At 38.2% G+C, this 72089-nt stretch overlaps 5 protein-coding genes across 10 annotated transcripts; 1 reads left to right on the top strand and 4 right to left on the bottom strand.

Moving 5' to 3' along the window:
• Positions 1 to 868: 868 nt before the first annotated feature.
• On the top strand, positions 869 to 4144 carry LOC140794926 (small ribosomal subunit protein uS7-like). Its single transcript, XM_073147206.1, has 4 exons — positions 869 to 1060; positions 1691 to 1962; positions 3448 to 3651; positions 3898 to 4144. Exons 1-4 carry the CDS (start codon positions 1004 to 1006, stop codon positions 3950 to 3952), a joined length of 588 nt encoding a protein of 195 aa, XP_073003307.1. The 5' UTR covers positions 869 to 1003; the 3' UTR covers positions 3953 to 4144.
• Positions 4145 to 5093: 949 nt separating this feature from the next.
• On the bottom strand, positions 5094 to 22731 carry LOC140795177 (protein transport protein SEC23 E-like). Its single transcript, XM_073147606.1, has 12 exons — positions 21899 to 22731; positions 21647 to 21820; positions 21201 to 21362; positions 16938 to 17080; positions 15024 to 15099; positions 14736 to 14908; positions 14547 to 14625; positions 13777 to 13854; positions 7396 to 7557; positions 7049 to 7312; positions 5893 to 5997; positions 5094 to 5452 (listed from the first exon to the last, which is right to left on the bottom strand). The coding sequence occupies exons 1-12, from the start codon at positions 22658 to 22660 to the stop codon at positions 5306 to 5308; spliced, it is 2325 nt and encodes a 774-aa protein (XP_073003707.1). The 5' UTR covers positions 22661 to 22731; the 3' UTR covers positions 5094 to 5305.
• A 1700-nt stretch (positions 22732 to 24431) lies between these two features.
• On the bottom strand, positions 24432 to 39261 carry LOC140794922 (uncharacterized). The gene is made up of 16 exons (XM_073147203.1): positions 39176 to 39261; positions 38841 to 38926; positions 38646 to 38743; positions 38456 to 38556; positions 38299 to 38377; positions 37851 to 37911; positions 37453 to 37499; positions 37273 to 37365; positions 37055 to 37145; positions 31694 to 31742; positions 28053 to 28169; positions 27830 to 27977; positions 26052 to 26144; positions 25905 to 25973; positions 24853 to 24895; positions 24432 to 24727 (listed from the first exon to the last, which is right to left on the bottom strand). The coding sequence occupies exons 2-16, from the start codon at positions 38896 to 38898 to the stop codon at positions 24627 to 24629; spliced, it is 1248 nt and encodes a 415-aa protein (XP_073003304.1). The 5' UTR covers positions 38899 to 38926; positions 39176 to 39261; the 3' UTR covers positions 24432 to 24626.
• An 8495-nt stretch (positions 39262 to 47756) lies between these two features.
• LOC140795776 (isoleucine--tRNA ligase, chloroplastic/mitochondrial-like) lies at positions 47757 to 56398 on the bottom strand. 6 transcript variants are annotated; one of them, XM_073148539.1, is made up of 8 exons: positions 56268 to 56391; positions 55710 to 55847; positions 53843 to 54007; positions 51742 to 51876; positions 51497 to 51661; positions 49821 to 49894; positions 48604 to 48847; positions 47757 to 48460 (listed from the first exon to the last, which is right to left on the bottom strand). In XM_073148539.1, exons 4-8 carry the CDS (start codon positions 51811 to 51813, stop codon positions 48053 to 48055), a joined length of 963 nt encoding a protein of 320 aa, XP_073004640.1. In that variant the 5' UTR covers positions 51814 to 51876; positions 53843 to 54007; positions 55710 to 55847; positions 56268 to 56391; the 3' UTR covers positions 47757 to 48052. The 6 variants fall into 6 exon arrangements, with proteins under 6 accessions (XP_073004640.1, XP_073004641.1, XP_073004643.1 ...); XM_073148540.1 differs by having other exon boundaries at positions 53939 to 54007; positions 55660 to 55847; XM_073148542.1 differs by lacking the exon at positions 53843 to 54007.
• Positions 56052 to 59403, bottom strand: LOC140795775 (pentatricopeptide repeat-containing protein At4g13650-like). Its single transcript, XM_073148538.1, has one exon. It carries the CDS (start codon positions 59287 to 59289, stop codon positions 56761 to 56763), a length of 2529 nt encoding a protein of 842 aa, XP_073004639.1. The 5' UTR covers positions 59290 to 59403; the 3' UTR covers positions 56052 to 56760.
• Between the last annotated feature and the right edge of the window lie 12686 nt (positions 59404 to 72089).

Here is a 72089-nt window from a genome sequence, read left to right on the forward strand (position 1 = left end):
GACTCATGCTTTCCCGTAAAGCGATTTATGAATCACCTTTCCGTAGAGTGATTAATTGATAGTTTTCGCCAATTACTTAAATGTGGAACTTAATTGATTACACGAATGATAGTCACTATTCGAGAAAGCAATTTTCCTGTAATACTAGTTTAGAAAATAGTTTGAATAGTAAAAAATAAAATTGACTATAACAGTATTTTGGTCAAAAACTTAATTTTTTCATTACTACTGGTATATCTGCCTGCGTCTATATGGATCAGATATTGTCCGACCTGTTGTCATCCCTAATTGTTTTCCATGCTTTCAAGTGAACTGGACCTAATCAATATCATATTTGACCCATTACAAAATGCCATTATGGCTAAGTTTAATCGAATATGCACAAAATATTCCTAACAGATGACTATTGAAATTAGCAGATACATGTACAAATATCCTCCTCAATGCGTAGAATGTTAGATGTGTAACTAATTTTATAAAAGAGTACTTCGTTTCTAATATATATCCTCTTGTACTATGATATCAGGTAGCATTAAAGTATTTTCGATCCCTTTCAAGTGATTTATACAAGGGTGAAATAGTCCTTTCACTATCTAAGTTAAGTTTTAATTATGATTCATTAGATTTAACCAATAGAATGTACTTCTTTTGACAAAAGGTCCAATGATATGAATGGTAACTATGACATTTCAAGGATAAAGTGGTAATAATAATAATAATACAAATTATAAAAAGAAACCCTTTTCTCATAGAAAACTTGTGACATCTTGACTAAACCATAACTTGTAGAGCCTGGTGTCCTTTTTTTTTTAATATTTTCCTAGGTTGATTTATTTGATCACCAGCCGTCGATCAAATCCCTTGCCTGCTCCCCGCTCCTCAAAGCTTTAATCCCCTCCTATATATACGCTTTAGCTAGGGTTTTTGAGCCGCCTCGTTTCCCTTCGCTCTCTCTTCCCCTCTCTCTGTGTGTCTCTCTCGTCCGGCGTCAAAGGCGAAGGCAATGGCGGCGGTGGAAGATGTCAAGCTCTTCAACCGCTGGTCCTTTGAGGATGTCCAGGTCTCTCGATCTCCTTCCCCTTAGATCGATTCGATAAGGCTTCGATCTATTCTCTTATAAAATGATTAGGTTTTAGCTGGATCCTTTGCCCAGGGCTTGTTAGGGATCAAAAGATAGAACGGGTGTGGATTATATCGTGATAAGATTGCAAAATTAAATGTTTTCCTAGCTTTTGGTAGTTTTCTGGAGAAGGATTTAGTAGATTTATGTTTTATCTTATTTAATTCTGTAAAAGTAAGATGTTTTGATAATGTAAGGAGCAGTTAAATGCTATTCTAAAATTTTGAGGCGAGAAATTCTCGATTCTTATTTATTTTCATCCTCCTATGGATGATTTATTAGAGGTTATTTTCCTTTTTGCTGTTTGGTTCTCTGTAAATAGTGGTCATGCAGTTTTTAGCTTTCTATTGTATTTTCTGGAGTCTGGAGGTTTCTCGACGAAATTTAAGAGCATCCGAACGAAATGGAAAGCGAGTTTGCATCTCAAGAGTGATCTTTCAGTTTCTTGTGTAGTCTTTTCCTTAATTTTGTTTTCAATTTTTTTCGTTGTTGGTATTATTATGCTTAACTATTTTATAGTGGAATTTATGAGTCCTTAAAGTTGTACTCATATTGAGTCTCTTATTGTAGGTTAGTGACATTTCACTGGCTGATTACATTGCCGTGACTCCTGCAAAGCATGCTACCTTCCTTCCCCATACAGCTGGACGATACTCAGTCAAGAGGTTTCGCAAGGCTCAATGCCCAATTATCGAGAGACTGACCAATTCTCTCATGATGCATGGCCGTAACAATGGGAAGAAACTGATGGCTGTTCGCATTATTAAGCACGCAATGGAGATCATTCATCTGCTGACGGATGCGAACCCAATTCAAGTCATTGTTGATGCAGTCATTAACAGGTAAGACTTGACCAACAATATGTTTCATTCAAGGCTTATTGATCATGTCCAAGGTCATTGTTTCATGAATTCTATTATTACTCACCAGGGGAAATTGATGTGGAGAATACTTTTTACCATAGTTATTAAGTATATCATTCTTCTAAATAGAGCAGCATTTATATTGTTAATCTCACATGTGACGAAACTGTATGTAGAATATCTATATATCTTGTACCACAGTAATAGAAACAGAATAGTTCATTCTTCTACTTATGTTTCAGTTAGTCAGGAATTGGATCAGGATGTTCTAGCAGACTTTTTTTTATAATATAGGCATAACAAACATTTAGATGGCATTGATCTGCATGTTTTGCATTTGTTTAGGCTTCCCTTGAGGACCCAAAACAACTTTGGCTGGTCTTAAACAATTTATTGTGAGAATGAGTTAGTGAAGTGGAGTGATAAAATGTATATAGAATTGATAGTTTAGTTATTTATATTGGAAAGGATTGTATGGAAATTACCTTTAATAAGGAATTGAATGGGTTTCCAAAAATATTTTTTTGATTTTGTAGACACAGGATCTGTTACAGATATGAAATCCTTTTATTTGGTGTTTTTAAGCAAACAGAATGATTAAGAGGGCTTGGTGTTTTTAAGCAAACAGAATGATTAAGAGGGCTTGGTGTATGGCATTTTAGTTTTACAAGGTTGTGCTACTACTGAAAATGTTTCTCTTACTAGAGCACAGGATTTGTTTTTCTCTTGAGGATAGACCATTGCATAATTTTGACTTTCGATATCAGAATTTGGTAAAATAATATGTAGAAACAGACTGATAGTTTAAATAATTTATAAGTGCCTATTATGACAGTTAAATTAATGTTCCTAATGGCAGCAATCTTTTGCATTGCTGAAATAGATATCCGTGACGTTGAATGTCTTAAAAAGAAAAAAGATGTCTGTGGTTGATTACAAGGAAGGTCTAGGCCCACTGGTTATCTGAGACGCTCTAGGGAAGCTCCTCAACCTATTTCAGTTTAGGGATTTTAATAAGGTGATGCCTAGAAATGCCTGGTCAAGACTGTTGGCATCAAGTCAGGCACACCTTGTGTCCATTTTCCTCATGTGCTTTGAGCTTTCTTGTTTCTTCTTTTGGACAGGAGTAATGCCAAGTCCAATTATTTGCCAATCAATAGTTATTATCCCTCAATTTCAAAATATTTGCCGAGTCAGTAGTTCGTAATGTCTATTAAAAGTAACTGTTTTCATGCCCTATCTTGTAATTAGATTGTATGTTTTCTATGTGTATATTTATGCTGTGTTCCTAACTATCATTCTTCATTCCACTAGAGCTGCATGCTTTTCCAGCACAGGGAATCTCTCTTGATGTTTTAATGTGCGGAACTGAAGATCCTTTTTGTTTAGTTTGTTTGCTAGGTTATGTTTTTATAGGCACTTGTTCTATTGTCTGACGGTACTGGGAATTTAATTTAATTCCAGTGGGCCAAGAGAAGATGCTACTAGGATTGGTTCGGCTGGTGTTGTTAGAAGACAGGCAGTTGATATTTCTCCTCTGAGGCGTGTCAACCAGGCAATATACCTCCTCACCACAGGAGCTAGGGAAAGTGCTTTCAGAAACATCAAGACCATTGCTGAATGCCTTGCTGATGAACTTATTAATGCAGCCAAGGGTTCTTCCAATAGGTATATCTTTTTATCCTTTAATATTCATTATATCTTTAGTTTCCTTCTTTAATGATTACGATTCTACTAGTTACTTTTTATATGTGGTAGTAATTTGCATGTTATTATGCAAGGCCTATATGATATATATTTTTTTCTATTCTATGTAATTGAAATTAAAATTATGTTTTGAGAAATTAAACAGATTCACACTATTTGCTGCTATAGTTCATATGATTAATATAATCTATTTTATGTTGTAAATAGCTATGCAATTAAGAAGAAGGATGAGATTGAACGTGTTGCCAAGGCCAACCGTTGAGTGGAGTTTGATACACAAGATCGAGATTTGGAGTGGAGGATATTGGCAGATTTTTCTCTTCTGTTTGTGTTAAAATTAGTTTCGATCAGACAGTCATGTTCTGTTTTCTTCAAATTGAGCAAATTATGTAGTCGCCCCTCCAAGAGATTTTTGTTCTCATGGTTTCTAGAGATAAAACTAAAATTTCCTTCACTATTTTTTTTTTATTTTATTTTTTGTTTTCAATTACATTTTTTCTATCATGTTTACATTATCTCCTTTTAGTGCTAATCTACCGTCCGTCCAGCAAAAATTGAACTCTTTTTCACTGCAATGTGCTAGGAAACATGGATACCTTATCTTCTTGTCCGATAGAACAGGACTATGTATGACCTTTTCACGGTGACCCCGTGACAAGTAAAATAATGGTTTAACAGGATTCGAATCTATTGATACAATACTCAGAACATTTCTTCTAATAATCATCTGACCACAATCTCTGCTCAATCTCTGTCGGTCTAGCTCCACTAAATTTTTTTATAAAAAGTTAAAAGAACTCTTTTGACACTGCACTGGATGGTGAGAAGAGTTTGTCACAAAGTTCAAGCGTTCTCGCATAAGCGGGTAGGGAGTAAAAGCACAAGCAACTACTAGTGCTGTTAATTTTGTTTATATTTTAAAAAAATCATCAACAAAATAAGCACAAGCAACTACCAGAGCTGATAATACCTATCACGGTTCCGGAGAACTTTAGAACCTCTAAGACCTATCTATCAGCAATATTCAAAAACATCTAAGGTGACTAAATCTTTAGGATCTCACTGAGTTGGAGATCTAGATTCGGAAGTGTTAATAAAGTAACACTCGAGAAACTTTGGCAACATCTCGCATGAAATCCTCAATGTTTTATGAAGAATGCACAACTGCACTGGAAGATGATCAGACAACAGAATACCAAATCTGAACCTCATTTTCCTTTTTCTTTTTATCGGTCTTGTTTGAGATAAGAGGGTATTGATCAAAATGATAACAAGACTGTACAGGGGAAGGAGGGAAGGGGTTACAAGAAGAGAAGGGAGAAGAAATCATCGTATATCTATTGAATTAAATCAAGCATTGTGAGAAAGATTTCTTATACCCAAGAGAGCAGGACGAGCTAATCTAGAATCACAGATAAGTGATGGACATTCAAGCTTATTCCCAAATGTGAGAAGCAGTCTATCGAGAAAATATGAGGTGGCACTATAACATAACAGAAAGATAGAAGGAAGAAAAAAAAGTAGAGAGGAAAAACTCACACCTTGAAATAACATCTTAAGCCCAAATAAATTAACTTGGAACAAATAGAAGAAAAAAAAGCCCTCAATTATGTCCTCATGACTGAACAGCCAATCTTTGAAGGTGCTCACAGAATACTTGAAGGCTAACATCATCCGTGAAGATGATGTCAGAGCCTGGAGCTACTTCGTGAGCCGAGTTATATGTGGCCGATGGGTTCAATTTTGCCAACAAAAATCTTGCCTGCACAAAGAACAATCAGAAGTCAGACGAAACCGATGAGGCCATGCCTAAGGTTCTATTTCCTTTTTCCACCAAGATGGATGTATTGCAGACTAGCTGTTTAGAAATTCTTATGTTCCTATTTATTTTTCCTTAAATTCTTATGTTCCTTGGTATGATAATCTCCTCAGGTTTGCTATTTAATTTCATATCCACTTTTAACTGTGCTCAGGACCACACTGGTTTACTTCAAAAAGGAAAATTGTTTTACCCCTTTCATTTAATGCCTAAACCTACAGTTTCAAGTTATCAATATTTTGCAGTTGAAACTTTTATGGAAGTCTATCAATTTAAGAACTAGAGATGTCAACGAAAGCATGATAGTCCGAGTGAACATTACATGGTAATATTAATCATCAGCAGTGTCAATAGATAGATAGATAGTACATTGAAGTACAGACCTGTGAGCCATGTTGATCACAAACAACTAATCTTGGGACTGGGAAGCGATCCTTTATAATCATCTTGGCATCATCATGAGGAGCTTGCAATAGTTGTGCGAAAGCCTGCAGTTGTAAAATACTAAATAAGAATTATGCTATCTTGCTCTTACTTTGATTACTTTGAAGCACCGAGCAAATGATTCATAGTTGCATGACCACAGGCCCTCAAATGGGAGAAGTACTAATTACCATGAGCACGCATGGTTTTATCCGTGTATTCAAATTGTTAAACTTGAACTTTTAAACATGCTTTATGAATTATGGGTTTTACTTGCTATTATATCTATATAGAGTGGGTCCACCCACCAACAAAGTATGAGATATTATGAATAATTTATGAATCAATTTAGCATGTATTATATTTTGAAATGAAGAGATATAAACTTTATTTATTTTTTGAGACGGCTTATTTTTGCTATTATGATTCGTGTTTTGCTACTATATGTATCACAAATTGATTTTTGCCATTAAACATATCATAGAGTGGGTTTACTTGCTAGACAACTAGCTTATTATGATTTATTAACTTTCAAAAAATTAAGAAGCCTATCAAAGGGGACGGGACGACTTCGAAGATTGAATACATTTCCATTATGTCACTTTTCACTTAGGTCTAATTCTCATTTCAACTTTCGTGTTTCTTCAGGTCTTATCCTAGAGATTTATGACCATCATGCTCCCAAATCTAGGTGTGACATTTCTGCCATATAAGAGTTATGCTCTACAAACATAAAAATTACATTCATCTTCTCTGATTTACTAAATGAATTACTACATGTCATGTTACTATGACATGTAGGCTTTACTAGATTATTCATGCACCTCCGTGAGACGTGAGCTTTAAACTGAAAACATGTAGAGGAATGCAAAGACTCAAATTATCTAATAAATTTGACAAGGATTCATCAGCTATAGATAAATAATAAGAAATGATATGAACCTACTGAATGCAAATTCAACTTTTTCAAGCCAACAAATTTAAATTGGTCTAAGACGTTAATAATATATCAGGAAGCAGCTAATGGCCTAATACAATCCTATCGTAACAATAGGATATAATATACAGATTGAAATTGCAGCGCAATAGACAACAAATACATTCTGGAAAAGCTACCTGATGCTCTGGTTGATTTTGGTATCCCATATTCCGCCACTGAGCAATAGTCATACCATGGAATATAACAACACTGAAATATGCATCAAGCAAGAGTATGCGATCTGCTGCGATAGATGCTACGTCAAGCAATGCAGGAGTTGGTGGTGAATTAAAAGAGTAAGAAAGAAGAGAAGGCTGGATCATGACAACAGAGTTGGTGATACTTTCGCGGTTCAACAAAATTCTGAAATAAGCAGTCTCATCTGGACTATTATTGAAAACCTGCATCAGAAAAATCAAGCAAAACCTCAGAATATGAAAATAGATCTGCAAAATATATTTATCATAAAAATGTACTAAATCACCTGTACGAATTGGGAGCGCCGTAGATTGAACATAAATTGTGGGAATATTGAGAAGTTAGGATTTAATGTAAATGAAGCAGGATCATCTTTACGATAATCACCAAATCGTGAACAAAGTCGTATGAGGGTCCTATCCAGCCATCGAGTAGCATCAAACTCTTCCTGCAAATTTGGAGTTACTATAATCGGCAGAAAAGTTCAACAGAAATAGGGGAAATTCAGACTTGTAGTGTCTAAACTGGCAAATAATGCAAAATTAAGAGTCCATATAATGTAAAAATCTGCCACAACTAGGGGTGGCAAAACTCGACCCGACCCGATAACCCGACACGATAACCCGACTGTTAATCGGGTTTGGGTTTAGATTAATCGGGTTCGAGTCATAAATGGGTCAACCCGCCTAACCCGATTATTAATCGGGTCGTGTTCGGGTTTATGCTTCTGACCCGCTTGACCCGTTTAACCCGTTTAAGTAAACGGGTCGGACGGGTCGGGTCGACCCGCGAACCCGCGAACCCACCACGCACATATATATTCTAAATTTCTAATTTTACCCAAATACCCTCCTACCCTAAAACTCAAGTCACCCAAATACTTTGGCCAAAGTCCCAACTCCCAATTTTATTTCCTCAATCCCCACATCAGCCCGCCGTCGCCCCCTTCCCATCTACACCCAAGCTCCTTGCATCGCGCCGCCGAACACCCAAGACCCTCGCACCGCCGGACACCCGAGCCCCTCGCGCCCCCTTTCCATCTTACACCTGGTCGAACTTGATTTGGCACAAGGATCGAATCCCGAGACATGCTTTCACTGCTTAGAAGGCTCTTATGGCTAAGCTACTCACTCAGACCAAACTGAAGCATCTGGCATCTTTGGGGAGAATGCAATAGAAGGATTGTTAGAACCAAAAATTAAAATATATATATATATATATGGGTTGAGAGAGAGGAGGGTGCACGTGCAGCCCCTCCCCTCTCCCTCTCCGGTCAGCGACGAAGCGCAGATACGGGTGGATTTCATCTAATCCGAATCGGATTAGATTTGATTCTTTCCTAATCTATAAATTAGAACCATAATCTCTTCTTTTTCTCTCTCTGAAAAACCATCTCAACCCTCTTCTCTCTCTTCTTCCTCCCTTCTTCCGCTTCTTCCTCACCGTCGGAGTCGTTGCTGTGGGATCGGTCCGCCGAAGCGCCGCCGGAGCCATCATAGACCACCACGCAACTCGTCGGTAAGCCCCCTCCCACCCATAAAATTTAATTAAAGTTTAATAGGGTAGATCGAAAATACCTAATTTGGGATTTCGGCTCCACTGGCAAATCTGACTGGACGGCGGCTTTGGGTCGCAGCTGCTCCGTCTTGAAGTATCTTGCCGTTGGCCTCGGGCCGTGGGCATTCACCGTTGGAGCCCTCGTGGCTCTGGTCGCCGTCGATCATGGGATCGACCGCCGTTTGCGGATTTTCCCCCACCTCGCGATGATGGCGGCACCGTATGGGGGAGGGGGGAGAGCTAGAGTTGGCTATCGACCGCCGACGGTGGTGGTCGCCGATGGACTCTCTCTCTCTCTCTCTCTCTCTTCCTCTCTTTTTCTCTCTCTCTCTCTCTTCGGCTTGGAGAAGACAGACTCGGGGTCTGATCTTCTCCCTTTTAGTATTTGGATTCAGGTCGGATTGGATCCGAATCCAAGGAACCCGACCCGATTCCATTAGCTAATTGGATTGGGCCTTGGCCCAATCCATTTAAGTAATAGTTGGGTGGGCCTGCGGCCAACTGCAGCCCAGCCCAACTGATTTGGGCTTATTTTAGCCCAAATTAATTATTCTTGGGTTAAATTGTAGAAAGATTTTTAATAATTCTTTTAATTAAAAATGTAATTGTTATTTATTATTTAAGGTGGTGATTTTTAGTACGTAAACTAGAGATTTGAGATTTCGGTTGTCTTGCCTAGACATCACTCGATTCCCGAAGGTGGAAAAACCGGCTACAGTGCGAGAGTTCCGGCCGATTTCCTTATGCAACGTGGCGTATAAAATCATTGCCAAAGTGCTGGTCGGAAGGCTACGGGGGCTCCTCCCGCAGTTGGTGGACACAGAGCAGGCGGCATTCATCAAAGGCCGGAATATCTACGATAATATCCTGGCGGCACAGGAGGTGGCTCATACTATGGTCAGTGGAAGGCACATGAAACCGTTGATGATGCTTAAATTGGACATGGAAAAGGCATACGATCGAGTTAGTTGGAAGGCAGTGTTGGGGGTGATGGAAGCAATGGGTTTTCCGGCCAAGTGGTGCAGTTGGATCAGTGCATGTATCAAGTCCCCGAGATATGCTATCCTTGTGAATGGATCACCGTCAAGGTGGATAACGCCCCACCGTGGGTTGAGACAGGGGGACCCGCTCTCCCCTTATCTATTCCTACTCGTGTCTCAGGTTCTATCTAGCTTGCCGACAAGGATCGCATGGCGCGAGGGGCTGCGAGGGCTATCGAGTTGGAGATGTTCACTGTCGCACCTACGTACGCGGACGATTTATTAGTCACGGTGGAAGCTTCGGCTCGGAATGTTAGTGTCATTCGGGGAGTGCCTTCAGGTCTACTCTAGTCTAACTAACCAAAAGGTGAATGTTGCGAAGTCGGAGCTGTTCCTGCCGGAGTGGATGGAGACCAGGGAAGCGGACAACATCCGCAGTTTGTTGGGTCTACCGCGGGCCAAAATGCCATTTAGGTACCTTGGTGTTCCTATAGCAGGGAGGAGAGTCAGCGTTCAGGAGCATAACTGGCTGGTGGAGCGTCTGACGAAGAAATTGGCAGGATGGAAACGTAATAGCCTATCCTTTGCGGGTCGGCTAACCCTACTGAGAAGTGCCTTGATGTCTATCCCTAACTATTGGATGAGTTGCACCTGGATACCAGATACGGTACTGGAGAAGATCAATAAGGTAGCGAGAGCCTTTCTGTGGGGTAAAGGAGAACGTAAAGGTCTTCACTTGGTAAGCTGGGAAATGGTGACACAACCGAAGAAGAAGGGTGGCCTAGGTGTGAGGAGACTTAAGGAAACAAGGAGCAGTCTGCTTGGCAAGCAGGTTTTCCGCATCCTAAATGGCGACGATGCGCTATGGATAAGAATCATGGATGGGAAATACGGTGGTTTGCATCCGTGGGAGCGTAGGAAGTGGAAGGATGCGTCGTGGATTTGGAGAGGCATAACCGCAACAGCAGATGCCATCAAAATGGGGTGCCGTAAGCTAATAGGAGACGGGATAGGCTCGAGTGTAGCTGATGACCCGTGGACCTCAGCGGTGCCGTGGAGGTGGCAACCGCGAACAATCAAACCGGAGTTCCTAAAACCTGAACTGACAGTGGCGGAGCTTCTGAAGAGGAGAGAGGGCAACGGCCAAAACATGGTTGACGAAGTAGGGGTGGAGCTGGCAGTCGAGATGGCATCCATTTCACTAGGGAAGGAAGGATCAAAGGACACATGGATTTGGTGGCCTCATCCCATGGGGACCCCCACGGCGGCTGCAATATATCGAGTCCTACGACCTATTGAAGACGATAATTGGAGCGGTTGGGGGGAGTTGTGGAAGATAAAGGTGGCGCCACGAGTGAGGCTGTTCTGCTGGAAGTTACTGAGGGGTAGATTACCGACCAAAGAGAGACTGCATGCACTACGGATCGGAGGAGACGATAAGTGTAGCCTATGCGGGCTGTTCTCGAAAACGATTGAGCATCTGTTCTATGGGTGTAGGTACAAAGAGAGGTATGGACCATATTGGGCGGGTGCGGCGGAACTTAAGAAGATGGGGAGCTTCGGCGGACGAGAATGGATCACGGCGGAGTGGGGAGAGGCGAGAACGGAAGCTTTTTAACACGGAACCGATAGCAAACGACGTCTTTGGGGCATCCGGAAACAACGGAATCGCATAGTATATGGAGAGACGAGGGAGGCGGCGTGCTTGGTGGCTAAAAGAGCTCAACACTTGACCGAGGAATATAATCCATCCGGGAGCGGTGATCAACCAACGAGGACACTGCGGGTAGGTGGGTGGTGGTGTGCGCCCCGAGCGGTTGGGTGAAGGTGAACACGGACGGAGCATTCCAACCGGGAGCGAGCCAAGCGGGAGCCGGAGCCATCATGCGAGACCACAACGGAGGAGTGGTGCGGGCCGGTGGGAACCTATACCGGCGGTGTCTCCACTCCACGCGGAGGCTTGGGCGATGCTAATGGGGCTTAACCTACTAAGCGAGAGCGAGTGCACGAGGTGGAGTCGGACTCGGAGCCGGTTAGTGAAGGTTTTGGGGAGAGAGGCCCCGCCCGTGGCAAATCCAGGTATTGTGTGGGAGTGTAAGGCTGTATTAGCCGAAGTGAGAGCGTATTCCATTACCCATGTAAGCAGATTAAAAAACAAGGCGGCGGATTGGACAGCCCGTAAAGGCGTGGGTGCGACCCAGATCGGAACTTTCCGCGAAGGGGACCCAATGCCACATGAGTTGTACATCCTGGTTCAGATGGACAACTGTTCATCCAGGAATTTTTAAATAGCTGAATAGAGCTCCTTTATCAAAAAAAAAAAAGACTCAGGTGAGTGGGTTCACTCACATATTTATTTTATTGTATTTCGTATTTTTGTCAGACCATGTAAATTTTCTGTGCAAATTATTTATTTCACCCTTATATGTAAAAATTAAATTGTTGTAATTTCTGTGTGCAAATCTATTTATTTCATCCCTACGTGCGAAAATTTAATTGTTTTATTTTCCTGTGTGCATTTAATTATTATATTCAGTGCATCACCATATTTCGTGCAAATATTGAAATTTGTGAAAAGAAAAATGAGACTAGTATTGATACGACTTAGAGAACAGTTCCGGTATAAATTGTTTGCGATTTTCCGTGGTGACTCAAGTCTATCTGAAATTCTAAGGGAAAGTCCTAAATTAGATCACCGCGGTGACTTTCTTAGGTGACTCTGGCGGGGTTAGGGAACAGTCCTAGGATGAATGAAAAAAATTTCTAGGTGACTCTTAACTTCTCTCAACGGTTAGAGAAAAAGACAGAGTGTGTTAATCACAGGGTGATACCCTCTGATGACCCTAACCGGATCAGCTATGAAGAAAAGTCCCGAGCGTCATCTCGAGGTGACTTCTAGTTGATATGGATCCATAGGATTTAGACCCATTGAGACATATGATAGTATAAATATCAAAAGATGTTAATATGTTGAAAACGTGCAAGGTTACAAGTTGTGACATCTCTCTATTGTTATTATCGCTATTATTTAGAGAGCATGCCTATTGCATATTGTGATGGATATTATTACTTTTAGTTTAATTTATTCAGCATTAATATGAATTAAAATTTATTTGGTTTTTGAGTGGATTCCACTCACTGAGCTATAATTGTTGGCTCACGGGTTCTATTGTTTTTGTATTGTTATTTATTTCAGGTAATAGTCAGCGGGGCGACTGAGCAAGATGTACCCGAACTCCACCTCCACTTAGGATTCACCTATTTACCTTTCTGCTCTTTTAGATTTTGTGCTTTAGATTAGAAGTTTTATTTATTTAATTTAGAGACTCAAAAACATTAACATTATTTTTTTTATCTTCATTGCAATTAGTTATAAAATTTAATAAAGCACATTCTTATTTTATTTATTTATTTTGTCATCGTACACGTAGAGAGTATTAATAAGGCTTCGTGCATCTCAAGCATATTGAGATGCATGGCCGGTCATGATTCCTATTATGGGTCGTGACAAGGATCTTCGAGGCTAACAAGATAGACTGATCCTTCGAGCCCCTTGCATCGCGCTGCCGGACACCCGAGCCCCTCGCTACCAAAGAAATTTCAGAAGCTACAGTTTTGTAAAGTAAGAAACTTTTTATTGCCTTCTCTATTGCTACCAAAGAATGCAGTCAGTACTCATGGAGTCATGGTGGACCATTTCCTATTGATATGTTCATATGATTCTAACCCAGATCTGTCTTGAGGTTCTAATACATTTTAATACATTTTAGTCATGATACATTTTAGTCATGATATTTTTTAGATTTATTTTTAATTTTAAGAAATAATACATGGTTGACCAGAAAAATAGCATTAGAATTTAAAAATTATATGTTTGAGTATGACTCTAGGAATATCCTTTAGTACTTGTCATCTAGATCTTTTTCTCTTTGCATTTTTGTCACTTAGATGCCAATCGAGGAAACCTCAAACAATGGACAGAGCTACCCACAGTCACTGTGGGTGGCAAAACTTGGTCCCTCCAGCAACTGTTTTCAGTCTAAGATGAGCTCCTTTCATAATTCATGCACAAAACTGTTTTCAGTCTCATGGTCACTAAAAGCTAAGGTTTCATGAAATCAGCGTCTTACCTCCATCTCCATTTTTAAGGAGATATATCTTGCTAAAACAACAGCTGCAGCTTCTTGGTCAAACCCTTCAACCAATTCCTACATAAAAGATGTAGTTTTAAATAAGCATCCAAGTGATTATAAAAGATATAAGTGTTGCGATAAGCACAAAAAGTTGCATCTGAGATCCCCCTTTTCCATGCATATACATATAAAGGTGAACAAAAGAAGAGAGAACATTAACTGACAAATATCATAGTAATTTTCTTATTATCTTGAATTAAATTTCTTTTCCATATCTGCCAATCTAGTTTATTTTCAACAATAATTTTTCAATAATATATCAAATAACTTTACTCCTTGGCATAGTAATCAATATACAAGTCGAACCTACACAGTAAAATGAGACATTGCAAGAAAAAAAAAATTATTGATGAAAAAAAGGGCAGCTCAAAATCAACAAAAATAACCTGAACACCTAGTCTATTTCCAGAGCTAGTACAAACTTCAGCAGGTAAAGAGTTGAAAATTGAAAAAAAAATTCAACAATTGGAACAAAAGCAAAGGATCGATAAAACAATATGTGAATTATAAAAAACAAAAAAAGGCAGGCTGCGAGATTAAAAAGAAATTATCTTATAGAGTATGCTTTAATATTATAATCATCTCTTCAAGCTTCAACTTTTCTGCGAGAGAATTGAAACCACATGCAGCACTTCATGTCCAACCATAGCAAAGTATAAAATAACTTGACAGACACTGGATAAAATGTTTAGTTTTTCGTAACTAACCTCTGTGTTGGCACCATCCACCCATTGTCTAGCAATTGTTGTAACTCTCATTCTCATTTGACCTTCAGGGTTCTGATAGCTGCAAGAAAAATGACAATCATAGTATCTTTAACTGTGACATCCTCAATGACAGTGAAAGTACAAGAGATGGTCATCTAGAAAAAATACACCAAGGTGACCAGAATATACTTTGTTATGAACTGTATGTACAAATTGGGATTCTGGTAGCCTTGTTGGTTTGACCGTTCACTTGGTGATATATCAAAAAAGACGGTCAAAGAAGTAGTCCGATCAAGACCACACATTCTCCATGAAGTTGTGTTTCCTTGACCTACAACTGAATCAGAACAAAGAGCTCCTTTCTGCAAGAGTTGCAATATGAGCATTAGGGCAGTTGAACTTGTCGGTACTGGAATAAATAATCTTATTTTTACAGAAAATATCAATATTTGCATGTAAGATTTTAAAGAGGACAACCTTCTCCAAAGATGTACATGGACCAATTATTCCCTGAACTTTTATGTCCTTTGAGCAGTTGATTTCAAGTGTACCACTACAACACAAGAGTAACAATGAACATTAGTACATTGCTTAAGTTACCTGAGAAATATGAGGGTAGGAGAAATGGTAAAGAACAGGAAACCTCTAACAGAATAATGCTGAGTGCAAACAGTTACATGCATAATTAAAGGATATCAACAAAGATAACTTAAAATATTCATATACCATTAAACATGTACATAGAAGGAACTGTAATAAACATGGCAATGAATCCTTATCAAACAAAAATTCTATCAAGCAGAGAAAAGATATAACAAACAAAATTCCCAGCAATGGTGCACTTTTATGTTATGTATGAGAAAAAAATAGGAAGTACTTATGCTTGTTTTGATATACCATCAGTTACAAAGGTCTAAGAAGCAAGATTCCTTGCAACTTTATCAAGAAACCACAACATCCTGCAGTAAAGAGTTATTATAAGGATAAGCTAATGTGGATTATAAGGTTCTGTTTTTTGTGAAACTAAATCCACATCAACATTTGTTGGAATGTTTATTGTGAGTTGTGAATTTGTGATATAAAATTGTTATTGTATATAATACCATACAACATATATGACCACTTTTTGGGAAGCACTACGTAACTATTCGCAAAATGATCCTCCTTTAATATTTTATTAGAACAAGAAAAACCACATCTTTAATAACATGGATAGCTGATCAAAACCAGGTTCTCATCAATCTTACCCAACATCATGAAAAGACTAGAATAACTCTGTTACAAGGTTCAAGGTAAACTCAAACCCAGAAGAAAGACCAGAGTTCTCAATCTTCAGAACTCCTTTTTCCCACTTTATCCTCCACATCAAGAGCTCTCCACCCATTCAAGTTCTCCATGTTCAAGACCATCACTACCATCACTCATGATCATACTTCTACTAACCTGTAGCTCAATGCTTTTCCCTCCACTGCAGTAGTGAACTAGTGATCCCCTCATGCACCTATGTTCTTCTAAAACAATTAAGTGATAAATTCCCACAGCATACTTCCAAACTATCAGAGCTTAACTTGCCAAGGGCCAACAATGGATGCCACCACGTAAGCATACATACCCCATTTCCCCTCTGTTTTCCACCTGTACATAAACTATATAGCTACATCACCACCAAAGCAATTCATGATGCTGACAGGCAGAGAATTATCGCACAATAAATCTCCTTTGTACCTTCTCTAGGTCTAGTTAGGGCACTTTAAAAAGTCCATTTTCCTTATGATTAAGATTACAAAAGATCTTCAAGATTATTCAGATGATCAAACATAAGCAGTAGGTACATTCTTCCTACTCACTTATTTTTCCTTCTACTTCTTTTGTTGTCTATTGGAATCAATTCTTCTGATATTCCATTTTAGATTCACTACTTTTATTCTTCAAGAATTATATTAAAAAAAAAGTTGTTCTTTTATGTTGATAATTATGTGTTGCTATAAATCTAAGTCAATTCAATTCCCAAAAATGAGTATATCTAGATGAGAGAGAGAGAGAGAGAGAGAGAGTCCAAGTACCATAATAAGGCTCAAAAAAGCACTAATAATAACCAGTTTATTTAGTTTGACATACAAAACATAGGCCAAAACATATTCAGGGCATACACCAAAAGTAGGCTAGAAGTCCAGCAGATAGATGAGAAATTTCAATTCTGCAGAATTTAATCCTGATTTCAACAGAAAGTAAGGTACAAAGACAATGTTGCAGTAAGGCTTATGCTGAAGATCATACTTAATATATATGAAGTTACTGACCATCAGATCCAGTGTAGAATATCTAAGTAAATTGCTGATACACTGAGAGTCTAACCCTTAGAAATCATAAAACACAAAACAGAAAACTCACTTAAAAGAAAGGCCTAGAGACTGTTCGCCATCTTCAAAAATTCGTTTGAAAGAATCTTTAAAAACGGAGTGGCCAAAACTTTCAGCTAGAACAACAAGGCCACCTGTTCTTTCAACCACAACTTTCATCTCTGCAACTCCAACCTGGATATAAATAAAAAGGGTAAACAGAGATTCTTTTTAGCACATAAGACACATGGAATCCTGACTACTCATCAAGAAATAATGTGTTTCGAGTTCCAACAAAAAATTAATAAAGAAAAAGATGAGGAGAACCGCTAATATTTTCTTTTTTCAAAAGGTGAAAGACATAAACTTTGATGATAGAATTTTGTCCATGATTCCATATGCATCTGTTCTCCATAAAGTAAGAGTAGAGCAGATTAAAAGGCGGCTCACAAAAAGAAAAAAATTCTAACCTTATATTTTGTGTTCCATAAAACTAAGAGTGAAACAGATGAAAAAGCTAGCAAGAGCATTTCTAACTTTATTTTTTGATGGCATCTGAATCAATCAGAATTGTAAATCAGCATTAAGCTCCAACCCAGAATCATCTTGCAACCATTGAACTAAGAAGTACAACATCAGTGAAGACTGACAAGATGGAGACCTCAAATGAGTGCATTCTGCTTGAAATTAGGTTTTCAAAGACTAGACTTTTGACTATTCTCTGTTAAGATATTAAGTCCATAAGAATGTACCTATGAGTACCATCAGAAAATTTACTTTTAGCCTTCAACATCCTTGTCATTATCTTTTGTAGGTATATTTCCTTCTTGTGTAACCTACAACTAGGGTCAACTGGAAGCCCGCAGGAAATAGATATTAAAATTTTGAGGTAGAAAGGTGCACAAGTAAACTATTCTGTTTTCAAGTGATCGAGAAAGCTAAGCAATAGAGCATGGATGTTGAATCAACATTGAGGTTTGTCAAACAATAGGATCATAATCAATTGTCCAAGATGTTATGGAGCACCTTTTCCTTCCTGGAGATTAGGTTATAGGCAAATGTACAGAAGAGAGTTGAGTAAGTCCAGACAATAAAAATTTTATTTTAGAGTAAGACAGGAAAGAAGAGCACATGTCGTCATCTTCTTGATCATGCGGGCTAAGCATGCAGTGGAAATAATGAGAAATAGAAGATTGATGCAACCTCCCCACCAACCAGCTGACAAGGATATTTATGCAGACATGAATTTGGTTAATAATGGAATTAGCTAGACAGACAATTTCTTTATATTGAACTATCCTTCTAATTTGTACCTGATTGAAACATCTTTCACTAAAAAGTGAAAAGCAAAGAAGATGTTCCCTTCATCTGCTGAGATAAATGGATATTAAGTTTTAACAGGCTTACTGCTTGGTCCTTCTTCTTTAAGGCACCATGGCTAATTCTTGATATACACTTCAGGCCAATATAATCCATACAACCATTTTTTTCTTAACCATATTTCCCATTGAAGTAGGAAGGAGGTGAATCTTTCATTACCTATTATTTCATCCCATTCCAAAATCCTCATTTTTCTCAAATGACGCCTAGTTCTTCATGCCAGCATCATAGTTCCTAACTTGAGCAGTTACACACGAATTTTCCAACCAAAAGAATAGCTCATCATTTTCCAAACAATTTGCTTCTTCTACATAATCTTTTCTTTAATGCAAACTTTTAGACCATTTTTTGTTCATCTAAACCAAGGTTCTAAGTATCGGAATCAAAATCGGGATCGAGATAGGCCGTCCAAAAAAATGATACATATTGACCGTATTAGTAGTATCAGCTTATATTTTAAAATAATTTTTAAAAAATAGAAAATTCTAAATTAAAAAATAAAAATAAGATATAAATATAAATTATTCATATATAAAGTCTAAAAACTAAAAAATATATATAATTTTCTCAATCTCTATCTCTCCCTCCTACCACTCATACTCTCTCTGCCACTAACTATCTCTTATCAAACTTTCCCTCTCACTAACTCTCACTCTTATCAAATTCTTTCCCGCACAAACTTTCTCTTCCACTACCTCTCTCTCTCCCACCAACTCTTTTTTATTAACTCCCTCTCCCTTTAAAAACTCCCTCACTGACTACCACCTCTCTTTCTCTTTCTTATTTTTTTCTCCACATCTCTCTTCTTCCTACTCCCTCTTACTGTCACGACTCTCTCTCTCTCTCTTCCTCCCTCTCTTTCTCTCTCTTTCCCTCTCTCTTTTCCTCTCTCTTTTTCTCTTATCCGTACTCGTCTCGGGAGGGATCGGTCGCTACGATCGATCCCGACCCAAAACAGATTAGGTATTGGCCAAAACTAGGATCCATGATCTAAACCTAGCTTAAAGTAAATTATCCTTTACATCACAAAAGTACCTTCTACAAATACTTGCAATATTGTTAGACCACAGGCCCTCAAATCAATGAAACTATCTTATGCTTTATCAATATGCCAATAATAGTAACGAGTGAATTACTATATTATTCTAATGCTTAAAAAAGCTTCCAACCATGGTTTGAAATTCCACCAAAGATGGAACAATAATAGCTGACAATTATTGGTAAAGGTTAAAACTATCAAAATTTATGGCTTTGACATTTATTTTGGACAACAATAGATTAAAACCATTACATTTTGGCCTAAAATATTAATCTTTCTAGGGGTCAAAACTGAAACCTCAAATCATGCTTCCCAACATCTATCCTAGAACCTAGTAAATACAAGCTTTAGGCTGCCCATCAACCATAAATAACCAAATCCTAACCAAACCCATCATTAATAACTTAACCCTATTATTCACAAGTATATAGAGTTCATAATTGGCTCCATTGATCACCTCGTAATAGGGTTGTCAAAAAATCCCATGAGTTCGTGAGAGTCAAAGTTTTTCTTAAAGTAAATTATCATTTATTTTAGTTATAATAAATTTTGTTAATCATTGGTTTCATGTCTTTTGATATTATTTTCTCGAGTTATATGACATGTCATATCTCTAAGTGGGGTATGACATAGAGCTAGCTCACTCGATCTCGATAATGTAGTAATATATAAATATAAATAAATTTATATATATGTTAATCCGTATAAAGAATAGTATTCATTTTTCTTATAAATTGGTAGAGAAGGAAAACAAAAGTGCAGTTCAATACTTCAATGCAATCCATTTTTTGACAGCCTGTGATGCACCACCACCATCACTGCAACTCATGTCTACTTATGTTCTTCTATTATTATTTATTACTTCTCTCACTATTTCCCATTTACCTACTCTTCGTTGCCATGCTCTTTTACTCCCTGGAGAGAGGCCACATTCCCCTTCCCATCAGGTTCATCATCTTCCCCTCACACGGAGATCAAACCAGAGCTCTTTTCAAACTAGAGCTCTTTTCAAACTAGAGCCCAGAGTTAGAGCTGGTGTAAAAGCCTTAGCATTAACTCATACTTATACAAAAAAATTCTGAGGTTTGCTGAAAGGCTATGTTATGCAATATTTCCATTTTTCTTCTTTCTTGGTGTTTTGGCTCACAATCCCCTTTTTTGCTTATCTGGAACCGGTACAGAAATTGGTGCTTCTTCTACTTTGCTTACCACATCTAGAGGCTCATTTACTCCGCAATTTGGACAAAAACGGCATTGTGGCTTTATAAAGCTTTCGTCTCAATTCATATTTTGCATCTCATCATCAGCTGCAACTATCTAATGACCGATGAATACTCTCTTGGTTCTAAAGCTACTTATTGTTAAGTTTCTATTACTTGGTTGGCCACCGCCCCCTCATCGATGCTCAATCACAAACACTCCAATCGAGCTGTCGGTCCAAGCTCGAGCCCTATCAAGTTGGAGATGACTCGAGTCGAGCTAAGTTTTTTCAGATCGAATTGAGCTTGAGCTGAACTCAAGCTGAGAAAATCTAGCAATCGAGCTGAGTCGAGCTAGGCCCAAGCTCGCTCAAGCTCAACTCGTTTACACCCCTACTCAGTAGTATGTTATCTCAAGAATCTTATCAAGGAGCTTCTAAATTTCCATTTCACATTAAAATAAAGATTTTGTTGGCTCCACATAACAATTGAAATTATCACGCTTTAAGAAGATATGTAAGTTTTAATGAGCATGTGTCGATGGTAAATAAATGGACCTTCAATATGCAATAGTTTGTCTATTACCATGAGAAAAGACTCACCATTATACATAACTCGAAACAAATGAATCTAATATAGTTAAGTTTCATAGAAGATACTTATAAAATTTGATGAAAAAAATAAAAATGGCACAAACCTGGTCAAGTGCGGATGCAAAGAGGTCAAGTACATGGCCCTGGTTAACCAACTGTTTAGCAAGATTGTCATAAAACTTGACTGCTTTGTGGAAATGTGGAGCTGCATCTTTGTCAAGATCTTTATGTGACCGCACTGGCTCTGACAAATCCTTTGATACGATCTACAGACTCCAACATGAATTCCCAATATTACATAATGGAAACTTAAAGATAATCAACAAGAAGTATTCAAGGAGGTGAATAGATAAAAAAGAAAATACATATAAAAGCTGAAAGAAAGCATAGAGGACATAAGCAACTAGTTAATTTTAATTGAATTAGACAGCACTCAGCCAGACTTCCAACTGAGCAATGTTTAGCAAACAATCAAATATAAGAACACACTGAATCTTCATATATCCATATTCAAGAAAGAAAACGCATTCTGTAAAACAGGCATCTTTACCATCCCGGGGCCTTCAGTACACGGCCCACCAACCAAAGCTATGATTCGAGCACCAGTACCCGGCACACATGCACCCAACAAGCCAGCCGCAACACTAAGGGCAACCCCTGTGCACCGTCGCGCTCGGTTCCCTGCCTCCACCGGCCACTGGTCAGACTGCAACTCATCCAACAGCTGCAAATAAAACAAATATCATAACTTTGAGCCCCCGATTCGATCTTCCAGAAAGAGACCCATTTCCAAGAACCTCACCGAATTGAGCGTATACTCGCACTCCGACGCCGGAAGCAAGAACCTCCTAACTGACGCTGCTGGGTGATGTAACCCGTTCGCCTGGCCGATCCCCTTCGGTCGCATCCCCCCAGTCGCCGACAGCCCAAGCTGGTCTAAGATTTGATCTTTCGAGATCTCCTTCGTCCCCCGGAAAACGTAAATCTTGGTCAGATCAGAAAACCCCAACTCATGCAAATGCACCTGTGTCCCGAACGTGACGAGCCCAACAAGCGCGTGATCCGGCAAGAGCCCGATCGCCCTCCGCATCTCCGACTTGACGTACCCGAGTTCCTCCTCGATTACGCAAGTATCGATCACGAAGAAGAACACGGGCGGCGGCGGCGGGGTGGAAGAATCCAAGGGGAGAGGAGAGTATTCGACAGTGGAGCACTGGGAGTAGAGCTCACCGGGGACGTTGGACTCAGAGATGCCAGCGTAGTGAGGGGGAAAGGGGTTGCGGGTGAAGCAGAGGGGGCAGATCCAGATCTTGGCAGCGAAGTCGACGCGGGCGAACGGGTTAAGGGCGGCGGAGCACGGGGTCTTGCACCGGAGAGGCGGGTAGGGAAGGACGAGGAGGGATGTTGAGGCACGGAGAGGAGAGATGGAAGCGGCGAGGGGGATCACGCATTTGCTGGCTTCCACCTTGGACCGCGGCCATGAATTCCACGTCATGCGGATCGCATCTGGGCCGTCGGGATCCGGCAGTGCGCCGGCTCCGGCGCCGGCGAGCTCGGCAGCCATGCGTTGTTCGGTTTGGCCGAGGAGGAGAGAGTTTTATTTTTCAGGGGGATTGAATTGGATCGAAATCAAAGGAGTTTGGTTGCATTCTTATTATATTTATTTAACAAGTTTATAAAAAACCCCCTACCTTTATTTTTAATTAATTAATTATTTATTTATTTAATGTTAACCAGCTGATTGATTACAAGTTATCAGCCCTGCATCCATTAAAATGTCAAAGATGTTATCAAAATATAAAAGATGAAATATACTCACACTTGAGGGTAATACATAAGATTTGATTCATATCTTTTTGTGAGAGTAGGTAAGTAGGACATATTTATGTATAACTTGTATACAAATAGTTTAGAGGAAAGGCCATTCCAAACACATTTTCCACACAAAACCCAGAATTTTAAGGGTAGTAGGAATTTGCCAAATAGCAATAGCAGAGATATCTATCTATCAGGGAATTTAGATTGCAGCCTATGTTGTAGCAGCCCAGCTCCCTTTGGATTGAGGACCCAACTGGTTCGGTAATCAAATATCTTTTTTATTTTATTTTTTATATATTTAATTAAGTTTATTTTTTAAAAAATTAAGACAAAGAAATGAGACTAATGAGCTTAAATTTTGTAACCCAAAAGGGTTCGTTGAAATTGATTTGAGGTGAAGGGGAAAAATAATGAATGACCCATTCTTAATCTCTATGCAAGTCCATAGAGTGTTATGAAGAAAACGTAAGATGTCATCCTTAAGCTTCTTAATAGTATTGCACAATGTCTTCCGCATCTAAGAGAGGTATTAGCAACCCCAAGGATCAACAACTGCATATTTAACTCTCATAATCTAAGTCCATTAAATTTAAATGTGAGCTGCCATTCTCTCCTCCCATACATATGTCACCCTTCCTTTTCTCCTACTAGTGCATAGGTTAGCCATGCACCCTCTCTAACCTCCTTCCTCTCCATTCTCCTCAGCCTCTCTACCTCATTCCTTGCCTTCATGAGCTCTCACTCAATTTTCATTGGCATGCATCATCGTCGGAGTTTCTCAATGCGTGATTCTAACTGCTCCTTATCATCATGCTTGTGCCGAGAAATTGGTCGGCCAGCGACCCGACAACATACAATGTCGTCCCTTGTCTTAGGAGCTTACCCTTGATGAGATCTTCCTCTCTCTCACTCTCTTTCCTTTTTCTTATCTTTACTTTCTGGGCGTCCCTCTTATTTGCCGAACTATTATTTTAACTTTATATCATATCAAATATAATTATTACATATTAATATACAACTAAACAAATAATATATACTCTTATAAACTGTGATATGCCAATATAAAAAAAAATTAGAATAAGAACAAACGAGACTTAGAAGAACAAAATTGTTGGACCTTTAGATTGCACTTCATGCAATACCAAGAAATCCATTAGCCTGTTCACTTCTCATATCTCCCCATTAATTCATGGATAGAAGGAATACTGGACAACTTGGAGATTTCCGAAGCTCCTAATTTCTTGCTGCTCGACATGATACAGTAACAAAATTTTCAAATTCAAAGCTTCCAATACTACAGGTTTCATTCCACAAAGTGGTTTGTTAATGGAGAAAATGGGAATCCTTGTTCCACTCGAACAATATCTGCAAACCTTCGTTTAAAGAAAAAAGAATTCAATCTTTTTCAATCTGAATCCATGAGATCCAGGTGATGGAAAAACAAAATACAATCTTTTGAGACGGTAGAAGCAAAAGTAATAGGATTAATTCACAGAACTAGAAAACTTTCACCAAGGTTTGATACCCACCTGACAAACATAACTTTATTGTTTGCTAAATGATACTAAAAAACGTTAATAAACAACAAATATTACAATTTTCATTTCTGGGTACCAACATATCAAAATGAAAGCAATGTCTCAGATCTAGCAAAAAGATATAAAGGCCAACAGTCTAAGGCATGGAGAACCATTCTATTATCAACTAACAGATTACAGGATGATCTCCTCTTGCACGCTGACACCGAGGGTTTTATTTGGGAGAACTATGCAGTTAATCACCACAACTTCATCTTCAACTGACACAGCTTCACCTGCGAGTGATTAAAAAATATAATTTACTCACACAAACATGTATGTATCTCATGGAATTTTTTTTTCTTCTTTTCTTTTATAGATGCAAAAGAGTCAGAAAAGTTATAGAAAAGTAAGCTTGTACCGAGGATTGTAATCCCAAGTTTTGCATTGCAGTCTCCCTCACCCTGAAATGTGTCATCAAACATTTAAAGCAACATTGAACCAAAAATATGAATCTACAACTTACATTATAATTGATTAAGGGATAAATAAGGATTAGAAATTTTAATACATAGGGCGATAAATGAAGATTTATTCATGTGGTTATTGTTCTTGGAGCATATTTCTGTAAGGCAAAGAAAGGTTGATGATTCAATTATATCTTGGCTAGGAATGGAGAATTTCAAAAGGAAATGCAATTGAGACCTTAATCATGAAAGAGATTCCAAGACAAAATGGAGGCAAATAGGTTGTGTGGAACACTTAAGGTCACTTGGTACCAGTATTTCATCAGAATTGGGCCTAGCCCACTCTATATTACAAAAAAAAAGTAAAATTGTTGCATCAAATATCTGAACAATAAAGCAGATCTGATACCAACTTATATTCTTTCTGACTGTAGCACTATTATTTATAAGTTTTCCTTTTTTTGGAGAAGACAATTTGCGGAAATCAATTAGCGACTTTTTTAAAGCTTGGAAACTTCATGGTTGCCAGCAAGTAGCATATTTAAGCATTGACAACCTCATAGGAGAAACTGCAAAAATGCAATAAATTTCTCCTGTGGACACTAAACAGTAAATAACCTGGTATAAGGCATTTCCTTACACTACTTACTAGAGTGCAGCTTCACCGTCTTGTGTGATTTTTTATAAGCAAATTCTCAGTCAATTCAGTGATCATGCTCCACGTTTAATTGCATTAAAGGTCCTTCATTCTCACATAATAAATTATTTTTCATGAAAAACAATTGAGCATAAAGTAGCCAATGGATGATGCTTAAAATGGTTAAAGTGGCTCATGTTGGATAAAGTGCACCTAGGTTTAAATTCGAACAACACCAATTTAATTGGAACACCATTAAGTTCCCACTTCTCTTAAAAAAAATTTGAGCATAAAGTATCTATCAAAGAGAACATTCCAGAATTCTCAGAGCAAAAGGAAGAAAAAGGGGAAGAGTGGAGGGAGGCTTGCCTGTGCACGTGACCATTTTCCTATAGATGACTTCCACCCAACAATAGAATGTATAACAACTGCATTTTCCTGTCATGAATGGAGTCATTAATACCATATCTCCAGAAACATTTTCATTCTCACATTCATGTCAAAAAAATATAACACCTTAATTTCAACATCATCTAGAATGATGCAGCTGATGAGCCTCGCACCAGCTCCAATACGAGCATTTGCTGATATTGAGACATTGGGGCCGATCTGTTCCAAGGAAACAATGTTGTGAAAAGCGCCCACAGTATGCAGGTGTATATACGGTCTATCAATGCAAATATTTATAATAAGTTATATATAATTTACATATCTAGTGTATTGAATATTTTAGCATAACAAGCTAATAACTAGGTACAAGTTGCAAAGTAATATATAGACAATCATTTTTATATTATTCTATCCACTAAGGAAGCTACTCTCTAATAATATAATTACTTAATAAGTATTTGTAAGTATGATAAGTTGCACCAAACAAAATTAATCAATAAAAAATTATTATGAAGCACTATAAATTATCTCAATATTATGGCATAGCGCTTTCATTCGGATATGAGGATGCATATGCATATACATACGAGGTCAAAATACAGTCATTGGTGGTAAATATGAAAATGCATATGCATATGCAGTCCAGGCAGTTGGCCCACCGCGCTTATGAAATCATTTTTCAAAACAATGCAAGGAAAGAAGCCTTTCGAGAAGATGAAATATGTCGTATTTGTTATTTAACAAAAAGAGAACAAGAAAAAGAGAAGGGAAGTGAAGTGAAGTGAACTCTAACAAAGGCAATAACTAGTAGAGTTCAATTCTGCCAAGTTGGAATACTTGCCTCACCCTTTTAATTGAGCATATGAATTTAAAAGTTAAAATTTTGAGATTTTGCATTGAAACCTATATAATGGATATTTGATCTATAAGGTCTAAAATCCTAGATTGAAAAAAATGGAACCTTCTTATCTATCTACTGAAAATTCTTACAAGGCAACTAGAAGAGTGTAAGGCTACTAATTAGGGAAGGCTACTAATTAAGTAATTAGGGATTAGGTGATGCAAAAGAAATGACTTTCAAAACTTAATATCTCTTAATGTATAACATTTCTATAGTGTTGAGCATATCCCTTGTTTAAGTTTATAGTTACACTTGAATACAAGAAAATTCTTGATATCTGCTTCACGAACAATGTCCTAGAAATTTACACGAAATTATAAATTTATACACGTAATACATACATGGCATGCATATATATACTTTATAATATATACTATGCATAACATGTATATACCTATGTAACATAAAGGGTAAGTACATGTTTTCTGTACACGTACTACAAGATACTTTTAAACATGACTGAACATGCATGACATATAATGTCTAATTACTAGGAGGCCCAGTGCATATCTTAAATAATAAAGGGATAGCTTAGTTTTATCCAAGAGTCTCTCTTACTGTCTCATCTCGACAATTATAACTTGTAGGTCCTGAGACAGACATAAGATCTCAATTTATGAAATTGATAGATTCATATAATGCAATTTTAGCATAAAACTGGTTTGACCATTGTTGCAGTAGTAGATAAAGTAAGAATGCCTGACCAATATTTATTTACATATATGACCTTAATTGTGGCCATTAACAATTAAAGAATATACAGATTCATCCTAAAACACCAGTATAAGTGTAACTACAAGTACAACAACAACCAGACTTTTAAGCATTAACACCACAGCAGGATGCCTAATATTAGAGAAAGTTATCAATAAGATTCATCTCAAACCTACTTATACATCAAAAATAACTTGTTAAAATTTCCCAAGAAACACTGAGGGGTTGCATGGAAGATAGTTATCCTTGAACCCTAACTAAGCTCAAGAATAGAGATAAAAGAAACTACCTTTGCACTTGGATGCACTTTAGCTGATGGATGAATATAGACATCACCTATGATGGTGGCACTTCTTGTGCCATCACCTGCTGCTAATAGATGAGGAGAGGTATGGCGAAACTGGGAAAGGTACAGCGCAGAACATTTCAAAGACATCCTAATCATAGACAAACAATTGATTAATAGTTCAACAGAATAAAGAAGGAAACCTAGATCTAAAAATTGTTTCTACCCTGGAGTCTTGATCTGTTCCCAAAAGTCAAGTGTCTCATATGTATAGAGTTCTTTTTTCCCTGCAAGAGGAGACAAGATATCCTGATCCAGTCTGACATAATCTGTCGGAAGAGCTCTGTCAAAAGTAAGAATCAGCATAGATATATTAATAATCAACACACTGGAAGAGGGGGAGAAAAAGAATTTGTCGAAGTCGTAAATTTCTTAGTATACTTTGAACTGATTATTCATGCAAAATTTTTGAAGAATACAGTAAAGGACAAAAAACTAATATCAAATCTTCAAAATAAGAGAGCATTTCTCAGATGCATTTGTAGTTCAGAGCATCATCTACTATAGTGCTGAAACAGCCAAGAAGTTCAGATTCAATAGATAAAGAAACATATCACAATGTTCAAAAGCATCCCACTGATAATAGTAACCTCAGATGGAGTTTTGCCAGGATGAAAAGGAAAGATATTTTATCCCTAGTATCATGGAATTTTATAGGATTTCCCTGTCACAAATCACAGAGTCCCACGATACAAACATGACACTGAACTTTTGTGCCTTTACGGCTCGTCCATATTATTAAAAAAAAATGCATACCGTATCATGCAAAAACAGAAAAACAAAGTAAACTACTTTTGCAACATGTTCTTTATTTGTCTTGGGTTATAGTTTGTGTTTTCATAGCTATTATTCACATATGCATACTGTTGCAATGTAATAAGCATAAGTGCACCCTTATCTATTGAAACACAACAATGAAGTACAAGTGTGGAAGAAGAGTATGTGTGAGAGATAGAGGATACAACTAAAAATAAAAAAAAAAGGCAACTAAGAATATCAATTAGACAATTACTAATATCTCCTAAATTAGATGCATTTTAGATTCGGCCTGAATCTTCAAAATAGAGGGTAAAACTAAAAATTAAAAAAAAGGCAACTAAGAATATCAATTTGTGAGAACCAGAAAAAAAAGGGGTCGCACGTATAGTGCACATGCGCCCCTCTTCACTTCTCCTTCGCAGTTACGCGATGGAGGAGTGGCCGAGAGATTTCAGCCACTCCAAATCCAAATCTGATCTCAGATTTTGGTTTAAAAATATATCATATAAATTAAAACTCTAACCCTAGTATAGGAGGTTCTTTCTTTCTCTCTCTCTCTCTTTCCTTCCCGTCGGATCACCCACTGTCAAGTCGGATATCCGGAGCACTGCCTAAGCGAGCGGAGCCCACTCAACAACTTGCAGGCAACCCCTCTCTCATCCCTCATAATTAATTTAAGTTTAATAAGTTAGGATAAAAATACCTATTTTCGGGGCAAAGTGGAGTCATCGGTGAATCGAGTCGATCTGCGGCTTCGAGTCACTGCCGCTTGTGTGCCGGAGTGTCGTGCCATTGGCCTCGTGCCATAGAAGTGCTTTCTTAGAGCCCTCGTGGCTCAGATCACCACGACCTTGAGTTAGGAGCATTGGTCGTCATCGGCGGCCTCTCCTTCACCTCATGTGGTTGCCATGGCCGCGATCGTGGCGGGAAGAATAGGGTGTGGCCGGTGACCGCCGACAGCGGTGGTGGTCGCCGGTGGACTCTCTCTCTCTCTCTCTCTCCCTCACGTCGATCTTCTCGAGGAAGAAGGGTGGGGAGTGGGGAGTGGGGGGTGGGGGGTGGGGGGTGGGACTCGGGTTAGACCGAGCCAAACCCCTCCCCTTCGTTTTTTTCTAGTTGTAAGTTTGGGTTGGATTTCGAATCCAAGACCCGACCCGTACCTTATTCGCAAATGAAGGGTTGCAAGCTAACACGTAGCCCAATCCATTGCTAAATTTTTTTTTGCTGGGCCTTGGCCCAGCTCGTTTAATCGAAATCTTGTGGGCAGCCAACTGCAGCCCAACCCAATCCAATGGACTAGAGATTTCAATCGTTTCAGCTAGACACAGGTGAGTGGGTTCATTTACATATTTATTTTATTTATTCATCTTGTATTTTGTGTTTTTTATCATATAACATATAATTCAGTGTGCAAATACATTATTACATTTTTGTTCATTATTATATTCTATGTGCAAAATATAAGACCCACTACATTGCTATACTTAGTACATATAGTCATTTATATGATGGAAAAATATAATTGATAAGTGGTAAGACTTTGAGAACAGACACAGACTAGATATTTTTCGTGCATCTTCCTGTGCTGACTCAAAACTACCTTAAAATCCAAGAGACAGTCCTATACCTGATCAACATATGATCTGTTTAGGTGACTCTGGTGCGTTTAAAGAATAGTCTCATGCTAGATTAGAAATCTTATTGAGGTGACTCTAATCTTTCTCTATGGTTAGTGGAAAAGACAGGATGAGTTTATCATATAGTGACACCTCTTAGTGACTCTAACTAGATTAATTATAAGGAAAAGACTTGAATGCATATCAAGTTGACTTGTAATTGATATGGATTCTTAAGAACAGTCCTAAGTTGAGACATATGACTTTATTATTAATATTAAAAAAAATTCAGTATATGGACACGAACCATATTATGAGATATGATTTGCTCTGTCATTACTTGTATTGTTATTACTATTGTTATCATAAGCAAGCTTAGTAGGATTCCCATTTTCTATTATTGGACTTGTATTTTTTTTAAAGTTATGTTATAGATTCAAATTTATTTGGTTTTTGAGTGAATTCCACTCACTGAGCTATATTTGTTGACTTATGGGTTCCCTCTTCTAATATTTCAGGTGCTGATCTACATGGCGACTGAACGAGATGCACCGGGACCTCACCTCCACTTACGATTTTACTATTTTGTCCATCGGTTGTTTTAGACATTTTATTCTAAACCATCTGTTATACTGTTTGATTGGTGACACAATATCGATGACATAGGCATTTTTTTATTATTGGATTATAATTATTAGAGTTAGTTGTTCATAATTTAAATTCTTGTTATTTTGGGACTTAGAAAAATATTAGTTTAAGGCTTCGTGTATCTTTTAAAATGCATTGAGGTACATGACCGGTCATGATTCCAATTTTGGGTCATGACACAATTATTAATATCTCCTAAATTAGATATACTTTAGATTCGACCTAAATCTTCAAAAAATTTAGTTTCAGCCGAGTTTCGATCAATTCGGCCGATACAACCAATCTCAGACCGAAACCAATCATCATACTAGTTTTGGGTCCGGATCGGGATTGGTAATGGTTGATCCCATTTCAGATCAACCGGTCCGACTCGAGATTGACTGATTTTGGGAACCATGTTCCCTCTAGTTCCATTTGAGTCTTTGCTAGGTTGATCAATTCCATCCTTTACTAGATATTCCTCTCATTTTGATGATGTCCCAACTATTAATGTGATACAACCATTATTTCGGGTACATAATGGTTGCAAGCATACTCATGGAAACTAAGTGAAACAGAATCCAATCAGCTGAAACCAGCTGAAATTGTTGAACCTAAAATAACAATAATACCAAAGCTGCCAATTGGAGAGCTTTGCAAAGGAAATCAAGGTATAGGTAATGTTTGCACTTTGCAGAGAAGAACATGAAACACAATGAGAGAAACTTCTAATATATACCATAGATGAAAAATTCAGATACATAAGATAGAGCATAGTAATTCTTAGGTACAAAGAGAGACATACTTTGTTGCCAATTGGAGAGCTTCAAAACTGGACACACGGCGCAAATTAGCTGCAATATCAGAAGTAAAAGAATTGGATTTGTTTCACATATATACATACACACAAAAGCACAGAAGAATACTTAATAAGAACAAGAAAATTATCCTACCCAAGTTTATTGGTACAGATTGGCAGTCAGATAAATTATGCAATACACCTACCACATGCAGGAAGTGACTTTCATCTCTTAGAAAATAGAGGCACTTCAAGTATCGAGCCATAAATCTTGCTAATGCATAATTTAGTCTTTGGATCCCAGTCCTATGTCTTACACCTACTAAATTCATTTGACAGAATGGAACTCCTGATGAATGTTGCAATATATGATTGTTGTCACAAGTATTGCGCCACTATTGCCATGAGTTAATTCAGTACTCCTAGGCAGATTAGTCCTGATTAAATTTTAAAATGTTTACCTCAAGAGTGAAACCATACTGATTGATTATAGATCAAGCAATACATTACAATAACTCCAGGCGACTCTTAACCTTCTTTTAGAATTGAAAGTTATTTATTATTTCTCAAGGCCAAGCTGTAATAACCAGAAAAAAAATATATAGATATATATAATCATCATGTGCAGTCCAAGTGACCCACCTCCCTCTCCTCTCACCCATTACGTGACGAGGAGGTGGCCGCAAAATTTTCAGTCGAAGCAGTTGGATTCCGAATTAAATTTGAATCCTAAAAATCTTTTCCTATAATACCCTGGATCCCCCTTTCTTCTCACACTAAAAACCACCTTGTTCCTCCTCTTCAGAGCACCGCTAGAGCAATTGAAGACCACTCTGGTACTCACCCGTAGTCCTCTTCCACCTTTCTATGACATTTATTAAATATTGAGAGGTTCAACATATTGAAAATAATACGCATATTACTGGTTATAATTTACATTATTATTCTTTGTACATCATTATTATTGTTTGTTATGAGCATGTTTAGTACATAGGATTCTACTTCATTAAGCCTTAGATTCATTTTAAAATCATGCAAATGAATTTTGGATTTATTCCATTCATTGAGTTATAATTGTTGGCTCATGGAATCTCCCTCCTCTAACTTTTCAGTTAAAGGCCAACATGACGGGACTCTGCCTCCACATAGGTTTGTTCTTCAACATTTAGTTGTATTAGTATTCATGTTTCTAAAATTATATGTTATGTTACTTTATTTGGTGGGACATTAGTAGTCACCTCTGGACACTGTAATTACTTTTGGAGTTTTATTAACTATTGTCTTAGAGAAAGTAGTTCATATTAGTTTACAATCTTCCTTTTTCTTTATTATTACGAGGAAACTTTATTGGGATGAGAAATTCCAATATTGTTCTCTTGTTAGTATGAGCCCAATATGGAACATCACTGGTTAAGAATTAAAGATGTCAAGATCTATCACCTACCTATGCAGCCTCGGACTCTAAGAATTAGTAATGGGTTAATTAAAACTCAGTAGTGTGCCCAATCCACTTATTGCAAAGATATGTCATCTCACAGTTGTACCAAGGAGATGAAGATAATAGAGAAATCCATAGATAAATATTTTAGACTTAGGGAAATCTATAATACTACTAGCACCTAAGTGCACTCTCCATAAAAGAGGCATCCTATCTTGTAGAAAGAATGTGCACCAGACTTTTAGAAATTACCAGGATTCTCCTACATTTATCACAACAAGTAGTCAAGTACCCAATATTTCTATCTCAACAAAGTAAAATTATAGACATACTTAAATAAACTCTTGATGTTGTAGAAAGCTAGCCAATTTCACCAAGGTTTGAAAAATCGGGATTAGGATCAATATTTAGAAAAAACGATACGTATCAGTCGTATCGGTTGCCCGGATTGGGTCAAACTTTTTTTAATTACGTAAATTCTAAATATTATTTAAAATTTCAGAAAGATTTCTAAAAATTTAGAAAAAAAAATGACAAAAAAATAAGAAAATAAAAAAAGAAAAACTATGATGTAGTAAAAACTGAAAAAAAAAAAAAGATTAGAGAGAGTGAGTAGAAGAAAACTGTAAGAACCAAAAGAAAAAAAAAATTTAGGGGTTGAGAGAGGAGGGTGCACGTGCTCTGCACGTGCAGCCCCTCCTCTCTCCTTCTCCGGCACGCGACGAGGCGCAGAGAAGACCTCATCTAATCTGAATCGGATTAGATTTGATCTTTTTTTAATCTATAAATTAAAACCCTAATCCTCTCTCTCTATCTACTTAACCACCTCAGCCCCCTTCTCTCTCTTCTTTTTCCCTCTTTCGCTTTCTTCTTCCTCACTATCGGAGTCACGCCGTGGAATCAGCCTGCCGGAGCGCCGCCGGAGCCAGCAGAAACCACCACGTGACTCCTTAGTAAGCCCTCTCCCACCTCTCAAGTTTAATTTCAATTTAATTAAGTAAATTAAAAATACCTAATTTGGGGGTTCTTCGATTTTGCCGACAAATTAGGCTGGCTGGCGGCTTCAGGTCGCTGTCGCTCCATCTGGAAGCATCTTGCCGTTGGCCTCGTGCCGTGGGCGTTCACCGTTGGAGCCCTCGTGGCTCCGGTCGCCGTCAGCCATGGGATCGACCACCGTTCGCGGGTTCTCCTCCACCTCGCGAGGACGGTGGCACCATGTGGGTGTTGGGGAGCTGAGGGTGTGGCCGGCGAACCGTCGCTGTGGTGGCCGCCGGCGTCTTCGTCTTTCTCTTTTCCTCTCCCTCTTTTCCTTTCTCTTTCTCTCTCTCTCTCTCTCTCTCCCCGGCTTGGAGAAAACAGACTCGGGCAACCCGAGTCTGGCCTTTTCCCATTAAGTGGTTGGATTCGAGTCGGGTTGGATCCGAATCCAAGGAACCTGACCCGGTTCCATTAGTTAAGTTGGATTCGGGTCGGGTTGGATCCAAATCCAAGGAACCCGACCCGGTTCCATTAGTTAATTAGATTGGGCCTTAGGCCCAATCCATTTAAGTGTGGGTTGGGTGGGCTGCGGGCCAATTGCAGCTCAGCCCAACTAATTTGGGCTTATTTTGGCCCAAATTATTAATTTTTGAGTTAAATTGTACGAATTTTTTTTTATATTTTTTTAATTAAAAATGTTATTGTTGTTTATTATTAAAGGTGGTGATTTTTAGCACGTGAGCTAGGAATTTGAGATTCAGTTGTCTTGCCTAGACTCAAGTGAGTGGGTCCACTCACATATTTATTTTATTATATTTCGTACCTTTGTCGAACTATGTAAATTTTCTGTGTGCAAAATTATTATTTTCATCCGTACTTGCAAATTTAATTATTACATTTTTTGTGTGCATTTAATCATTATACTTAGTGCAACACCATACTATGCAAATATTGAAATTAGTGAAAAGAAAAACGAGACTAGTATTGGTACGACTTAGAGAACAGTCCCGGTATAAATCGCTTGCAATTTTCCATGGTGACTCAAGTCTATCTAGAAGTCTAGGGAAAAATCCTAAATCAGATCACTGCGGTGACTTTCTTAGGTGACTCTGGCGGAGTTAGGGAACAGTCCTGGGATGAATGAGAAATTCCTAGGTGACTCTAACTTCTCTTAACGGTTAGTGAAAAAGACAAAATGTGTTGATCACATGGTGATACTATCTGATGACCCTAACAGGATCAACTATGAAGAAAAGTCCCGAGCGTCATCTCGAGGTGACTTCTAGTTGATGTAGATCCACAGGGTTTAGACCCATTGAGATATTTGACAATATAAATATTGAAAAGATATTAATACGTTGAAACTGTGCAAGATTACAAGTTGTGATTCTCTATTATTATCATTGTCATTATTTAAAGAGCATGCTTATTGCAAATTATTATGAATATTGTTGCTTTTAGTTTAATTTTATTCAGCATTAATATAATTTAGAATTTATTTGGTTTTCGAGTGGACTCCACTCACTGAGCTATAGTTGTTGGCTCATGGATTCTTTTTTTTGTATTTATTTATCTATCTCAGGTAATAGTCAGCGAGGCGACTGAGCGAGATGTACCCGGACTCCACCTCCACTTAAGATTCACCTATTTAATTTTCTGCTCTTTTGGATTTTATGCTTTAGATTAGAAGATTTATTTATTTTGTTAGAGACTCAAAAACAATAACATTATTTTATCTTTATTGCAATTAGTTTTAAATTTTAATAAAGCAGATATTCATTTTATTTATTTAATTGCTATCGTACTCGTAGAAAGTATTATTAAGGTTTCATGTATCTCAAGCATATTGAGATGCATTGCCGGTCATAATTCCTATTTCGGGTCGTGACAAAAACCAAACAAAAAAAAGAAAAACTATAGTGCTGTGAAGAAAAAGAAAAGAACAAAAATAAAGATAGAGTGAAAGAAATGAAAAAACTAAGAGAGAAATAAAGAAATAAAATTAATTATCGGAGTTTGCCAGAGTTCGATTTGTGTCGTTGGAGTTCGTCAGAGCTAGATCTCTCCATAAGAAAAACAATGACTATATAGTAAGAAGAGAAAATGAGGAAAAATGAGTGAAAGAGAGAACGAGAGAGAGTGAGAAGAAAGAGTGAAAGAAAGGAGTGAAAGAAAGGAGTGAAAGAGAAAGAAAGAGAGAGAGAGTTTGGATCGGGATTGGGTTTGGCCGATCCCGCCAATCCGGCGAACCATGAATTTCACCATCCTAATGATAATAAAAAGTATTGCCAGCAGAACATCTAGGGCTCTTTGTGCAACTTGTCATGCTTTGGCTTTGGTATCATTTGTAGTTAATTCACTTTGTAAGTAACAAAGAAAGTAGCCTAGTCGGTATCAGAGCGATCTGCTCCACCACATATACAGCAGCCAGCTTATCTCCTGATGGGGTCATACCTTGCATTTTGCTGACTAATAATCTATCTAGCCCAAGCATACCTTGATTGACCATGGGAAAGCTTTACAAATAAGACAAGAAAGGGGTGACTCTCACAGTCGACTATCAAGAAGCTTGGTTGACCATATTGGAATCAAAGGAGATACTTCTGCAAGTGTCACAGCTCCATGTCTTCGTACTAAACATCCTGGCTTAATATACAACTACAGACCACCACATGTATTCAAGACAAATAATAATATTTGGCAGTATCACAATCCCTTATTTCAAGAACTTGTTAAGAAAAATAATTTGATAGAGAACTGAGCCCACAAACAAATTGGAATAAAACAAAACACCGAAAACATAGAAAACCAAGAAAGCTTCACCAATCATAAGTTCTGAAGTGTGTGCACTGTATGATTAACTAAATCAGAAAGCTAAAAATCAGCAGAGTTGAAACCACTATACCATTTAACAACAGATCAGAAAATTTTGATGTGTAGTTCATATTTACCTATCTCTTTCCTCTGCATAAAGACATCCTGGATAGCACTAAAGATATCTGGAGTAAATATATAGACGCCACAGTTTATGAGATCACTTACCTGCATGAAAGGAAAACATGGAGAGATATCACTAACTTGTTGGAAGCCAAATGCATGGGGATGTTATACCAATGACATAATAGACTCTAAGGATAATAGTAACATGATTATGAAGCCTTGTACTTACAAAAGTTTCTGGTTTCTCTGTGTAATGTAACAGTTCTTTTGTGACAGGATCTGCTACCAACTCACCAAATTGGTTGGCTGACTCAGCAGAAACCTGAGCAAGAAAGCAGGTAGAATATGTTATGCATGCTTGATAATTGACAAAATCAAACAAAAAAACAGATGTTCACTGCTCTCTCACCTTTATTACTAAGACTGTACCCATTCCACCATATCTTTTGTGAGCCTCTGCATTCATGAAGTGCAATAAAGCAACTCTGGATCAGTATTAAACAGAAGACTACTAAAAGAAGTAGGCTCCACTGAAACACTTGCTGAAATTGGGGTTTCTTCAGCAAAAAATGCGATGATGAAAGTTCCATCACATTTTAGTGATCTGATCCAATAGAATCATTTTCATGAATAGATATATGCGCAAACTGATAAAAGAACAAGAAATTGGCTGAAAAATGCTTATACTTGGATGTTTGAGACATGCAACTTAATTTTTTAATTATAAGATAATGATTTTCAGTGCATCAAAACTACTAAGCTACTGAATGATGATTAGTAGAATAGCAAATTACATTACACACTCACCAAGCATTTCCGGCAGTGGAAAGCTACAGCAAACATCACAGTTCAGCAAAACTATATGAGACTGCACAATCAGAAAGTAAAGTTTTTAATAAGGAATGCTGCATAATGATCAGGTGAAACTTTTCTAAAGAGGAAAATGAAGGAGAATCTTGGAAAATATCCCACGACAGCAAAGGCTAATTCAAAACCACATCAACTTTCACTAATCAGCTAATTTCATAAACATGCGTCCCTATGAACGAGGCTTCAGCCTACTTTGGTTCTGGGGAGGGAAGATATACGCAGTCCTACCCCCAATTTTGAAGAGGTTGTTTCCAAGACTTAAACCACAACCTCTGGGATGCAAGGGACAAAACCTTCCATCACACCAAGCTCGTTTCACAAACCCAAAATAAACCAGAGAGAGCTAGCTAAAATAAGTCAACAACAAAGAGCACAGATGTCAAACCGGGTTATCTTCCATTATATAGTCTCTGAAGCTGTAAAGTCCTCCTGCTGATCCATGCGGTTTGTCTTCCCTCAAGTATCTAAAACAACAATAAAACTGATGAATTTAACATCTAAAAGAAGTGAACTTTCTCATCTTCCTTAGAAGATAAGCGTACCTAACAGGGACCCTGAGCTCATTGGAGATGGAAGACACATAGAGTGCAAACTCCCTCTCCTCGTAGAATCCAATGAGATATATCTGTGCTAAATTGGGGATCTACAATTTTCAAATCAAGAAATAAGCAAAGCATCACCAAGGAAGTGAATTCTGTAGAAAGTATTCAAAATCAGAGCTAGGATTCGTACTCTCCGACACGCAGAGATTGGATGATGCACCATGGGCTGCCCTGCCAAGGGGAACAAAGGCTTCGGGACATTCAAAGACAAGGGCCGAAACCGCGTACCTGCATCAAAGATGAACAGTAGCCAAAAACCTCAAAAACCCATCAAAAAAATCTCAGTTTGGGAAGAGACGTGCGCCTAGATCTCAAAATTACTCACCTTTCGTTGGCCCACCAACCATTATCACCGCCACCACCCGTTCCTCCGAGCTCCCCATACCTCACCGACTGAGAAGTCTCCACCTACTACTCTCCCACAGCAATTAGATGCGGAACGAATCAGACAAATGTGAGAGCAAAGGAGAAAGAGATCGCCGACGCAAGATTCGAAGAGGGTTTAAGAGATTGAAAAAGAGGAGAAGGACGAGTCGTGTTTCAGGCGGATTGAACGTTTAACGCATGGGTTAGGAGATGGAATTGAGCAGGATTCCGTAGAGAAGGAGGTGTGAGAAGAAGTTATCAGAAACGGAAGCAGGCGGGAGCATGACATGTTACCTTCCGATCCATCCGCTCCTAGAGATTTGTGCGATGGCAATTGGCAAAGATGTGGACTTTTTTTGTTTGTTTGTTTTGAGGCATCCAATAGAGATGGAAATCTATACTTGGAAAAGAATATTCTAAGGATTAATTCAAATTAGTCAAATACTTATTATTTGTAATTTTCTCAACAATTGTGCATTTTCTAGAAAAAGAAATCTATTTCGGAACTTATAAGGTAAGAAAATTTTAGATAAATTACAAATTTTAGAGCCATTAAATTACTATAATAGTTTTTTTTTTTTTTACTATAAGATCTTTTTTTACAAAAAAAATTAATTACTTTTATTGTCAAATTTAGATAAAAAATATGACAGGCAAAATGATACAAATGAAAGTTTATTAGATAATTTGTTTTAATAGATATGCCTCAAATAGAGGTAACTTGTAAGTAGAAAGATTTTCAAATAAAACCTTACATTTTAGTGATTTTGTATTTAATATCTTGTCTAGAGTCTATTCACTCATTTTTGCATATTATTACTTTAACTAACAACCTTTAAACTTAGAGTATAGTTTATTTAATTCTTCAAATGAAGTTAGAAAATTAGCTCTAAGATTTTTTTTCTAACCAAAATTATTAACTTTCCTTGAAAAAGTATTATTGAAGAAGTTTTGGACTTTATAACGGTGCTTAAGTAAGTGTATTTTAGATGTTAAATAAAAGGTTAAGAAAGGAAGAAAAATGCATTGTTGATATTTTTAAAGAGAAATCTATCTCGTCTTTTAATAAAATTATGATTTACACCTTATATTTTTCCTATTTATAAATCGAGCTTTATAATTTAATGAATATATATGGACTGTATCATTAGATTAGTTAGTTAAACTTAAACTTAAAAAATTATGAAAATATCATCAATCAAGTCATACTAAGAATATTTTAGTCATTTTAGAAATAAGGACATTTTAGTCGGTTTAGAAATAAGAGCATTTATCATTATAGAAATAAAATATCTCTACTTAAAGAAATAAAATATCTCTACTTAACGAAATATTCTTACGGTATTAGATCAAATCTAACATAGAATCTTTTCTGCACATATTTACTAAACTATATGGCTCGATTTGTACATAGTAAAAATATAGAGTGTAAACCACAATTACGTTAGGTGTTAAATATAAATTTCCATATTTTAAAAGGTTATTCTTATTTATATATTATTTTCTTATAGATTGGTTACCTCAGGTTAACCTTGCGTGTGATATAAAAGTTAGGTTTCAGTTATAAATAGCTCAAAGATAAGGTGTTAATCATAAAATGACTAATTTATATTTAAATCCAAAAGAGAAAATATCAATATTAGTAAATGATACCATCAAGATCTAAAACCTAGATTTTTTCCCTTTCTTAGTATAGTTGGTAATCAACTAAAGTTAAATCTCATAATCCCTATGCCATGTCTTATTTAATTTTACATAACTTCTTTAAATGAGAGAGAGAGAGAGAGAGTGACAAGTGAAATAATTGCACAAATTGAATGTGTCACTTATATCCACTGTATTCTATGCAGTATAATCTATTCTCAGATAAAATTATTGGATGTAATTTATTTTTTTAATACATGAAGGCAATTATATTATCATAAAAATAGTGAAAAAAAATACCTCAAAGTATCTCTAGGGAGATACTTAGGTATCCCTATACTTCTTCTAGGGGAAGAAATCCTCTTATTTTTCCAGCTACCTAACTAATTGGTTGACTGGTTAGTCTCTCTATGGTAATAAAAAATAAAAAAAATATATTTGAATATTTTAAAATATGAAAATATTAAGGAAAATGGGTTGTTGCTTCTAAGGAATATATATATATATATATATATATATATATAGGTGTCTTGCAGGGAAAATGTGAATCAACACTTCTAAGTTTTATTTGAGGATGATGTTATTATAGTTATGTTCATGAGCTTAGATTGTGGCTGCTTTGGAAGCTAGGTGTGTTACATCATGTGATGTTCTTAGGACTTTATTTGAAAAGTTTTATGAGTACAAGAAAAAGTACTACCACCCCCACAATAACTTTGAACCCATTGGATCATAAATTAGTGGATGCCCTAATACAATAGTGGGGAAAGGATGATGCAAATGTCATTTACACTATTAGTGGACCCATAGTAGTGCCAATATTATAATTATATTAATTTGGCATAATCAGATATCTTCTTCAAGGAAGGGCACAAGCAGTAATGGTCATACCAACCAGCATGAGGCACTTGCTAAATCGGCGCATAACCGACACGTGGCATAAGGAGTTCCAGAGGACACTCCTCTTCTCGCCTTCTATAGATTGTTGTAAAGCTATCATTGTCGCCATCGCTACTTAGATCCATTTTCCAAATCTTTTTAATTTTGACTCCTTTAGATCATCTTCCTTGTTTGTCCTAAGGCACGATTGAGAGAGGAGGGGGCAAGGCGGAGCTTGACAATAATAGTGGCAACTACAGAGCTTGATGACAATGACTATGATGTGAGGGCAGCAAAATATAGTCCCCACTCTCTCTCTCTCCTCTTCTTATTTTTTCCTTTTTTTTTCTCATGACATGGTTAGCAAGTGTTGCGACACATGTCACATGTGCTTAGTGCTAAATGGTCTCGCCTCACCCTACATTAGACTGTTTGGACAAGAGTTCCTACGGCATTCCTAGGAATGTCATGCCTAAGGATCACATGCACAATGCAGGTTTGCTGAGTGACCAAACTTATGTTAATGTCTATGGTATAATGCCAAAGATATTATGAGGGAGGTGCTTTGGGGAGGTTTTCCTTATATATTGCTAAGCACTACCTTATGACATTAGGTAATCTTTATGACAGAGTATGCTAATGATAAGGGATTGTCTAACTTAGCATGCGATGCTAGGCTAGAACTCTTGCTTGGTGGAATTATGGGATTTGTAAGGCTTTAACATAACAATTAATGTGATACTCTTGCAAGATCCTTGGAGCTGGTATAACACCCATAAAAAAAAGTGTTAAATATATTTTACCCCTCTAACAAAACAATAAATGTATTTTGGTCATTTTGATGTCATTTGATTAAATTTATTGGAAAAACTAATGCTTTCACTTTAGTCATAAATATAGAGACTGATTTGAGACTTTTTAAAGTGTATGGGGGCAAAGTAATTTTGAACATAAGTATAGGAGCGTAAAAATATATTTAACCCCAAAAAAATCAGCCACTCCAACCTCTCACAATTAGTTATGAGATGTGAGAGAGATTGACACTGGAGTGGAGTTCGGACTCCACTCCCCCCCTATAATCCTCCCCAATCTAAACCTTTTCTATTCTGGCCACCTCTTCCCCTTCGCCTTTTTAGCTCTCTCTTCTCTATTTTGTGCCATTGAGAAGCTCGACAAACGTTGCAGGCCACCGAAGCACCGACGGATCAAATCAAACCGCCAATCTGATCTTAAGTTAGTCCCCTATCTCTCCTTACAATTAATTTGATTTTTGCCTCGTAATTATAGTTAATTCTAAGTTTTACTATCTTTGTCTTCACCGAAGAAATTTACTAGTCGACGACTTTGTGTCGACCACCCATTGGTTCAAGAAGCTTTGTCACCTTACTCTCTTGCCTTGAGTACCATGTTTGGGTACCCATGGGATGCGTGGGAGGCTATGTCATGATATCTCCCATTACTAGTTTCTTAGCTTACTTACGGCTATCACCACTAGTGGTGGCCTTACTCGTTTGTCTTGGTCGACTCCAAAGGAAAGAGATTCTTGGCTATTCTAAAGCAAAGAGAATCTTGGCTATCCTAAAGCAACCAGAAATTAAAGAATTAAAAGTAATAATTAAAGTGCAAAGCGAGTCGAGTCAATCGAAGCGGGTCAGATCATCCATCCACATTAATGAGTTAGGTTGCAATGAGCATAGTAGCTATGTATAATGAACCATGAATAAGATTAGTGACATCTAGGTATGAACTTATAATATATATTGATTTACTTTGAATTTATCGGGAATGTCGCTTAGATGTGCTCATTTTGTTCATGCGTCACTTTAGAGGGAGTTTCAACCCCACTAAATAAGCCAACTATTGATGCCTTAGTTAGCAGCATAGAGGCTATTGGACATTTGGACATTTTGTTAGGTAGTAGGAACGACTTATAAATGAGCATATCTAAGAGCAATTTACCCCTACAACTATGATGAACTAATCAGGTGGGCAGTCGAGTAAGCTTGCGTTTACTAAGCAAATTGATGGTGGGACATCATGGTCTTTGAATTAGGGCTGTTAAGCTCGACGAGCGGCTTAGGCTTGGGTCAGGCTCGGCTCGGCTAAATCAGAGCTAAGCTGAGCCCGAGCCGCTAAACTGGCTCAAAATTAATATCGAGCCAAATCGATAGGCTTAGTATAAAAAGGGTGCTGCCTTGTCCTCTTCTAGTGCTGCCTCGTCCTCCGCCACGGTGCGCCTCCTCCTCTTCTTTTTCTTCAGCCGCGACTCACCTCCTCCTGCTCCTTCTTCTTCTACAGCAATGGTGTTGCCTCCTTGTCCTTCTGCAGCAGCAAGTAGCCACGGTGCTCTGCCTTCTCCTCCTCATCCATCTTCTTCTTCTTCTTTGGCTCGACTTGGGCTCAATTTGGCTTGGTCTGACTCGATCTAGCTCGGTTTGATGATAAGCTCATTTTAGGCTCGGGTCGGCTCGAGTTGAGCTAAGCCGAGATTGAGCCCAATTCTAAGGCTCAAAATTAATTTCGAGCCAAGCCTAAGCCGGAGTCGGCTCGCTCAGGCTCAACTCATTTACACCCCTTCTTTGAATATATATTTTGAATATAAGCAAGTGGACATGGCATGGAATCTAACTTACACAAAAATACTAGAGAATGCAAGGATATCTGAGAGGGATCTAATTGAGAAGTAATCACTAAAGTCAAAGTTCATGTCACTTTGTTGGAAAACAACGTGGAGTCAACTCAGGTTTAAAGGGATTTACTGTGTTACACCCATTGAGATTTCATCCTTATGCTGGAGGTGCCAACTCTAGTTCTACCTCAACTAAATCTAGTGGACAAATTTTGAGTCGTCCCAGAAACCTATCTACAAGCTAGCAGTACAAGACCTACAGTGAGCTCATGAAGTGTAGTGACTGATACGAGAATCCTAACCAATTTCAAGTATAAAGATTTGCTTCAATTGTGGTCACAAGGGTCACCTATCTCGAGGTGTCTTTGACTTGTTTTAACTTTCGATAATTAGACATATCTATTCCCAGTAAAGGTCTCTAGGGAGATCCATCTACTCTGACTACTCGCATTGCTTCCAACTTTGCCCTCATTAAATAGTGAAAATAGCAAATCATATTATGCATTTAATACAATTTGACATTTAGTAAATTCTACTATTTTATTAGTTTTTGTCTCGAAAAGATACGCACAATAATAAATATTTACTCTCACGTAAAATAATTATGAATTAATTTTTGCGTATTAGTTTGACCTTTTTTTATATATTAGTCACCTTTGCCACCTTTGCCACAGAAGAAATACGTATAATAATAAATATTTACTAATTAATACAAACTATGAATTAGGTAAATTAACCATGGCCTACACTAGTACGAACTATGAACTAAATAAACTAACTATAAAATTCATGAAAATATAAGTATTTCATAATTATGAATTACGTAATAAAATTATTAAATAAAAAAAAATTATAATAAAAATATATAACTGTTTAATAACTATGAGTTACGTAATAAAATTAAGAAACTCGTAAAACTATCAGTGCTCAAGAACTATAAATTACATAATGAAACTGCATAAGTATAACTACAGACCATTTCTAGATCATTGGACCTGAGAAGATGTGGATATCAAGTTTCTAATCATTTAGTTATTTCTACTTTAAGAATATTATCTTCCTAATCTTATCTATACTATTTTTAGCAAACTTTTACACGTTGTTTGAAGTAAATATGCACCCGGCATTAGTGATAATGAAATGAGCTTTTAAAAGTTTGAATATGGTAATATCTTTCTTACTTCTCCTTTTTCTTACTATATTTCAGAGTTATTTTACGCAATTTATAGTTACATTTACGGAACTCAAAGTTATTTTTACATAATTCATTCTTCCTTCTAATATTTAACTACGAGATGCATAAAAAAACTATGAAATAAGTAAAAATTGTGAAATACGTAAATATAACCATGGAATATGTAAATATAACTATGAATGACCTAAATATAAATATGAATTGTATAAGTATAGTTATGAATTGTGTAAATCAACTTGCATTACACTTAAAAAAAGAAGGAGCGAGAGATTCTATTCAAACTTTTGAAGACTCGTTTTATTATTACTAATACCTAGCCTTAATATTTGCCAAAAATAGTAGGGATAGAGATTAGAAAGTCAAATATTTTAAGAGTAGAGACAAGTAAATAATTATAAAAACTCGTCACTTGGTTTAGTGTTATCTTATGAATTTGCAGTTATCTTATAAAGTTATTTAAAGCTAAGAGGATATCTACTTTTCTCTCCTAGAATAGAGGAATTTCTTTATATAGCTTACGATTTAAAAGTCCTGTCTTTTTTTTAATTTTTTTAAATTTTAAATAAAAGTCCTGTCTTTTTACAAAGGCAGGACAGTAGCAATGAAATGAATATATATATATATACACGAGTGAATTATAGAATTATATAATCTTAGAAAGAGATGTGCTGAACTTAATGCATATAGTAGTGTTTCTTTTATATGAGATGCTTGTATAAAATTAGTTTGGGTAAAACAAGACAAAAAGGATGGAGGAGTGAGAAATAGGAGAAGAAACAAAAGAAGAGTAGAGTAATATATTTTAGCATGAGGGGCATGCATAGAAAAGTAAAAGAAAAACAAATACGAGATGAAACAAAAAGAAGAGTATTGTTATAACATTTTTCTTTATTGATGCAATGTTCTATCCGCATTTAATGAGGCACTAGATAATAAAAGAGCAAATTTAGAAGAAAAAAAAAACCTTGATTTGTAGGGAAAAACCAAAACGGGCTTGATCAATAGAAACAAAATTCATGTGTTTTTCATGCAAATAACCCTAAAATATAGAATGCATTTGAAACTTTAAGATTATTTGTTTACAAATTGTAAGAATCGAAAAAAATGGTTGAGAGCGAAGGGTGCACGTGGAATCCAAATCTAATTTAGATTTTGATTTTAATCTATAAATCTCTCTCCTTAACTCCCATCGGCCACCTTCTCTCTTTTCTCTCCTTTATTTTCTTCTTTCTCACCATCGGAGTCACGCAGGTGGAATCAGCCCACCGAGTGCCGCCGGAGCCATCGGAGACCACCACGCGACTCATTGGTGTGATTTTTAGCACGTGAGCGAGAGATTTGAGATTTTAGTTGTCTTGCCTAGACTCTAGTGAGTGGATTCACTTATATATTTATTTTTATTTTATTTCGTACCTTATCAGACCATGTAATTTTTTGTGTGCAAATTTATTTATTTCATCCTTACGTGCAAATTTAATTGTTATATTTTCTGTGTGCATTTAATTATTATACTCAGTGCATCGCCATACCTTGTGCAAATATTAAATTTTAGTGAAAAGAAAAATAAGACTAATATTGGTACAACTTAGATAACAGTCCCATATAAATCATTTGCAGTTTTCCGTAGTGACTCAAGTCTATCTGGAAGTCCAGGGAAAAGTCCTAAATCAGATCACTGTGATGACTTTCTTAGGTGACTCTAGCGGGGTTAGGGAATAGTCCTAGGATGAATGAGAAATTTCCTAGGTGACTCTAACCTTTCTCAACGGTTAGTGGAAAAGACAGAGTATGTTGATCAGATAGTGATACCATCTGATGACCCTAATCGGATCAGCTACGAAGAAAAGTCTCGAGCGTCATCTCGAGGTGACTTCTAGTTGATGTAGATCTACAGGGTATAGATCCATTGAGACAAATTATAGTATAAATATTGGAAGGATGTTAATATGTTGAAACTGTATAATGTTACAAATTATGACTATCTATTGTTATCATTATCATTATTTAAAGAGCATGCCTATTGCAAATTGTTATGTATATTGTTGATCTTAGTGTTTATTCAACATTAATAAAATTTAGAATTTATTTGGCACTAAGCTATAGTTGTTGGCTCATGAATTTCTTTTTATATTTATTTATTATCTCAGGTAATAGGTGACTGAGCGAGACATACCCGAATCCCATCTCCACTTAGGACCCACCTATTTACCTTTCCGCTCTTTTAGATTTTATGCTTTAAATTAAATGTTAAATTTATTTCGTTTAGAGACTCAAAAACGATGACATTGTTTTATAATTTTTACAGTTAGTTTAAATTTAATAAAGCAGATCTTCTTCGTTTATTTATTCTTGCCATTGTACACTTAGGAAGTATTAGTAAGGCTTCGTGTATCTCAAACATATTGAGGTGCATGACCGATCATGATTCCTATCTTGAGTCATGACACAAATATTGTTGAAAAGTCTATATAAATATTTTTCTTAATTAAGGGATTCTATGTGAATAATAAAAAAATTAAGAAAGTATATACAAAAAAAAAGGTGTGATAGTTTAGGAGGGACACTATGCCAACCCCAATATCAAGATAGTAAAATTGGGAAATAAAACAAAAATACATTATTTCCTTTCCTTATTATAATTATTCTATTTATTCTTGCTGACAAATATTTTCCAGTGTTTCACCTGACGTATCATCAATTCCAGCACAACTGCTTCGTTCCGTGCCACAAGCCAATTATATTCCAGACCCAAAATAATTAGAGCATCCTCTGTTCAAGTGTTAGCTGACACTACTGCTGCTGGGACTGGTTGAACATCAATAGGCTAAAGCACTGAGCAGAGAGGGTAGGGATGCTCAATGAATGATCCAACTAGAGGTGAATAGTTCAAACACCTTTCACATTTCGCACCGTCGGCATGGGTCACACCAATCCATAATTCGCCTATTCTTGCCTTACTATATCTGCCGGCGTATGTTATGTTTGATATGATCTCATCATTGAGTGAAGTTAATATCTCAACCTGTAGAGGCACATCAAAAGAGAGGTCTGACAATGCATACATGGAAGGCGATAAGTAATATGCTGCGAAAGGGTCTGTCCCTGAGAAGTTATAAATATTCGATGCAGCGCCACCATTTGCAGCCTGAAGATAAACCTTTGCTTCTAAGCTGGAGCCAATTAGCTTCCGAATTCGAGCATTCTCCAAAACTTTGTTCACTTCTGATCTCAACTGCTCGATGATAAGGTTTAAATCAAATTAAAATACATCGATGGATGGAACATTAAGCTATATTTCATTTTATACATTAGAAATGCAGCTTTTCATCTGAATTCATGTTAGATTTTGTTCAATTATGAGGAGAATTAATGTACCTCAAAATTTTGATTCCAGAAATCAACATCATCAGCAGGTATTGCAAGCCATTTGCCATTTAGATCAGGCCATTTTAATTCAAAAACAAATTTTGCAACGGAACCATCTTCCATGACATGATCAAAAGGGAGGTTTTGCCAGACATCCTCAGTCAAGCACGATAAAACTGGGGCAATAACTTTGACAATGGAAAGATGTGCAGCAAGTACTGTTTGACAAGTTCTTGTAAAGCTGAATTTACCCCTGCCAAACACATCACAAAAGTATCATCAAAATTATACTCTCATTCATAGCACCTGGAAAAATTAAAATGCCCACGTTTGCAATCCATTCACAACCATCATCTCTGGCCGCTATCTAGAATAATCATAAATAGTTCAAAGAAATAGAGGATTTCCTATTTAATCTTTTAATGATAAATGGAAGCAGAAGAACGTAAAGTCCTTGATATAAGAAAGAAAACTTGAGAATAAATGCACTGTGAAACCATATAACACCTTTCTATCCATGATTGTGTTAACCTTAGGAGGTCAGAGCTCAGATGTTGCATTCAAGGAATTACTCCACTTTAATCCTCAGATAATGCAAGTCTGTAAATTTATGTGCTTGAGTAATGCAGTTTTTTCAACCCCATTGTACTATGTTTGAAGTGCGCCACCTCTTTTGAGATATTTATGTGCTTGAGTAATGCAGTTTTTTCAACCCCATTGTACTATGTTTGAAGTGCGCCACCTCTTCTGAAATATTTCATAGTTTAACACTCTAGGAAGATGTATACAGATGTCCGGTTACAATAAATATCCTACAGTGCTTATATAAAGGGCTCAACAAATTAGTGACACCAACTGCTTTCATAGATAATGCATCTTGCTTTCTTTGAAGCACTCATTAAGGTGTATGAGTAAATCGTTTCACAATGATGCATAAAGGGCAAGGGGATTTTTTCAAGGGATATAATGTCTGCTGATATAGGTGTATCCTTCAGGGATAAGGATTTAAAAAATTTCCAAACTTTTATTTTGAGTTGAAAATTATTACCTCAACCAAAATAAATATAACAAAAGAAAAAGTTAATACATGGAGATTACAAACAAAGTGTTGAGCATTGCAAGGGATTGTAAATAAAATCCTAGAAATATGAACTTATTAGAAGAGGACACTGGACTGGATGCAAGGAATTACAGACATGCAAAAAGTGACGCTAAGAAGGCCTTACCCAACATAAAGTTGATCTTTGGCAATGTCAAAATAAAAGTTTGGTAGATCGACAATTGCAAAACACTGTATGATCTGAAATAACAAATAGAAAAGAATGGTTAAAATTCAAATGTATATGAATAAGTGCAAAACACTGTATCATCCATGCAGTCTAATGTGCACAATAGATGCACCTCTCCTATACTATACTGGAAAGTGAACTCTCTGTAGTACCATTAAAGTCAACCACAGGTTCTATATATGAGATAAACTAATATAGCTATACTCAGTCAAATTTATTATGAAGTTTCATCAAATAATTCCTAAAGTTCACTAGGTCAAGAAGTTTGTTTGCATGAATCACGAATGTGATACAAAATGATAAAAATATTGCCTAAACAAAGCTTGAATGGTGTAATATCAAGTAAAATAGTACAAATAACAGATTAGGTGAATCATTTCAATGGGCGAACATAATTCAGATAACATGGAGAAGTAGCTAAACATGTATGAGTTCCATCATAAGAACTTAGTTCTCCGGACAATCAAAAATTATTCCTAGAGATTGCTGTTTTCCTTGCAAAATATTCACAAAGGTATCAGTCATAACTTTTTAATATGATGAACAAAATTGACTCCAATCATAAGGTCCAATCCAACAGCCTTCTGACATGGAAACAAGTACAAATGTAAGGAACAAATTTGGAGAAGTCTACTTGAACCATTAAACTTACATGCAATACCAAACTTCATAATTTCTTTTATCTCATACATATCAATTTGGTTTATACTTTATGATAGACTTGCCATAATCAATATAAATTATACAATCAACAAGAGTAAACTAAGACTCGGTACAAAGGAATTCTTCTCAAGCAAACTCAACTTTTGGTATGAGTTAAGAGGTAATTAAAAACTAGACATCGAAAACAGGTGGACAAATTTATGGATCAGAATAATTGGAATACTACAAACACTTAGCAAAACTTCTTGTAGAATTCAAATGATAAGAACTAGACGAACTCTATTTCTTAATATATGCAAGTATTTGTGTGAATGATTGCAAAGAAAATCCCTTAAATAAGCCAATATACCTAAAATTTTTTGTAGAATTGATAGTTTTCATAGCTTTCCTATATGCTATTCACAAGATTCTCAAGTTGGAATAATGCGTATTTGTCAATTTTTGAAGGATCATCATATGAAACTGCATTTTTCGGCTATGAAACAGACATGAACAAAAAAGAATTAATGAGATCTCAATATAATAAAATTAAACAAACATGTTTAATTTACAACTCTGTAGATAGAAAATAAAGGAGTTATGTAAGTGAGATAAGAGAAACTCACGAGACAAAAGGGTGACGAAAACCTTCATTGATGGACTTCTAAAATCACTAAATAAGTTTATAAATATAGCCCTCCTAAGGGGATGGCAAGCATTACTACCTAAATATATATTCATTCAATAAAGAACCATAAAGAACTAGTAGATTTACAATTCCTATTCCAAAATATTGAGGTAATAAGTGAAAATAAGCATGAAGGACAGCGATCAGCTCCAAGACGGATGAAAGATCAGGGCAAACATGAAGAAATGAAAATCAGGATATTAGAAGTATCTTTCTACACATGATTACAATCCATGATTCAGAAAACAAAAAGAAAGATATATAGTAGACCACCTGAACATACTTTCCAGTCATGCAGATTTGACGGAAGAAATCTCAGTGTCCCTCTAAGTTTTCTATACATGTCAGATATCTGTCGGAGGACCTGCAGGCCAACCATTTCATCACCAGTGTAATCAATACTAGAAACCCATAGGCGGAGAACGTCAGCTCCATAACCAGGCTCATCCTACAGTAGGATAAATAGCATTACAATGTGCAGAAGGAAGAAGAAACTTACACTCATTTCAGAACTACTTCAAGACAAACCTTGGCATTTTTCCCTCCATTAATTATGATATCTGGATCAACAACATTACCAAGAGATTTGCTCATCTTCATACCTTTCTCAACAAGTACAAATCCACGGATTATAAGTTATAACACTTGAATAAGGAGCCTTTCCTGAAAAAGCACAGAGAAAATTCATATGTTAACAACTTGGCATGGATCTTGGCAGATATACCAGAAAGAAAAGTAACATTAGCTTTGAAAAGCAAAGGCTTAAATATGAAAAATATAGAAAATAAAATAAAAAAGAGGGAAAAACAATAGTTTGTGTAACACCCCAAAAATTTAGAAAAAAAAAACCCCGATACACGCGCCGAGCACGTGCGTCGCTCTTATATGAATTCGCTAATCTTACGTATGGCCTTACTTATATGAATTAATAGGATTGACACTATGTGAAGAGAATTTTGGGATTTCGGAAGAACTGACTAGTTGAGGAGAATTAGAGTATCCTCAGGCGAGTAGAGTTTATACAAGTCTAGAGTAATGTAGTTACAGTTATTATACCTTAGGAATATTAGTATTAGTACATGCATCTAGTGTACTATAATATATCTTGACATATGCAGTTATTGATAATTTACTCATCATGATATTATGAGAATGTTAGCGTATGCATTAGTGTAACGATGCTCTACATGTATCCTGTATGATAAACTCTTGCATAAATATCTATTATGAATATAGAATGTAATGATCATGATGATTATAACATACCTTATACACTCACAGACACTGCACCACTTCCACCTGTCATTAGTAGTCAGATTCTGACTAGGCAGTGACCCTACTCACTCAGCCCACGGTTAAGGGTAGAATGTATCTTATATGACTATACTATTAGCGACCTACGGCTAAGGTCGGGAGCTTGTGTGACATTTAGATAATTATACTGCATAGTCAGAACTAGATTATAATGATAGAAGAACGTGATTGTGAGGCGGGGATATATCTCTAGCAGTACCCGATGACGCAGGGTTAGGGCGTCTGTTAATGAGCCGAGGGCTCTCGATTCTCTCGCCACATACAACCGGCCACATATCTGATGGCCACATACAACCGATCACATGTAGTGTCGCCATGCATGTGTGGGTGGCATTACCATTAGATGTGTATATATACCCCCTCGGTGTATGAGATGATAGATGGTTATGTGATGGATGATTTTCTTAAGAATATCTACCCTATGTGGTGAATGGCTCGGTGAGCTATGATAAAACATGATTAATACCTTGGTGAGCATGAGATGATTAAACTACTCTTTTATTGCTATGCATAACATGTAAACACTATGATTGAGATTTGTATGAATAAAAGATTGTATCAAGCTTTATATTTGTGTAGACTTATCCTGATACGATTAGGAATTGGCATGTTCTAGGATAGTGACGTGTAGTCTTTATTGATTGCATTGATTTAATAACTCATGGTAAGTCATTTAAACAAGCGTATTATTATTGCTAGCAACTATAAGCATGCATTGGATATGCACCTGTGATTTCATTGTTATAGATTGTATGGATTCTACTCGCTGAACTATGTGCTCACCACCTCTTGGTGGCATCATTTCAGAGCTAGGGGACGCAGGTGCGAGTAGCGAGGAGTAGCTGCCTTTTTATTTCGGTTATGTCTATTAGTTGTTTTGAGCTCCTACGAGGGTGTTATGATTGACGTTATATTTTGGAATTTAGAGTTGTATTTTTTATGTGTATCTTGAAGGCTTGTTATGGCCTGTGGAACTTGTATCCGGACTCTTATTGTTGAGTTTATTTATGGTATGAATTTATATTGCTATGTGCCTTGTGAAAATCTATTACTGACAGGTCATGTGATGCACCACGTTGAGGGATTTACCCACGCGGTTTACATGTGTATTTGGAGATTTGAGTGTTTTAGTTTGAATGAACAACATTTTTACAAAAAAATAATATTTTTGAACAAACAAAACATAGAATGGCATGCCATTCAAAATCATATGCTTCGAGTTATTCTAAGATTGCATGAAAACATGTAAGTGCAGACAGTTGAGCAGTAAGTATGGAGGTTCCTTATAAAGATTGGTCACAAGAAATAGCCTTACTAAGGTATATTCTGACAAAGATTCATGCGTAATTATCTGTTGTGGCAATACTGGTTAACAAAGAACTTTCGAACCATCCACAATGTTCATCAATACCTCCAAGGTACAAATCTGCAGGAATACCAAAGCCATCTTTCTGTGCCAGGACTGCAGCCCAAGAGGAGCCTATGATAGAGACAAAGATAATGATGCTCACAATTATCAACTTGTTGATGAGACGCCATAGGCAGAACACTAATACACAAGACCAACCACCCAAGAAAATAAAACTATAAAAGGAAGTAAATTAGAGTGACAGTACTAACACTAATACTTTTTTGTAAGTACTTAGATCTAATGTCAAATAGGAGCCTTGTTTTTCTCATCATCATTTGGCTCAGAGTTCTCCTAACTGGCATCAGATTATTGATAAGTAACCATTGCCCAACCAAATAACCATAACTAAGAATACTATCTTGTCTCATGCATTTAGATTGATCATGTTAGAGGTTCTAAATATCGGTTTCAGGATCATGATCGACTTTTTTTTCTTTTCTTTTTTCCTGAAAAAACGATACATGTTGGTCATATCGGTTGTATCAACCATCCATTTCAAACAATTCAGATCGGGGAGCAGCCGTATCAGCAGATCCATTTAGTTAATACAAATTGGGACCAGCCAATACTTCAATCCATAGTTAGAACCTCTATTCTTTTTCCATGTTAGAATCTATGGTGATAGTATAAGCAAATTTTTCCCTCGCATAAGCAATAAGTTCATTTATGTCTTTATCTTTGACTTTAGCTAAAAGAAACTCATCCTTATCATCAACTTCATCTCCAACTGGCTGCAAAAAAGAATGTAAATTATAAGATTGATCAATGATGTCGATGCTGAAGACACATACCGTGTCTGTTAGCATGGAGCATGTCAATCGGCACACCTCTGATACACTCCTGTGTGCTAGTGACATGCTTTTAATATACTTTCAATAAAAATTTAGAATATTTAGAGATGCTTTTAAGTCTTTTGGCACGTCAATCTTTGATTTTTATTTAAATATATATATTAAAACACATATCAGAGCCTATTATCTTTAGATTATTTTTACAAATGACATATTTTATTAAAGATATATCAATTGTCAAATAGAAATATTATTTAACACATAATATGATTGAATACATTCATTAAAACTAATACTAATAATTGAACACTCTATAATATGATTAAACACATAATATTAATTGATAATAGTTCAATAATTAAAACTAATATCTAATTAAACGTAGAATTACGAGGGGGATCAAAAACTTCATCTACAAGTACAAAAATAACACAAAAATGTGGTATTAAATACTATTGAAATTTTTTAAAACTCATCCACTGATAGGTTTTAATGTCTCACATAGTCTTCATATAAATATAAATGTTATAATTATCCTATAATATGATATGGATATTGAATATTGAATATACACAAGAATAACCTGCACAGTTACACTATAAGCATATGTATCCATATGCTTATATGAAGTATAATAAAGATATTGTGGCTCTAGTGGGTGTGATTAATATGATGGTAATGATGATGATAAACTCATATCATCCTGCTCTCAAGACACCTAAAATTAATTAATGATGACTGATGACAATAGAAAAAAGTTTTAAAGGAAAATAGGCTACATATGACACATCATGTTTATTAAGAAAATGACTAAAGTTGATTCATAATAATTAATGAAAATAGAAAAAAAGTTTAAAAAAAATAGGCTCCATATGACATATCATGTTTGTCACATAATAAAAAGAGCTTCATAAAATATTTTAGGTTTACCACTCTAACAAATCCATGTCAGATCAATATTAATCCGTTTTGAACCTTACGCGATCTGTGTCCATCGGCACACACCTATGCCGAAGCGGTACAGGTTAGCACAGCTCGACACCCCAGATGTCGTGCCACTATCGACACGAGGCGGCATAAGACGTGCCGACCAACACGATCATCATTGAGATTGATACCTATAAAAGCAAAAATGCAAAATATATATGTAAAAATTATTAGATTGAACGGTTACTCAAATGTGAAATATCTATTGTTTTGCAATCTATAATTCTAGAGGCAACAAAAGGAGAAAGAGACACAACACCGTGTGGCCAGCGAGTTGCCACTAGTAGTTCAAATGCTGGCAATTTACTTGAAACGAATCATAGCTCAAAAATATATTACCCTAGGAATTGCTTGTCTTTAATCTCATTTTCCAAAATTGGATACACAAATAACAACATTTTCACCACATAAAAAGGAAAACATCCTAAAAGGAAAGTATTTCTTCTATTAATCAACATGTACAACAACAACAAAAAAATATTATTATTGTTTAAAACTTTAAATCTCCTAAAAAAGAAAACCTATCTACAATTTGATGTGTGATAACTTACCTATCTAACACTTATATTGCAGATGCACCGCCCTCTTTGAAGTCTGCGACTGCAAATCCTATATCTTGCCAATCTTGTACAATGTACAACCAATTATTACAATAGTGATAGGCACATAGCAATACATCACATTGAGAGTATAAATGGTGTGATACACATGTAGCAAAAATGGGATCCTCAGAACTTATTAAACGCTTCGACACTGCATCACATTGAAAGTGATGTAGAAAAACAAGCGAATAAGTCAAGGTCATGACTTCTATGTGATGAGATCTCTCATTTTCCCAACTTCCAAGAAGCTGAGCAACAGGCCAATAGTCATAGGCTCATAGCAATAGTTCCAGTGCCCTTATTTGTTGCAGCATAGCTTGATGATTTTATCAAGTATTAGAGGTAATATTTTCAGCAGCAACAAAAATTAGCTTCCCAATCTGAACAAATTAACCCAAGATTTCACCTCTTTGGGTAGAAGAATACTCATGTGCATCCTCTCTTATTGTCTCAAGCTGTCACTCTTCTCCTTCAAAAAACCCTTTGCAATCTTTGAAATGTTACTCCATTCACCGGATGCTATGAGGATCTCCCCAAGAAATACATTTGTCAAAGAATCAGTAGGATTAAGTTCCAAGAGCTTCTTCGCTGCATGCCTTGCAACCTTCATATTTCCACGTTCTTGACTTGAATGAAAAATTGCCCTCCAAGCTGAAGCACCAGATTCAAATGGAATGACATTGTCAATGAAGTGTTCTGCTTCTCTAAACATATCTGCATGACTCAAAACCTCAACCATGGAGTAATAGTGTTCAGCTGATGCATTTATCTTATAATCTTTGCTCATCAATTCAAAGAAACGGAAGGCTTCATCTACAACTCCTATTTGGGCACATGCCTTCAGCACAGAGGCAAATGTGCTTGAATTTGGAGACTTACCCTTCCTTAACATATGTTTAAAAAGTTCAAGAGCCCTAGGGGAGCATCCATTGTCCACATTTGCTGAGATTATTGAGGTCCAAGAAGAAGAGTTCTTTTCAGGCATGTAGTTAAAAGCATTAATTGCATCTGTAAGTTTTCCACAACTGGAGTACATTTTGATAAGAGCATTGCTCATGTGAGGGTCAGAAGCAAGACCTCTTTTTGTAATGTAGGCATGAGCTTGGAACCCTGCATCAAGACGAACAAGTCTACCACAAGAGTTCAAAATAAGAAATGCAGATGAATGATCGAGTCTCCCATGAGAGCGTTGGATCGCTTCAAAAAGTCTGAGAATTTCTTCATGGTCCTTGACTTCATTTAAAGATTGAACCAATGAATCCCATGGAATTTCACACTCTGGTATTGATGAGCATAACCTAAGAGCTTGTTGGACTTGCCTCACCTCTGAATAAAGGTTGATGAGACATTTAACAATAGAACCAATTGATCCATAACCATTTCTAATTGCGTTGCAGTGGATTTCCTTTCCACTAGTAAGATCTCCCAAAGCAATGCATGCTAGAAGTGTAGAAGTATAAGTGAAATCATTAGCTTTGATATGCTCCAACTGCATTTCTCTAAAGAGCTGCAAAGATTTTCTAAACTGAAAATTCCAACAGTTCCCTGAGATTATTGTAGACCAAAGCACGCTGTCTGGATTCTTGATTCCTAAAAAAAGGTGAAAAGCTGCCTCTAGAATCCCACACTTTGCATACATATCGATAAGTGAGCTCATTACATAGCCATCTGACTTCATATTTAGTTTCACAATGAAGGCATGCACTAATTTTCCTGCATCCAAATCCATACAGGAAGCACAAGACTTCAAACTGCTGGTTACAATAAACTCATCTAGTTTTGCCCCAGCAGATAGAGAGTACTTTAAGAGCTTAAAAGGAACTGCATCAAATGTGTCATCTGACACCCCAAAACTTTGACAGTCAATGTACATATCAAGAAGAGCGCTAATCACATGAGTGTCCAAGTCGAAGCCCATCCGAATCATATAGGCATGCACTTCCTTACCATGACAAAGATCTCCCAATCTCGTGACTGCACGAAGGGCACTACCTAGTGAGTACCTATCACACTGCGAAAGGTCGAGCATCAACATACGAAATAACATCAGTGCCTCTTCATCACAATTGTTATGAGTATAACATTCAATGATGGTATTCCAAGAAACCAAATCCTTTTCAAACATCTTGTCAAATACCTGCCTCATGGATCCTAATTCTCCAATTCTTCCATAAAACTCTATAACACAATTCTCCAAGAACAGATAAGAACTCAAACCCAACTTGATTATACAACAATGTATCTGAGCTCCAAAACAAGCATGACCTAAATTCCCAGATGCCTTCAATCCAACAGAGAGAGCAAAGGCATCAAGACTAATTCCACCCCAAGTCATCCGTAAAAACAGCCTCAATGCTTGTTTATTGTACCCATGCTTAATGTAACCATTCAACATTGCAGTCCAGGAAACCACATCCGGCTGACATATCCCATCAAAAACACGCTCGGAGTAATGAAGATATCCACAGCTTGCATACAAAGTCACAAGAGCATTAGCCACAAATAAATCCTCTAAATAGCCCAATTTTAATGCAGCACAGTGCAATTCACGTCCAAAATCGAGATTTGCAGTGGAAGCACAAGCACGCAACATTACCGAGAAAACAAAGGGGTCCGGTTGGATATTGTCATCGAGCGGCTGACACAACATGTCACGAAACAATGAGAAGGCCTCAAAAGCTAGGCCATTAAGAACATAGCCAGACATAAGCATAGTCCATGCAACGAGAGTTCTGTTAGGCATTTCATCGAACAGCTCACGAGCAGCGTCCATGGAGCCGGTGCGCGTGTATGATTGGAGCAAGGAGAAGGCATGCGTGGATCTAATGCCATTAGCGCAAGTAGAGGGCCGATAAATGGCTCTGATGGAAGTGAAATCTTGGGTAGGTTTTTTATAAGATTTCTGGAAGATGATGTGATAAGGTAGAAGAAGTGAAGGGGATGAAGAGGAGCAAACTATAAGGGATGGCATGACTCTATGTTTGTTCTCATCCTTCCATGCTCCTTCTCTTCCTCTTCTCCACTCGTTGTAGGCAAGCTTTGGTAGTTCTGCATGAGGCGAGTATTTTTAGCGAGAGGATAACGCCGACGACAGTTTACATGAAACATCACACAAAATATCTATGATTACACTCTTGAAAGAATAGAAAAGAAAAGAAAATTGTAACTCATAAATTATGCAATTTGCAACAAAAAAAAAGCCCCTCAAGTTTTTAATTGGCAGAAATACGCCCTATTTATTAAATTATAATTTTTTAAAAATTTTACGCATCACCTATATAATTTATACGCATCGATTATATTAAATATATAATTAAAAAAAAAAGTGTGTCAAAATGAAAAAAAAAGTTACCCGTCACTTATATAATTTATACGCATTGCCTATACAAAAAGTACACTTTAATTTTAAAAAATATATCACACATCACCTATATAATATATACGCATCGTCTATGCAAAAGATACGCTGTAGTTTTTAATAATGTGGGCATTGAGATTTTAAAAAAAATATCATGCATCACCTATGTAATTTATACGCATCGCTTATACAAAATATACGCTCTAATTTTTAACAATGTGCGCATCAAAATTAAAAAAGTAAATTAGTAAATAAGGCTTGGATTTGCAATTCGATGTAAATTAGAAAACTAAAAGGCTAAATTCCTTTCAAATTATTTTTTCTTTTATCCAAAGTTAACATGTGAATCACTAATTATTGGCTCATTTGGGTCAAAATCATCTTCATTTTTTCTTTCTCCAAAGTTATAGTTAGACATATATATACTCTCTTCCTCTCAATTTCGCTTGTTTTGGATTCGTCCTTAGATTCAACACAAACAATTAATATCTGAAATAAAATCCACATTAGTTCTGCTGCTTTGCAAGTTATCTCTTAGTTCTTCCATTGCCACTCAAAATTGCTACTACCTTAGAGTTATCTTAGAGTTTTTGACCAAACTAGCTCTCTTCCAAACTTTTTTTTTTACCAAAATAGATCACCCAGCGATGAAAGAAGAGGAACGGAAAAACTAACAAATGCATCATCTTTTTATATATAAACATATGATCTGATCAGCGTTTTATATATAATACAAAAAAATTACTAGGGTAGACTTAGCTAAATCTATCAATACTTTATCTAAACATTTTTAACTAAACTATTGTTAGGGCCACCCAGCATTGAAAGAAAAGGAAAGGAAAAACTAACAATGCAGCGTCTTTTTTATATATGAGATAAAGATCTAATCAGCATTTTATATATAGTAAAAAAATTATACTACGGTAGACTTAGCGAAATCTATTAATGTTTTATCTAAAAAATTCTAAATAAACTATTGATAAATTTGGTGTTATATATATACAAATTACTAATAAGATTAGCATTTTATTTTGTTAATTTACACATCCAAATGTTAAACTTAGCATTTTTATCTCAAAATAAAACATTGATCTTATTAGCATTTTATTGACAGCTATTTGAAACAAATCGCTTTTGGTATTAAATTCCGGAGTGATCCATTTTGGTAAAAAAAAATTGAGACACCTAGTTTGGTCAAAAACTCTTTTATCTTTATCCAAGCACTGCTCTTAATCATGCTTATATCTTCCGGCCAAAAGCATCTTAAACCCCAAATTACACACTAATTGTAAACCTAGCCGAAGTTATCATCTCTTATGATGTTAATCATACTAGAGAAAAGTCCATTTAAAACCTTCCTCGAAGACCATCTGGTTAATGATTTAAACTTACTAGACATGTTAATGAATTAGTGGATTCTAATAGTAAAGTTTTTAACAAGTTTTAAATTATATATATATATATATATATATATATATATTAATTTTAACTTTTATCTAAATATTATATCTTTTATTTATTTGTTTTTAATCGAGCTTATCTAGGCATCCTATATTTTGAAAGAATAATTTCAATTAGATCTCGAACTATTCCTGTTTTTCTTTTCTTTTCTTTTCTTTTTGTGAATAAGGAGCTGCTTACAGCTGCGCCTAACCCCTTACGAGAGCGCCAAGGCTTCTAAGTTGAGGATGGTGGTGAGATCCGGGGGCACCGGGTCTCCTGGATGCCATACAAAACAGCGAGGTTCATCCTTGCACCATTTCCTTCCCGAAAAATATGTCAGAGATATATGATCAAAAGAGCTGAGCAACATACCACACTCAGCATCTAACCCTCTTACCCTCCATGGGCACTCCTTCTTCTCCAGTATGTTGACTAACTCTAGGGAGTCCGATTCAACTACTAGGTTGTTGTAACTTTTAGCCAGTCGCAGGCCAAGTTTGAGGGCCCACACCTCCGCATGTAGAGTCGACTCCAACGGGCATGGCTCCCATGCTGCAGCCAGGAGCAAATCGCTCGCCGCTCTAAAGAGCACTCCATCTCCGCTCTGGTAGTTGTTCTGGGAGAAGGCTCCATCGACGTTAACTTTGATCCACTCTGGTTCCGAAGATTGCTATTTTCCTTCGCCCAGCCTCACTAGCTTAGTCTTCTTCCTGCACTGTACAGCATAGTCTAGCGCAAGGTGGGAAGCTTTGCGCACCACCACCCTTGGCGGTTTCGATGTCCCACGAAACACCTTGGTGTTACAATGTTTCCAAATCATCCATAAGGTAGATGCGATCGGGGCTTTACGTGCCGAGTTTTGTGATTGGTCCCCAACCCACGTAGCGCAAAGCCACTCCGAGTTGAGCTGCCCTACAAATTCGGTGCTCCACTCTTGGATTGCCATGAGTTCCTCCCAAATTGCTCTAGCATTTGGGCAAGCGAAGAATAAATGGTCCACAATTTCACCATGGATGTCACCCCATGGGGCAATTCTCGTCTGGCTCAATGTGTAGTGCATGCAAGTGTTCCCTCATCGGCAGCCTGCTCCACACTAGCTTTCAGCAGAAGAGCCTTATTCTTGGCACCATTGGCAACCGCCACAAAATGGCCCACCCCAACCATAAGGCTTGACGTGGGGGAGGAGGAAGCCATAGATGGACTTAGCCTTCGGTTCCCCTTTGGGATGTAGCCACCAGATCAAGCTGTCCATGCAGTGATCCTCACCCAATGAGATCGCATTGATGCAAAATGCCAGCCCCTTTCCCGCCTTAGCAGCAATCATCTCCAAGTGCCACTACTGGTCCACCATTAGCTCGTTGACCAGCCGGTCGCCGTCACGTAGGTGAGGGTGAATGATGCGCAGTTGGTAACTCCATGGAATTGTCATGACCCACGAATTCGCCGCGGCGTGGGTGTTGCGTCCATTACCAATGATTTTGCAACAGCCAATTCATATTTGGCCTACTATCGAGCAAATGGCTCTCCACACCCACGACGCTTTCGGCGGTACGTCGGGATGCCACGGATCAAGCACACCATACTTACCCTTGAGGATTTTAACCCATGGATGCTCATCTTCATTGAGGACCTTGAAGACTAGTTTCCCAAGTATAGCTATTCTCATAGTCTTAAGGTGTTTGACGGCGAGGCGCTGGAGTCCTTTTGCTGTAGTGAAGGTGTCCTAGTTAATGAGATGTAGCCCTCACCCTGCACCCTTATCCTAGAGGAACTCCCTTGCCTTCTTAGAGATGGCCTCAAGAGTGGTATTCGGGATTCATGAGCATCCCATCCAATACGTCGGGATCGCCAGCATGGTTGAGTTAATGAGGGTGAGCTTCCCCGCCATGGAGAGCAGGCTACGCTTCCACCCTACGAGCTTTCGACCGATGCAGTCGACCAGAGGTTGATAGTCCTTCACCTTGGCATCGGTGCCACCTAGAGGTTTAGAGAACTGCAGACCACCGAGGCTTGTTCCATGTTCATCCACTTGGGCATGAAGAGCTCAGACTTGTTAAGGTTAACCTTAAGTAGTCCTCGAGGCATTCAAGAATGCTTCCGGCGTTGGTGGCGGTGGGTTGGTCCATGATGAGCAAGTTAGTCATCTGCGTACAATAGGTGTGTGAGCTACTCATCTCCTACTCGGAAGCTTGATGTAACATACCAAAAAAAAATCGGGGCATGTGCCCACCCTCACGTCCCCTCCCTTGGCAGGTCTTGACCTGACAAAGGGGTGGCTTTGTCAGGCTAAGGTGAGAGGAGGAGGATAGGCCTAGCCCATCCCCCCAGCAAGCCATCGAGGGGGCGACCTCGGGTAGAGGGCCACCGCTCCCCTCCCCCCTCTCTCTCCCTCCCTTCTTATTTGTTTCGCTCCTCAATGAGGGCTCGGCGTCACCCCCTTTTCTTCCATCCTTCTCCTCTCCCTTTTTGAATGTCACCATGATCGTCGCTGTCATGGTTAGGCCAGTGTAGTCCTCGTCATCGTCGGTAAGTCTTCTCCCTCCTCCGCATCCTTTCTTTTCTCTCCGATGACGACGCGATGCTTCAGGCTGTGCATCGTCACCGCCCCTCCTTCCCCGACAAGGTGTCACTAGTGGGTTGCTGGCCTTGGTGCTTCCCCCATGGTAGGGGGTGGCAACTTGAGGGGGGAGGGGAGGTGGTACCTCCCCTTTTAGCTCGGGCTGGGTATAACCTAGCCCGAGTGTTGTAGGCACACTCGAGGCGTGCCTACCTCGAGCAGCTCCCGCCAGCCCAAGAGTGCCAGGCTTGGGTTAGGGCAGGACGAGCCCGCACGTGGTAGGCGTGTTGGAGCGCGCCTAAATTAGGCCCTCAACCAGCTCAGTCGCGCCCGCCTTGGGTTGGCTTGACCAACCCGAGCACGTCATGCCTGCCTCGGGCTAGGCTCGACTAGCTCGGTCGCGCTCGCCTTGAGCTGGCTCGACCAGCCTGAGCGCATTGAGCTCGCCCTGGTCTAGGCTAGGCCAACCCGAGCGCGCCCACCTCGAGCGTGTTGTGCCCACCCCGGGCTGGGTTAGGCCAGGCCGGGTAAGCCCACCTCGGGCTGGCTCAGCAAACTCGAGCACATTGAGCCAACTCTAGCTAGGCCAACCTAGGCGTGCCCTCTCAGCCCGAGCGTGATCTGCTCGCCCTAGGCTTGGTTGGGCCTGGCTAGCCCGCCTGGCCAATCCAAACCCTAGCTGCGGGCTAGGCTTGACCCAATCTTACATGCTCTTTTGAGCCTCTTTTCTTTCTTGGGCTTTACCTCATGTTTTGGGGCAAGGTAAGTGTTGAATTGAGTTTTCTTTTCCCTTTATCTTAATCCATAATATTTAATATTACTTGTCCCCATTTTCTATTCATAGTAAATCTTTTTAAGATTTTAGTGATGACTTAGTGATCCTATCGCAAAGCTCCTTGTGACCAGTGCTCAGCCCGGGGCTGACCGTGATTAGGTGGGGACTGCTCTTTGCTAGGGACTTTTTAGCGAATGTAGGCAAGTGGTCTATCCACTCTTGATTTATTATTTGATGTGATATGATAAGCTCTAATACCACTTGTTAAGTTCCGATACCAAAGATAGGCTATGCAATGATTCCTTCAAGATCTGGATGTATTATAGGAATCAGTCTACGCAACCCTGGGAAAATATTCGTCAAATATTCTTCCGTAGTTAGAAAATTACGAAACCAATTGGGTTAGATCCGTAACTTTTTGATAGTAGGGATTCGAACTATAGTAGGGATAAAAACATAGAATAACATGGGTGATGGTGGTGGTGACGGGTGGAGTGGATGTTAGGGTTATGGATGGGTATGGAGATGAAGGTGGATTGTGGAAGTGGTTAAATGATGTAGACGAAAGGAACAAAGTAGTCGAGATTACAAAAAAAAGGGGTGGCTCGACAGACGAGGGAGAATAGAAGTTAGGAGAAGCCTTGCCAATGGTAGAGGTGGAAGGTTGGTGAAGAGGGAGGAGGGAGAAGTCTAGAGAGAAGATAAGAGGCAAAAAAATTAATAATCCAATTCTATAATGAATTTGGCTGTCATTCACATATATATATAGGCTAGCCAACAAGTCCTAAAATAATATAAAACCTTAATTCTAGAGGATTCCCGTCGATCGCATTCGAACGCGCCCAATCTCATTCGAACGCACCAAAACACGTTCTCTATAAGTGTGAACACGATGCAGGCGTTCGAACGCGGGTGCTCAAACTCGCCTGACCGCGTTTGAACGCACAATATGCGTTATTTGTATTTGTGAACCCGATGTAGGCGTTTGCAAGGGCGTTCGAATACGACCCCTCCTACGTTCGAACGCGATCTACAGAAATTTTATTTTAATGAAAATAAATAGCTAATGCAATAAGAAAAGATCCTATCTAAGTGTATCATGATAGCATAAGCATATATGACATGCTAATCTTTGCATTCTAGCAAAACCTGTCTAATTAGTACGTTGCTTGACATGTTTTGTTATTTATTTAATGTGATGTGCTGCATGCTTAGGTAACCATGTTTACTATCCTGTTATGCTAAACTTAATTACCTTGTCATGACATCTGCACACATACACAACCCGAAATGGGATGATTCTACGTCTCGACAGTACCCGACACCTCCCCAGCCAGGGTTAGGGCATGGGATATTTTATAGTATATATAATATGGCCTACGCCTGAGGTCTCAGTCTGTGGATCCTAAATAATCAGGCAGGCGTTTCACTGGGCGATGAGCGATTTATTATCGATCGATGAGAATCTATCCCTTAAGGGTTCTTAAATTGGAAAATAAAAGTAGGATGACGTAGACCTAGCGGTACCTGATGACGCAGTGTAAAGGCGTCGTGAGTGACAGCTCATGAGATTCCTACACTATAGTGCGATGATGTGGAGCCACGGGCTCAGAGGGGTCGTACTAATGTGTGGCACCAACTTCGGTGTGGACTTACGATTGGAGTCCTTAGTCTACAAGGCGGACGACCGATCATGCTGTTCGTCGGATTATGGGTAAGCGATTTTACCGCTATGGTCTACCCTCCCTTGAGGGCCTGTGTTTGGAGGCATACCAAGCATAAAGAATGGATAAATTAATTGTAATCCTGTTGGACCATGCTTGCTAGTTATTGACATATATACTCCATGTTACGATGCATATCATCATATATGGTGCACTTTCATGTTTCTTGTTTTGAGCCGGATGTGATAATTATTGCTGATGAATAATTATGGATAATACCACTTGCTAAGCATTAGGCTCATTTCGTGTTGACATTGGATGTAGATTGACTTACCCCCTACAAGAGACTTGTCAGCTACTAGCTAATAGGGCGATAGCCCTTTTTTTTTAGTTTCATGTTTTATTCTGAACTTATAATCAGGGATCTATATCTCGGTTTTGGAGCTACTTTGATCATGTACTTTTGTCGGGGACGTTTACCCTTCTATTGTATTATGGATGGATTTGTTGTGGCCTGGAGGCCTTTCTCTATTGTTCTGCTTAAATTATCTGAATTCCTTGTTTTGATGGCATGTTGTCGAGCTTCTAAATCCCCATGTGACCCTCACATGAGGGGTAAGCCCTGTGAGAGCCACATGGCGGTATTGGAGTGTTACATTGGAGAGTTGGCTGTTGGCCATCTTGACGTTGATCAGGCTAGTGAGATTTTGAGACACCGATATGAACAAATAGGGTGAGAGCGGATCCCCTTGCCGGAGGCCACACTAAGGGAGAATCTAGTTCGTCGGGGTTCCATTAACTAAGAATGCAAAACTTAGAGACGAGATGCAAGCTATGATCCACTCGCGCCACCTCGCCAAGAAGCCCATCCTTACCAGTGTTTGGAGGACAACGTTCTAGCTCACCCTATCGTAAGCCTTTTCCATGTCTAGTTTTAGCATCATCATCGGTGGTCGGCTCTTGTCATTGGTCATGGAATGGGAAACTTCTTGCGCAACAAGGGTATTATCCAAGATGCTGCGGCCTGCGACAAAAGCGACTTGCTCCAGGCCTACCAGTTGAGGGAGCAGATTTTTTTTAGTCTATTCACCAAAAATTTTGGCAACCACTTTGTAGATGAGATTGTAAAGAGCTATCAGTCAGTATTCTTTCACCATTGTTGGCCGATCCTTTTTAGGGATGAGGGTGATGAAAGTTTGCCCTCACTATCTTAGGAGAGAGGCTGAGTTGAAGAAGTGGCTCACCGCTTCGATGACTCCGTCGCCCATGACAGCCCAATATCTGATATACACCTCGACCTGTAGCCCATTAGGGCTCAGAGCCTTGCCCCGGGGGAGGCTCTAGAGGGCCGATTGTATTTCTTGAGGGGCAACTAGAGCTACAAGCACTTCTACTTTAGTTGGCAAAATCGTGGGCAAGGGCGGCCACGTTAAGCTATAAGTCTCCATCGACTCCGCCGGGCCCCAAAGCTGAAGGTAGAAGTCTTTCAAAGTGGCGCCCACCTCTAGTTCTCCTTGGATCCACCCACTATCCTCGAGGAAGAGGTCGGGCACTTGGTTCTAGCTACATCGGATGGAGGGGGTGAGATGAAAGAACTTCATGTTCCGATCCCCATCTTGCACCCACTTCATCTGAGACCTCTGAAGCCATTTGATGTTGATCTACCTACTGAGAGCATATTTGCGGTTGTAAAGGGACTGCAGGCTAAGGAGCTCGACCTCATCCAGACCTCCAGCTCATCCTTGACCTTCGCAAGTTTTGCTTCGACATCGCCCGTTATAGACTTACTCCAGCTTCTCATGGCCTTCCCGAAGTTGCTTGCCGTATGTACGAAGGCTTGCATCAGGTCCCCCTCCCTCGCTTGCTCCATACATCACGGACGATCCTCCCGCTTTCCACATAGTCGGGCCAAAAGAGCTCATACCAGAATGGGCGGGCCGAGGCCGACTGAGGAGTCAATAGGAGTAGCGGCGCGTGATCCGATGCAGATCAATCAAGGAATTTTACCTTGCTTAAGGGGTTGAGTCCCAGCCATCTCATATTAATTAGGACTCGATCTAAGTGGACCTAGATGAGACGGGGGTTGCACTAGTTGTTGCACCACGTGTAGGGTAGACCTTCAAACCCTATCACACAACCCTGTTGCATCAATGAAATTAGCAAAAGCTATCAACTTTGTGCTGAGGGCGACCGTGCTTGAGCTTTTTTTCATCGCTCTTGAGATAGGCATTGAAGTCACCCGCGATGGCCCATGGTATGTCGATGGGAGCAAGTCGTAGTGGCTCCTTCCACAAGCTTTGTTGCTCTCAGACGTCGTTGCTTGCATAGATGACTAAGAGCCTTCACATCTCGCCAATTATCTCAGTGAGAACTAGGTGTGCAGCGTGCCGAGATATCGCCATGATATCTACCCATCCTATCCTCATCTTCCAAAGGATGATGATATCGCCCGACGTACCGATACTTGCAAACCAAGACCAACACCTGGCCAAGGCTTTAGCGACGATGCTAGCACGTTCCCAATTGACATGGGACTCTAGCAGGACCAAGATATCCAGTTTGTACTCCCTATTCAAGTCCCTACATTGATCTAGGAATCTTCACCGCACCACGATAGTTCCAGATTAGGGTTTTCTACATTTAGAAACTGCGATGCGGGTGGGGGTTGGGGGGCCTAATTACTCCACCTGCCCCCTCTTGGGGTATGGTGCCAGGGCCTTGCCTTCTGTTGACTGTTGGTGATTGTCTTCCTCCATGGCTTCATTGTCCCTACTGTAGCTTGCATTCTGGTCTACCAAGGCGAGTTGTAGGTTTTTGATGTCAAGGTCCATACCATCTCCCTCCTTATCATGCTAGGATGGGAGGAGGGCATGTTTGGTCGCGTTGACAGTGCTTGCATGCTGCACTGGTCCTTGCTCTTGTATCCTTAGATTTAAATGTTTTAATGTATGCAGATCGCATCACTCCGTGCGGTCCAGACCCCAGGCGTATAGAGATGCCATTAATGCAGATGAGACCTTTGGAGGGGATTGTTTCGTTGGCCGTAGGCTGGACGGGTCCTCCTCACCCTTATTTGCCATGCCCATTGAATGCTCGGCAGACGCAGTAGGGGAGGTTTGGACTCCTAGGTGCTCGGTGGCATAGTTTACATCTACATGAGACCCGCTCTCGTCTGCGTGACGCATCTGAGGCGACACTTTGGTGGGTATTGCTGGTCTCGAAGAGGCTGTGTGCATGCCATCCTTGATCTTCCCTTTGTCCACCCCCTTGGGCAGGAGTTGCACTTCTATGCTACTGTCCCATCTGGGAGTGGGATTTTGGCATGTCTCTACTAGACGTGGTACGATGAGAGGTAGGGTTGCTCTCGCCCATTGAGCTCGGCTGGTTCACCTTCTTCGGCTTTGGTCGGCCTAAGGATTTTAGGGCTTACTGCATCGTAGGCGTGGAGGCTGCTTGACGTCTGGCGGCGGCATGCTAGCAAGCTTGGTGAGGGAGTTTTGGCTCCGGTCTCCCCTTGGTGCTACGTGCCTTTTGGCCTCTCCGTTGCCTAGGGGGAGCTCTCCTTCTTGGTTTTCTCTACACACTACACCATGGTCGTACGTGGACTCCGGCTCCATCGTGCCTTCATTGGTGCTTCTGCTAGCCTTGTCTCATTAGGACCTTCCTCGGCTTTCTCTTCTCCTGGGCGCTATTAGGTGAATCGCCATTTTTGGTATGGCTTGGACATTGGCCGACCTTGTGGCCTATGATACCACAACGGTAGCACAACTCTAGAAGGCTCTCATACATCACGGTTTGCTCAAGTGCTTCCTCCTTTGGCCCTAACTAAACTACAGTTTTGAGTGGCTGTGAGAGATTGATCTCCACGCAGACCCTAGCAAACTTGCTACGCATGTGGTCTAGGGTGGTCTCGTCCACGCTTAGATGTTTTTCAAAGCAAGGCCATGGCAGAATCAATGCTTCTAACTCCCAATATTCTTTGGGAAGATGATGGAGTTGTATCCATATTGGGGCTGATTCAAAGGCCGCTAGTGTCGGCCAGAAATTATTCTTCCAAGGTAGCAGTTTCATCACCTTCCCTAGCATTGACCATGGTCCATTGTCCGACACAGAGAACCCATCAATGTCGTTCCAAAGCTTGACTAGCAGGAACTTAGTTATTTTCGGAGGGATCCCACGGCCTAGGAATCGGCCGAAGAGAGTCCTCTTCCACTTTGCTGTACATCTCTCCAGCATTTTCGGATTGACTATGACGCAGTCTTTAGTTTGAGCCTTTAGTTTTAGCAAGTATGTCTTCCGGGATGCGTCCCAAAGCCTCCTTGTGTTGAGTCCCTCTAGTCGCTACCGACGCCCAAGACTTGGCTTGCTTCTTAGGTCGTTCTCTGGCCGACTTGGAAGCCAAAGCTTATCTTAGAGAGGCGTCCTCTCCTCCCTCCGAGGTGGGGGGAACATTCGCTCCCTCAACGCCACAGCTCATGTTTTTTTATTCCTATTTTTTCGCTTGCACTCCTTAAACTAAATTATTTTTTTTCCTTAATTCAAAGAGGTGTATATGGATATTTTTCTTAGCTCGGCGATTATACATAGGTAACAAAAAAAAAGTTTAACGAGTCCATGCGTAATATAGAAAGTGGAACTAAATATATTTTTTTAAATGGAGTCAAAATTTTGTAATTTACAAGGTAAATTGTCGGCGTTATCCTCTCACTAAAAATACTTGGCTCATCCTGACCTACCAAAGCTTGCCTACAACGCGTGAAGAAGAGAGGAAGAGAAGAAGGATGGAGGGATGAGAACAAACAGAGTCATGCCATCCTTATACTCTGCTGCTGTCCATCCCTTCACTTCCTCCTCCTTATCACATCATCTTCCAGAAATTATCTAAAGGACCCACCCAAGATTTTCACTTCCATTAGAGTCATTTCTCTGTCCACTACTTACACTAATGGAGTTCGATCCATTCATGCCTTCTCTTTACTCCAATCATACACGCACCGCCTCTATGGAGGCTGCTCGTGAACTATTCGATAAAATGCCTAACAGAACTCTTGTTACATGGACCATGCTCATACCTGGCTTTGTTCTCAACGGCCTAGCTTTCGAGACCTTGTCATTTTTCGCACCGGCTTAGTAGTGTTGTGTGGTTGTGCTTCCACTGCAAGTCTCGATTTTGGACACGAATTGCACTGCACTATGTTAAAATTGGGCTATTTGGAGGATTTATTTGTGGTCAATGCTTTGGGACTTTGTTATCAAGCTATGGATGTCTTCATTACTTTGAGAGCATCTTTGATGGGATATGTGGTTTTCTAGACTACAATGTTGAGTGGTTACATTAAGCATGGGTACAATAAACAAGCATTGACGATGCTTTTTACAAATGAGTTGGGATGAATGCATCTAGGAATTTAGGTTATATTTTTTTGGAGCTCAAATACATTGTTGTATAATCAAGTTGGGTTTAAGTTCTTGTCTATTTTTGGAGAATTGTGTTATAGAGTTTTATGGAAGAATTGGAGAATTGGGATCCATGAGGTAGGTATTTGATAAGATGTTTGAAAAGGATTTGGTTTCTTAGAATACCATCATTGAGTGTTGCACTCATAACAATTGAAAATAAAGAGGCTTTGATGTTATTTCGTATGTTGATGCTCGATCATTCACAGTGTGATGGGTACAATTTAGGCAGTCATGAGATTAGGAGATCTTTGTCTTAGTAAGAAAGTACATGCCTATATAATTCGAACGGGCTTTGACTTAGATACTCATGTGATTAGTGCTCTTCTTGGTATGTACATTGACTATACAAGTTTTGGGGTGTTAGATGACACATTTGATACGGTTCCTCTTGAGCTCTTCGCCCCTGTTTGTTTTGAGTTTACGGAGGTCTCTGGACCTAAACTGGTTCTGTAATTAAATATTAAATTATTTTTTTTCTAATATAGTTTACTTTTCAAATAAATACTAATATATT

This window comes from Typha latifolia, chromosome 9 (assembly GCF_019914945.1).
Source record: "Typha latifolia isolate L0001 chromosome 9, TyphaL0001v2, whole genome shotgun sequence".
Lineage (NCBI taxonomy): Eukaryota > Viridiplantae > Streptophyta > Magnoliopsida > Poales > Typhaceae > Typha > Typha latifolia.

Coding starts and splice junctions, on each gene's coding strand:
- LOC140794926 (XM_073147206.1), top strand. CDS start 1,004: ATGGCGGCGGTGGAAGATGTCAAGCTCTTCAACCGCTGGTCCTTTGAG. Junction 1,061..1,690: donor GGTCCTTTGAGGATGTCCAG/GTCTCTCGATCT, acceptor CTCTTATTGTAG/GTTAGTGACATTTCACTGGC. Junction 1,963..3,447: donor GTTGATGCAGTCATTAACAG/GTAAGACTTGAC, acceptor ATTTAATTCCAG/TGGGCCAAGAGAAGATGCTA.
- LOC140795177 (XM_073147606.1), bottom strand. CDS start 22,660: ATGGCTGCCGAGCTCGCCGGCGCCGGAGCCGGCGCACTGCCGGATCCC. Junction 15,100..16,937: donor TCTCTAGGCCTTTCTTTTAA/GTGAGTTTTCTG, acceptor CTTGTGTTGTAG/TGGTACACTTGAAATCAACT. Junction 14,626..14,735: donor TACATACAGTTCATAACAAA/GTATATTCTGGT, acceptor TTTTTCTTGCAG/CTATCAGAACCCTGAAGGTC.
- LOC140794922 (XM_073147203.1), bottom strand. CDS start 38,898: ATGGGGAGCTCGGAGGAACGGGTGGTGGCGGTGATAATGGTTGGTGGG. Junction 37,366..37,452: donor GTACAGTCTTAGTAATAAAG/GTGAGAGAGCAG, acceptor TTTCTTGCTCAG/GTTTCTGCTGAGTCAGCCAA. Junction 28,170..31,693: donor GCTCTCCAATTGGCAACAAA/GTATGTCTCTCT, acceptor TACTTTTGACAG/AGCTCTTCCGACAGATTATG.
- LOC140795776 (XM_073148543.1), bottom strand. CDS start 51,813: ATGAAGATGAGCAAATCTCTTGGTAATGTTGTTGATCCAGATATCATA. Junction 49,895..51,496: donor CAAATCTGCATGACTGGAAA/GTATGTTCAGGT, acceptor TTGTTATTTCAG/ATCATACAGTGTTTTGCAAT. Junction 48,461..48,603: donor TCTGGAATCAAAATTTTGAG/GTACATTAATTC, acceptor ATCATCGAGCAG/TTGAGATCAGAAGTGAACAA.
- LOC140795775 (XM_073148538.1), bottom strand. CDS start 59,289: ATGCCATCCCTTATAGTTTGCTCCTCTTCATCCCCTTCACTTCTTCTA.